The 72,089-nt window shown below is 40.5% G+C and overlaps 2 protein-coding genes across 4 annotated transcripts in view; one reads left to right on the top strand and one right to left on the bottom strand.

Moving 5' to 3' along the window:
- The window catches only part of LOC110783570 (WD repeat-containing protein 26 homolog), a 9,171-nt gene extending 6,068 nt beyond the window's left edge, over positions 1 to 3,103 (bottom strand). The window contains exons 1-3 of one of the 3 annotated variants that reach the window (XM_021987922.2): positions 2,912 to 3,103; positions 2,703 to 2,776; positions 728 to 1,594 (exon numbers count right to left, since the gene is read on the bottom strand). In XM_021987922.2, the coding sequence (XP_021843614.1) occupies positions 728 to 1,525 (798 nt within the window). In that variant the 5' untranslated portion in view covers positions 1,526 to 1,594; positions 2,703 to 2,776; positions 2,912 to 3,103. Of the gene's footprint in view, positions 1 to 727; positions 1,611 to 2,702; positions 2,777 to 2,911 lie in introns of all 3 variants that reach the window. The other 2 variants (XM_021987923.2, XM_021987924.2) reach the window with 2 other exon arrangements.
- A 47,368-nt stretch (positions 3,104 to 50,471) lies between these two features.
- On the top strand, positions 50,472 to 51,361 carry LOC130469744 (uncharacterized). Its single transcript, XM_056839200.1, has 4 exons — positions 50,472 to 50,766; positions 50,847 to 51,029; positions 51,093 to 51,202; positions 51,295 to 51,361. Exons 1-4 carry the CDS (start codon positions 50,488 to 50,490, stop codon positions 51,359 to 51,361), a joined length of 639 nt encoding a protein of 212 aa, XP_056695178.1. The 5' UTR covers positions 50,472 to 50,487.
- Positions 51,362 to 72,089: the final 20,728 nt, after the last annotated feature.

The raw sequence follows: 72,089 nt of genomic DNA, 5'->3' as shown, positions 1-72,089 counted from the left end.
AAACAAAAGCCAACACATGAGCAGATGGAGAAGGCCATTAAAGGAAATCCAACTACAAGCAGATAAATGATGGTTAGTGAGGCCATTGAGTTCAAAAAAGGTCAAAGGCACTCAATACTATCATGTACATAAGCTTAGAGATAAAACTCATGTGATCCCCTAATCGGTAAGAATAAGTTCCTATTTCTGATGGATTGAGATGCTTAGCGAAAAGGTGTATGAAAATTGATGAATCAGATTTGGTGAGAGTACTGATTGAAGGGGACGTAAAAATGACAATTTCATCAAGTAAATTTACATGAATCATTAATGAGCTAGGTAGGATTACTGTGAGTCCTCTAAATTTCAGGTTGTCTGTTATCACTTTGCAATTAAAGCACTGCTCCTACAAAGAATATTACCAGAATTTGACAATCATTTTGGTGAAGCATCTCATAGGTAGGATTACTGTGAGTCCACTTTTATATTAGTAGGCATGTCTAAGACAAGTTGAATTCTCTAGTGGGTAACAGCTTTGTGGTGATAGCTAAAGAAGAAAGAGAACAAAATTGCTTGCAAGAACAATAATGATGAAAATCCTACACATTTTAAAGAACCTTGATATTTGCACACAAAATTTATAGTGGACAAAAAAGACTGGCAACGATTATGAAACTAGATCGGCTTTTATGCTTCCGAGAATCAGACAGGTGATCATACATTTTTAAAGCATAAAGCATATACTAACCTGCAAAGTACGACTTGGAATATTGTCTCTTCCACAGTGATGGTCAGCATACAATGACATCTCCCAGTCGGAAGAGTTGTGATATATGCAAGTCCCACGCTGCAAATTCAAGGCCTGTTCTACTAGATGTTCCAGCCTTCTAGCAGGTACCATTAATGATGGAGGAAGCAACTTTTGCAATTCGTGAAGAACTTCAGGACGCAATTTTGCTTTCGGCAAGTCTTTGTGAGCAAATCCATTCTCACTCGGTGGGTGATAAAGAATACAAGAAGAAAGCTCATGTAATCTACTTGTCTTGATACGTAGAGGTGAAATTTCAGTCCTCAGTGTCTTTAACGCATCCATTGTCTTTCCATCAGCTAAAAGCTCTAAAAACTTCTGCTCCAAGATCAAAAACTTGGCTGATTTAATGGCAGTTTCGTCCTCTAAACCAATGCTTTGTAAAACCGAGGCACTTTCATCCCACCTCCCATCAAGAACATGTTGCATAAGTAAGTTCACTGCAGCAGAGTGCAACGGTATACCGGATTCTTCCTCAAGGGACACACCAGTACGTTCATAACCAAGAGCATATAAAGCACCAGCTATAAGTCGAACAAATTCTAGCTTTTTTATCACCCCTCTTGAACCAATCACCTCCTCTTCCCCTTGGCATTCTATAGGTCGGGCCATCAAATCCCTCAAAGAGCCAGCAACTATGGGTTCTTCAGCTCTTAAGTCACTTGAAAGACTGCTTGATGCTGCAGAAGATAATCTCAGCCGCTTTGAGGGTGGTTGGCCATCCTCTACACCTCCCATGAAAAGCACAAATCAGCCCATACATATGCCTAAAGGGCAACCTTTATTGATCAAAAGTTGCTGTAATCCCTGCATAACACACCATCTTTGGACAGTTACCAAAAGAATCAGAAATCATTGGTATCTCTTCCTCCTCCCCACGAAAGAACAGAAGAACAAAGTAAACTTGAGGGAAAACAGGTCAGTGTGGCAAAGTTTATCACACATTTATTACTGCATTAAAGCAGAATAAGTCACAGTCATCACTGAAAATTCACACATGAAGCTGCCTCTTCTAACAGCAACAACACATTACCAAATCTTTCGCGAAGGAAAACCAAGATAATCAAGAAATTGATCAAATCACTGAAGCTCCAACAAAACATCCTACGACAACACTGGAGAGACAAAGAAAAATGGAATACAAGGTCCATATAGCACATTTCATTAACTTCTTCACAACATTTAGCACTCTCGTATGGCTTCTTCAGAGGTGTGCTCAACTATACTATAAACTTAATAAAAAGGCTTAATGGAATGCAACAATAAGTGCCACACATCACCAAATTTTAAAATGGAATTGAATTAACTGGGCTTAAGTAATTAATAGAAAGAAAGTGCTCATAATAACTGAAATATAAAACTAAACAATAAAGCAAAGGGGCAAACTTTTAATCCCAGAAATGCTTTCATCTCTTCCCATCCCACCACCATCCTCTAACTGTATAACCAAACCAATTAAACCCCGACTTAAGCTTCACCTCAAGTAAATAAGTTTGTGATCGAGTAAATAAGCTTCATCTCCCCTCGATTTTACCTATTTTATTCCCTGTTCTCTTCTAGATTCAGTATGGGTGATATTCCTGTGCTATACTATATAATTCGCAACAGAGAATTGAATAATACTCACAAAAGCTCCTATAAGGAACTATTATAACCAGCCAAATAAGACCATGATTAACAAATGACAATTACTATGTAAACCAATTTCATATACCCAACAACAACAACAACAACAACAAAACTTATTTTTACTTTTCTTTTCAAGATGACGAAATTATACCTAAGAAAAAAACTTAAATTCATGTCATCATGTTAATTGTTAATCAATCAGTTATCAGTTGTAAAGAACACGCTATGAAGAACCCTAATCCGGGAATTAATTTGTCGCATCAAAACCAAAATCGGAAATACTAACCCGCAATAAATCAATCGATTTCGCCCAAAATTAATCCTCAACAAATTAACCGCCGAAATCAATCCAAGAACCACCTAATCATCGAAATCAATAGAATGAGGGATCAGACAAATTCAAGAAACAATCGGCAACATTGTTTTGAGAACTTGGGAGATTTTAGTTCTGATCATCATAAATAAAATATAAAAGAAAAGGGGCAAACAACAAACCTTGGAAGAAGCAGAGAGAGAGAGAGAGAGAGAGAAAGAGAAAGAGAGAGAGAGAGAGGACACGACAGTAGAGAAGATGAGGGTTAGTTTTGCATTCCAAATACTGATGCTACTATTTTCTGGGCTTCAAATCCAAAACTAAAATGCATTTTCATTTGTTAAAATGGATATATTAGCGTAAAATAATCATCGTCATTACCGTCACTAGGAAATTAGCACCGAACTATAACCGACCTTGGATCGATGATCCAAATACGGCTACACGACTCTACTCGCACAATCGAGGTTCTGTTTTTTCATCTAACTGGTTTTTGGGCTTGTTCGTCATGTTGTTTTAAGTATGTGTTAGAAGGTGTTTAAACCAATTGACATTAATTAAAACTTTAACATATGAAATCTTGTCTTTTTAATCATTACATTTGTCTGCTTATATTCATCTTCCCTGAAAAAATAGATCCACTTGAAATCACTTATTACCACCAATAACATATCATTTATACAAAGACCAAACAAATTTGCAACTGTTACAGTTTACGACTATACTCATGTTATCCAATTAAGGGAAAGACCTACCAAAGTCTAACTATTGAACTATACTGACAAAACTTTCCTTATAGGAGAACTAAAACTATTTGTAAGTTCCCCTAACAACAAAAATATAAAAATAAAACCCACCTAAAAGTCTCAAAATGTCGATGACGATTTACCCACCTTTAATCATTTGCATGGAAACCGTACATTATAAGATTATCCTTCTCTGCAAATTGAATTGCAACTAATTAAGCAAGAAAAATAAACAACATAATTCCAACGTACTTAAGAAATCAAGAACAACGTGCTTAGAGAGAGATAGAGGGGGGAGGTGGTATTACAGCTTGAATTGCATGCATGAAAATAAACAATAGAAATGTTGAATTAAAGCACCCTATAATCTCCTACCGTTTCAAAACGGATCAGTCAAAAAGTCTATTAATGAGGTTAAATTTTGAAGTAATGCTATAGGAGAAGGGGAGAAGATTTGGGGATTGAAATTAAATTGACATTGAAAATAATTAAGCTTGGAGAGTTAATGGGAAAGTGAAGAATGGGGAAGATGAAGTAGAGGACGGTAGTTTAGACATAATAAAGTTGAGTATCGATCCTAATTTTTGGTAATCCCTCTGTCCCGTTTTTGTAGTCCTAATTTTATTTTAAGCGTCCCAAAATTATAATCATGTTTCTATTTCTGGCCATTAAGTTTTCAACTTTCCCATGTACTATATTAATTAAAAATGCACTGAAAACCCAACACAACTTCTCCATGTACTATATTCCTTTATCCATGTATTATACTTCACTTTCTCATACAAATCAATTATCATTCTAAATTTCCGTGTACTATATTACACTTTTCTTAAAATGCCACGCTATTCGTCGCCCGCTTTTACGCATGTCGCCCGCTTTTTTAATGGTGAAAACCCGATATTACCCTTATACACCACACCACACCCCACCCCCCCACCTCCAAACTCCACCCCAACTCATACACCACTTTCTCTTTCCATAATATCTCCACCTCTTTCCCACCGGCGCCACCACTGTAGGCACCCACCACCGTCATCCACCACTTCCACCAACCAACGTCGGCGCACCACCATGAACGAGTTTGAAAAGGGTCCCAAGAAAAAGTTAAAGGCTAGCTCGCGGGTCAAGTAGAAGGGATGCCGCCTCCACCATCGTCGACGACCGAGTTACATGTTAGAATTTTTTTTTACGGAATAGGGCCATAAATCCTATTCTTACCTAGGTATGGAATAGGAATTTCAACCCTATTCCATGTAAAACACGGAATAGGGATCTTGACCTTATTCCATGTTTTACATGGAATAGGGCTAAGAACCCTATTCCATTCCTAGGTAGGAATAGGAATATTGGCCCTATTCTTAGCTAGATATGGAATAGGAATTTCAACCCTATTCCATGTAAAACATGGAATAGAGATCTTGACCTTATTCCGTGTTTTACATGGAATAGGGCTAAGAACCCTATTCCATTCCTAGGTAGGAATAGGAATATTATGTTAGGTTATGATACATATGACAATTCATAAATCATGCGGAAAAACCATAAAGCCAGGAAAGCATATTATTTACACATAATCATTTAGCATAGAATAGATGCATACATGTTGTAGCGTGCCTTCCCTAGCTGCGCCCGAACCGAACAAGAACAAGTCTTTAGGACTCCAAATGTCGTCCCTCCGTAGATAGTCCACAGTACGTCCGGATCCGCCTCAAGTTAGACCAACTAGAATCGCCCTTAAGGTGCTTAGGAATTTCGGCTAGTGTTTGCAAGTGTATGGCTGATTTTTATTTCAAAAACTTACCCTTTGAATACTTCAATCGTGCCCATAAATTGTGACCCTAGGCACCTATTTATAGGAGTATGGAAAAGGAATTGTAATCCTACTAGGATGTGGATTTGCTAGTTAGAACTTTATTAGGACTCTAAATAACAAAACAAATCTAATAGGATTAGGATTTTAATCTTTGCACAAATCCTAATAGGATTAGGATTTCCCGCATAAGCATTGCACAAGCCGTGCACCCGCGCAAGCCTTGTGGCCCACGACAGGCGCACAGCCCACGCTGTTGTGCTCTCGCGCGCGCGCGCCCTTGGCTGGGCCTGGCCTTGCGCTGGGCCTGGTCGAGGCGTGCGTTGGTGCGTGCGGATCGCTGGGCGATGGCCTGGCTTCGTGCTGGGCCTTCGTCTAGCGGGCCTCGTCCGATGCTAATTCGTACGATACGCTTCCGATTAAATTCCCGATTCTGGAATTCATTTCCGATACGAACAATATTTAATATTTCCGATTCTGGAATTAATTTCCGTTTCGAACAAATATTTAATATTTCCGTTTCCGGAATTATTTTCCGATTCCGATAATATTTCCGATTCTGACAATATTTCCATTTCCGGCAATATTTCCGATTTCGGCAATATTTCCATTTCCGATAATATTTTCCGATACGTACCATGTTTCCGTTTCCGGCAACATCTACGACTTGGATAATATTCATATTTTCGATACCATCCATATTTCCGTTTCCGGCAATATCATCGTTTCCGGAGTATTCATTTCTTGCTTGTGACGATCTCAGCTCCCACTGAAACCAAGATCCGTCGATTCCGAATATCCATAGATAGAGTATTTAATGCCATTAAATACTTGATCCGTTTACGTACTATTTGTGTGACCCTACGGGTTCAGTCAAGAGTAAGCTGTGGATTAATATCATTAATTCCACTTGAACTGAAGCGGCCTCTAGCTAGGCATTCAGCTCACTTGATCTCACTGAATTATTAACTTATTAATTAATACTGAACCGCATTTATTAGACTTAACATAGAATGCATACTTGGACCAAGGGCATTATTTCCCTCAGTCTCCCACTTGTCCTTAGGGACAAGTGTGCATTTCCTAATTCCTTTGTCGCTTGATGCTTGCTCTTGAACATAAGGTAAGAGTTGTCATCCTTATTATGTCCAGAGGTGTTTCTCGGTTTCAGAGTTCAACTGATCAAATAAACAGATAATCATAACCTATGATTCATCCGAGCACGGCCATGCATTTCACAGTTTCTAGCTCTCCGAGTGGTCTTGTACAACTTTTAAGCATCTCATCCCGATTTATGGGAGGACAATCCCAATCTTGCGATCTTGAGATTAGACTTCGTTTGATAGGTGATTACCTGAGCGTTGCCTTTATAGCCTCCTTTTACGGTGGGACGGTTGGTCAACGTCAAAGTAACCAGTTCTCAAACAAGTAATCTCAAATCACTCAGGTATTGAGGATTTAGTATCTAATAATTTTAATGAAATTTACTTATGACAGATTTTCATCTCTTACAGTAAAGTTTCATAGGTCTGTCCGATACTAGTCTTCCCAAAGTAAGTATCTATGCAAATGATTATGACATTGCCATGTCCACATAGTTCAAGAAACAGAACTACTAGTCATCTTGCATTCTAGTCGTCTAACGTTTTATATTCGTCCAATTTTATAGAAAACTCCGACTAGGGACCATTTTCAACCTTTGACATTCAAGTTCACTTGATAGACATTTCTTAGTCACAGGACTGGTCCTGACAGTCTATCTTGAATATATCGTCAAATTGAAGGGACTCATCATTTAATAAACGACAAATTAAATGGAAAAATGAATTCTATTCATTTATTGTGAATGATTAACCAATAATGTTTTACAAAGATTTAAACTCTAAAACTTTAAAACATTAAACAAGGATATCAAAGCCATTCTCCAATATGCTTGATTCCCATAGCTGCAGTGTGCGAGTTGTGCTTCGCCTACGGCAGAGGTTTAGTCAATGGATCTGATATGTTGTCATCAGTTCCAATCTTGCTTATTTCGACTTCTTTTCTTTCAACGAACTCTCGTAGAAGGTAAAATCTACGAAGTACATGCTTGACTCTCTGGTGGTGTCTAGGCTCCTTTGCCTGTGCAATAGCTCCGTTATTATCACAATACAGGGCTATTGGTCCTTTAATGGAGGGGACTACACCAAGTTCGCCTATGAACTTCCTTAGCCATATAGCTTCCTTTGCTGCTTCATGTGCAGCAATGTACTCCGCTTCAGTTGTAGAATCCGCAATGGTGCTTTGCTTAACACTTTTCCAGCTTACTGCACCTCCGTTGAGGCAGAAGACAAACCCAGACTGTGATCTGAAATAATCTTTGTCGGTTTGGAAACTTGCGTCCGTATAGCCTTTAACAATTAATTCATCATCTCCACCATAGACCAGGAAGTCATCTTTGTGCCTTTTCAGGTACTTCAGAATATTCTTGGCAGCAGTCCAATGCGCCTCTCCTGGGTCTGACTGGTATCTGCTCGTAGCACTGAGTGCGTAAGCAACATCCGGGCGTGTACATATCATAGCATACATTATTGAACCAATCAATGATGCATATGGAATCCCATTCATTCGTCTACGCTCATCAAGTGTTTTTGGGCACTGAGTCTTGCTTAGAGTTATTCCATGAGACATGGGTAGGTAGCCTCGCTTGGAGTCTGCCATCTTGAACCTATCAAGCACCTTATTGATATAAGTGCTTTGACTAAGTCCAATCATCTTTTTAGATCTATCTCTGTAAATCTTGATGCCCAATATGTACTGTGCTTCTCCTAGATCCTTCACCGAAAAACATTTCCCAAGCCAAATCTTGACAGAGTTCAACATAGGAATGTCATTTCCGATAAGTAATATGTCGTCGACATATAATACTAGAAAAGCAATTTTGCTCCCACTGACCTTCTTGTATACACAAGATTTATCTGCGTTCTTGATGAAACCAAAGTCACTAACTGCTTCATCAAAATGTATATTCCAACTCCTTGATGCCTGCTTCAATCCATAGATTGATTTCTTTATCTTGCATACCTTTTTAGCATTCTTTGGATCCTCAAAACCTTCAGGCTGTGTCATAAACACAGTTTTTGTTAAAACGCCGTTTAAGAAAGCAGTTTTGACATCCATCTGCCATATTTCGTAATCGTAATATGCAGCGATTGCTAACATTATCCGAATAGACTTTAGCATTGCAACTGGTGAAAAGGTTTCATCGTAATCCACGCCGTGGACTTGCCTGTAACCTTTTGCAACCAATCTAGCTTTGAAAACTTCAAGTTTCCCATCCTTGTCCTTTTTCAGTTTGAAAACCCATTTGCTTCCAATGGCTTGGTAGCCATCTGGCAAATCGACCAAATCCCATACTTGGTTTTCAGACATGGAGTCTAATTCAGATTGCATGGCTTCTTGCCATTGCTTGGAGCTAGGGCTCGTCATAGCTTGTTTGTAAGTCGCAGGTTCATCACTTTCAAGTAATAGAACGTCATAGCTCTCGTTCGTCAAAATACCTAAGTACCTTTCCGGTTGAGATCTATATCTTTGCGATCTACGCGGGGTAACATTTCTAGATTGACCATGATTCTCACCAGATACTTCTAAAGATCTCTGAGTTTCATCCTGAATGTCATCTTGAGCATTCTCTAGAGTTTGTTGTTCGACTCGAATTTCTTCGAGGTCTACTTTTCTCCCACTTGTCATTTTGGAAATGTGATCTTTCTCCAAAAAGACACCATCTCGAGCAACAAACACCTTGTTCTCAGATGTATTGTAGAAGTAATACCCCTTTGTTTCCTTTGGATAGCCCATAAGGATACATTTGTCAGATTTCGGATGAAGTTTGTCTGAAATTAATCGTTTGACGTATACTTCACATCCCCAAATCTTAAGAAAAGACACATTTGGACGCTTTCCAAACCATAACTCATATGGAGTCTTTTCGACAGCTTTAGACGGAGCTCTATTTATAGTGAGTGCAGCTGTATTTAGTGCATGTCCCCAAAATTCTAATGGAAGTTCGGCCTGACCCATCATTAACCTGACTATGTCTAGCAAGGTTCTGTTCCTCCGTTCCGACACACCGTTCCATTGTGGTGTTCCAGGAGGAGTCAATTCTGATAGAATTCCACATTCTTTCAGATGGTCATCAAATTCATAGCTCAGATATTCACCGCCTCTATCAGACCGCAGTGCCTTAATCTTCTTGCCTAATTGATTCTCTACTTCACTCTGAAATTCCTTGAATTTGTCAAAGGATTCAGACTTATGCTTCATTAGGTAGACATAACCATATCTACTGAAGTCATCAGTGAAAGTGATAAAGTAGCTGAAACCACCTCTAGCATTTATACTCATTGGTCCACATACATCTGTATGGATTAAACCCAATAGTTCAGTTGCTCTTTCTCCAACTTTAGAGAAAGGTTGCTTTGTCATTTTGCCAAGTAAACATGATTCGCATTTACCATAATCCTCTAAGTCAAATGGTTATAGAATTCCTTCCTTTTGAAGTCTTTCTAAGCGTTTCAAGTTTATATGGCCTAATCGACAATGCCACAGATAGGTGAGATCTGAATCATCCTTTTTGGCCTTTTTGGTATTTATGTTATAAACTTGTTTGTCGTGATCTAATAAACAAGATCCATTGACTAATCTAGCAGATCCATAAAACATCTCTTTAAAATAAAACGAACAACTATTGTCTTTTATTAAAAAGGAAAATCCCTTAGCATCTAAGCAAGAAACTGAAATGATGTTTTTAGTAAGACTTGGAACATGGAAACATTCTTCCAGTTCCAAAACTAGCCCGGAGGGCAACGAAAAATAATAAGTTCCTACAGCTAATGCAGCAATCCGTGCTCCATTTCCCACTCGTAGGTCGACTTCACCCTTGCTTAACTTTCTACTTCTTCTTAGTCCCTGTGGATTGGAACATAAGTGTGAGCCACAACCTGTATCTAATACCCAAGAAGTTGAATTAGCAAGTATACAGTCTATAACGAAAATACCTGAAGATGGAACGACTGTTCCGTTCTTCTGATCTTCCTTTAGCTTCAAGCAATCTCTCTTCCAATGCCCCTTCTTCTTGCAGTAGAAGCATTCAGATTCAGAAGTGGGTTGACTGACCTTCCTCTTTTCAGACTTGGCGCCAGTTTTCTTAGTTGGACTGGCCTTGTTGCCACCTTTCTTAGCATTCCTCTTCTTTCCAGATTTCTTGAACTTGCCCCCACGCACCATAAGCACATCTTGCTTATCACTTTTGAGCGTCTTTTCAGCGGTTTTCAGCATACCGTGAAGCTCAGTGAGCGTTTTGTCCAGTCTATTCATACTGTAGTTCAGTTTAAACTGATCATACCCGTTATGAAGAGAATGGAGGATGGTGTCTACAGCCATTTCCTGAGAGAATTGCTGATCCAGCCGACTCATATTCTCAATGAGTCCAATCATTTTGAGAACATGTGGACTTACGGGCTCGCCTTTCTTAAGCTTGGTCTCAAGAATTTGCCTATGAGTCTCGAATCTTTCGACTCGAGCCAGATCTTGGAACATGTTCTTCAACTCACTGATGATTGTGAAAGCATCTGAGTTGATGAACGTTTTCTGCAGATCTGCACTCATGGTGGCGAGCATTAGACATTTCACATCCTTGTTGGCATCAATCCAACGATTGAGGGTTGCCTGAGTGACCCCGTCGCCTGCGGCTTCGGGCATCGCCTCTTCCAGGACATACTCCTTTTCTTCCTGCATAAGAACTATTTGCAAGTTCCTTTTCCAGTCATGGAAGTTTTTCCCGTTCAACTTCTCCTTTTCGAGAATTGACCGAATGTTGAATGAATTGTTGTTTGCCATAGTTAAAACTACAATTGAAAAGAATAAACAAATAAATAACCATTCACAGTTTCTCTTAATAAACTTAAATTCTAGCATACATGCATAATTCAATGTTCATTAAGCATTTTATTCAAGTTATGTGTTCCGGCAGGTGTGAATAAAATGATTCCAAGATCCTAAAATTATTGAAGAATTAACACAGTTTGTCGACTTAATCCTAAAACATCTTAGGTAAGCAAAAGCCTTTTGCTAATAGTCTAGAAACTATTCTTGGTTGATAGGTACGTCTAAGAACTTATTAGGTAAACCTATCGATTTTGCCACGACATAAAAGGACTCCTTACTTATATCGTTGAGTTTCACCAAAACTAACATGTACTCACAATTATTTGTGTACCTTGCCCCTTTAGGACCAATAAGTAACACCTCGCTGAGCGAAAACTATTACTAGATTGATGTAAAGGATATCCAAGCAAGTGTATATTTTGGCATGGCACCTTTTAACTCAATTTTTAAGTTTGGAACTTAAGGCTCTTACTATGTTGGTTAGATTTTAAGTGAACTAAAATCCTTAATCATGCAACATAATCAAGCTTTGATCTCATGCATATTTAAGACATATTTAAAAGCAATAAATAACTTAAAACATGCATAAGATAAATGTGATCTAGTATGGCCCGACTTCATCTTGAAGCTTCAACTTCAAAGTCCGTCTTGAAAATCTCTGTGGGAGGCACCATTTTCTTCAAATAGGATAAGCTATAATTAAAACTAATTACAACTATTTGATGGTACGCAGTCCATATTTGAATTGAAAAACAATTTTGGTACTTTAGACCAATTACATTCAAATTAATGGTACGCAGACCATATTTTCTATCCTATTTGGGCCATACTAGTCACTTCATAACCTGCAAAATAGTACATATACAATATATACCATTCACCCATTCATTATCATGAATGGCCCACATAGATGGTTAGTAAAACATGTTATGCATCACATAAATATTTGCAGCAATTAATCAAGGGCACCAATAATCTACAAATTATTCAGTCCTTATTAATTCTAATCAAGTTGTTTTAACCTTAAGGATTTGTAGACCTAATCAAGAGTTTATGACTAAAAGGGCTCCCACTTAAACCAATAAATTCATATGCTTTACTAATTTTAAACATAAAAATGTATTTCAAGTCTAACCGGAAACATACAAATTTAATTAAAATTTAAAGCTCATATAAATTTATAATTGAATCCGCTTATTTAATTTATTTTCCAGTCGTATTTAAATTAATTCATGATTTTAATTTTAGTAAAATAATTAGAATAAATAAAATTTAGTATAATTATAATATTCAAAATTAAAATCCAAGAAAATAATTTAAATTATTAATTTTAAAATTAAATAAAATTACGAAAACTGAAAATTTCAAATTAAAATTTTAAAACGATCTAATCGCAACGCAACAACCCCACACAACGCACAGCCATGGGCCACACGCACACAGCCATCGCTGGCCATGTGCGCGCAGCCCATGCGCTGCGTCGCATCGCTGCTGCATTCCATCGCAAGGCGCGCGCCAGCGCTCGTCGCAACAAGCACGCTGCTCACCATCGCTGGGCGCAGCGCTCGTCGCATGCTTGCGCGAGGCAGTGCGCGCTGTGGCGCAGCTCGCTTGCTGCCCACACGCGACTGCTCGTGCCTTGCTCTCGCCCTTGCCCATGCGCCCATCGCACACAGCCCACGACACAAGGCAGGGCTGCTGCCTTGTGCTCGTGCACCATGCCCTTGCTCGCTGCATTCGTACCGCATGGGCGACGAGCTCCCTTGCTCGTCGTCGCATGCCCGCACTATACAACACCCTTTAAGGGTAACACGTAGCGTCCATTGCTTTGTGCGTGCAAGTTATATGAGCGAATCGCATAAAAATTAAAAATTTTATTTTCAAAATTAATGACAAATTAATAAATCATATTAATTTCATAATTTTAGGGCGAAAAATCGAAAATTTATTAATTTATTGATTTCCGATTAACATGGATTCAAGTCTAGGTCATAAAAATTTAAAATTTAACATAAATTTACAATTTTTATGGTGGTTTTTAATCATAGGTATCTAATTAAATTATAACTAATTATGAAAATCAAATTAATTCTAAATCATTCCAATTTTCAACAAATTAATCATAATTACAAATTAGATTGCATAATTAACAAGGCTAGGCATTCAAACTTGTTAAACATATACAGTAGGTCAATCAAAAATTCAAGATTTAACAACAAGAATCGCAAATATTTAATTTAACATCTTAAATTTACGAAATTTTGCATTCGAAAAACTAAAACCTCCGAAAAGTCATAGTTAGGCTTCGAATTTGAGAATTCTGGTTCGGCCAAAAAACCTATTTTTGCCAAAATTTTAGAATGCCTTTTACATGCGGAATTGACACAAAAATCACTCGATTTGGATGAGTAACGAAGAAACTGCCGAAAAACTGCGTACGTATAATTAAATAAACGCAATTTGCAATTAATTAACAATTACGAAAATTAATCACCCCTTTTAATTCTTGCAAATTTGTAATATTTAACCATGTTTATGCAATTTAGATTATGAAAATAATAAGGGGCTCTGATACCACTGTTATGTTATGATACATATGACATTACATAGATCATGCGGAAACAACCATAAAGCCAGGAAAGCATATTATTTACACATAATCATTTAGCATAGAATAGATGCATACATGTTGTAGCGTGCCTTCCCTAGCTGCGCCCGAACCGAACAAGAACAAGTCTTTAGGACTCCAAATGTCGTCCCTCCGTAGATAGTCCACAGTACGTCCGGATCCGCCTCAAGTTAGACCAACTAGAATCGCCCTTAAGGTGCTTAGGAATTTCGGCTAGTGTTTGCAAGTGTATGGCTTATTTTATTTCAAAAACTTACCCTTTGAATACTTCAATCGTGCCCATAAATTGTGACCCTAGGCACCTATTTATAGGAGTATGGAAAAGGAATTGTAATCCTACTAGGATGTGGATTTGCTAGTTAGAACTTTATTAGGACTCTAAATAACAAAACAAATCTAATAGGATTAGGATTTTAATCTTTGCACAAATCCTAATAGGATTAGGATTTCCCGCACAAGCATTGCACAAGCCGTGCACCCGCGCAAGCCTTGCGGCCCACGACAGGCGCACAGCCCATGCTGCTGTGCTCTCGCGCGCGCGCGCCCTTGCGCTGAGCCTGGTCGAGGCGTGCGTTGGTGCGTGCGGCTCGCTGGGCGATGGCCTGGCTTCGTGCTGGGCATTCGTCTAGCGGGCCTCGTCCGATGCTAATTCGTACGATACGCTTCCGATTAAATTCCCGATTCTGGAATTCATTTCCGATACGAACAATATTTAATATTTCCGATTCCGGAATTAATTTCCGTTTCGAACAAATATTTAATATTTCCGTTTCCGGAATTATTTTCCGATTCCGATAATATTTCCGATTCTGACAATATTTCCGTTTCCGGCAATATTTCCGATTTCGGCAATATTTCCATTTCCGATAATATTTTCCGATACGTACCATGTTTTCGTTTCCGGCAACATCTACGACTTGGATAATATTTATATTTCCGATACGATCCATATTTCCGTTTCCGGCAATATCATCGTTTCCGGAGTATTCATTTCTTGCTTGTGACGATCTCAGCTCCCACTGAAACCAAGATCCGTCGATTCCGAATATCCATAGATAGAGTATTTAATGCCATTAAATACTTGATCCGTTTACGTACTATTTGTGTGACCCTACGGGTTCAGTCAAGAGTAAGCTGTGGATTAATATCACTAATTCCACTTGAACTGAAGCGGCCTCTAGCTAGGCATTCAGCTCACTTGATCTCACTGAATTATTAACTTGTTAATTAATACTGAACCGCATTTATTAGACTTAACATAGAATGCATACTTGGACCAAGGGCATTATTTCCTTCATATTAGCCCTATTCCATCCTAGGAATGGAATAGGAATCTCAACCCTATTCCGTGTATATGTTGCATGTTTTTTTTTGTCCGTTTATATGGAATAGGGATCCCACCCCTATTCCCGCCCTAGGACAAAATAGGGACCTTATCCCTATTCCCGCCCTAGGCCGAAATAGGGATCTCATCCCTATTCCATGTTATTTTTCATTCTTGTTTGTCATTACAAAACACCGAATAGGGCTTCTATCCCAATTCCCGCCCTAAGACAAGATAGGGATCTCAGCCATATTCCGTGTTTTTTCTATTTTGTCACCATTATAAAACACGGAATAGGGCTCCAACCCCAATTCCCACCCTAGGACAAGATAGGGATGTCAGCCCTATTCCGTAATTTTTTTTGTTAATACGTCGTTTTTCCTCAATTAATTCTTCGTCAAAAATTTATTACATTTGTAATTATTATTTAATTAATATTTTTTTATTATGTTTTGTATTATTAAATAGGTTCTTTTTTTAGGGTCATTTATTAATTATAATGTCAATAAATAATTTTTCCAAATGAACACAATCGAATTTTTTTTTCCTTAACTGATTATTAACTTAATTATAGTCAACAAACAAACTTAATTCTAGTCAACAAATAAACAAACATAATAAAAATTCATTTATGTTCTCGGCCAAAATTCCACTTCAATCACAATGATGACGATAAAAGGTGGTGGTGGTGTAGACGCCTAGTTTTGTCCCCATTCCCGAAAGGGAAGGTTCGATGATGAGAACATAAATCTCCACTTGGCAACGCATCTCCTATAAAATAACGGATCTCAATCATCCTTTTCATTTTAGCCAAAGCTGCTATTTATAGAAACCTGCTAAGAATAGTAACTACCGTAAGAGGTAGTTGTTAAAAGTGGCAAAATCATAAAAGATAGAAACCTGTCAGAATTAGGTGTTGCACTCCAACATAAATCCTAAAAGAGATAGAATTTGCATACCTGGTATAATTCGAAAATAAGAGTTACGTATTAATTAAAATCCTAACGAACCTAGAGTTCGTAACGGGCCCAGACGCATTCCGTCATAAGTTAATACGCACTAAAAGACTTGGATAAATCTCAAAAGCTCTGTGTTCTAAGAGTCCAAATCTGACAAAGAACTCGATCCAGATCCCATTTTCAACGCCTGGATCTGGGCGCCGAAATCTTCGGCGCCCAGCCTTGGGCGCTGAAAGTGCCTGGGGCCGTTTTATCTCCGGATTCTTTTTAGATTCGTATCTTAAAATCTATCTTTCCACACACTCTTTTCCTATAAATACAGCCTAAAATCGACGTGAAAATAACACACAATTCCATAATCTGAGTATTGACTCTAGCCTTAAGCCTAAGCCTCACGCTGCGAAATTGATCCGGCGTTCTATCGCAATCGACCCAAAAGTCGAACAGAATGCATCCTGCCCCTTGTAGCTTGATGAATTAAGCCTAAAAACTGGAACATTGCTTGGAAACCCGAGATTCGTTAAATAAAAGGAGAAATAGCAAAGCCAAGTGGTTAGTTTTTTGAGAACCACAAGGCACCTCTCAAGGGTGCGTTGTAATGTGTCCCTCATATGATTTAATCGCTTTCATCACCCTTTTATAAAATTGTCAAACTATTAATTTGATTGATCTATCACGCCTAATAAGATAATACCTTGGACAATTGAATTATCATGCTAGGTCCCTTAATGCAATCTAAATCAGATAATCACGATCGATCTAGTATTATATGTTGCATATTGCTAAAATCAACTCAGATTAGTTTAATAGTTAACGCATGTCCCATCAATTATTTATGCTGAGCTAGTAAGAATATCCTGCCTCTGGAGTTATCGACGAGCGAGTACTCCTCTCGGTAGTTACAGTCCCCCGAACCCTCAATCTCTACCCTGCGGGTGTATGTTGAGAGATCCCCACACCAGGGATCACAAGGGAACCTACGACCGTCGTGGTCAAACATAATTGCACTCCCTTTATGTCAAGATAACCGGGTTTTGTCGGTTTTTCTCATTGTCGTTAAAAATTGAATGACGACTCCTATATTACTAGTCGATTGGGTGTAAACTCACAGGAGATCCAATTACACTTGATCTCACAACGTCATGCCCACGAGGGACGAGGTCACGCATTAGCCTCGTGCTTTTTTGACCCCCTCACAGTGGCGACTCCACTGGGGACGTTAATGAAATACTCGTGCTCGTAGGTAATCAAAATAGCCGAAGGGTGAAACGATCCTTGTAGACACCTACTTTTGTCCCCATTCCCGAAAGGGAAGGTTCGATGATGAAAACATAAATCTCCACTTGACAACGCGTCTCCTATAAAAATAACGAATCTCAATCACCCTTCTCGTTTCACTCGAAACCTGCTATTTATGGAAACCTGCTAAAAATAGTAACTGCCGTAAAGGGTAGCTTCTAAAAGTGGCAAGTCATGAAAGATAGAAACCTGTCAGAATTAGGTGTTGCACTCCAACATAAATCCTAAATGAGATAGAAAACTGCGAGAATCCTATTCCTAATATGATTCGGAAATAAGAGTTACGTATTAATTAAAATCCTAACGAGCCTAGAGTTCGTAACGGGCCCAGACGCATTCCGTCATGAAATTGATACGCACCAAAAGACTCGATTAAGTCTCAAACACTACGGATTTCAGGAATCCGAATCTGACTAAGAAAACAGCCCAGACCCTATTTTCAACGCCTGGCTCTGGGCGCCGAAATCTTCGGCGCCCAGGCCTGGGCGCTGAAAATACCTGGGACGTGTTCTTTCCTAATTCTTCGTGGATTAGAGCTCTGCAATTCTATCTTTCCACAAACTCTTTTCTATAAATATAGCCCAAGTTCGACGTGAAATCACAACACACACAATTCATATTCTGAGTATTGACTCCAACCCTTAGCCTAAGCCTCACGCTGCGAAATTGTTCACGCGTTCTATCGCAATCGATCCATAAATCGAACAGAACGTATCCTGTCCCATAATTTCAGATTCGTTAAATAAAAAGGAGAAATAGCAAAGTCAAAGTGGTTAGTTTTCTGAGAACCGTGACGCACCTCTCAAGGGTGCGTCGTAATGTGTCCCTTTTCTATGATTTAATTGCTTTCCTCGCCCTTTTTATGAACTGTTAAACTAACTAAATCTGATTGTTCTATCACGCTTAATAAATATAATATTTTTGGGAAATTGGATTATCATGCTAGGTCCCTTAATGCAATCTAAATCAGATAATCACGATCGATCTAGTATTATATGTTGCATATTGCTAAAATCAACTCAGATTAGTTTAATAGTTAACGCATGTCCCTTCAATTATTTATGCTGAGCTAGTAAGGATATCCTGCCTCTGGAGTTATCGACGAGCGAGTACTCCTCTCGGTAGTTACAGTCCCCCGAACCCTCAATCTCTACCCTGCGGGTGTATGTTGAGAGATCCCCACACCAGGGAGCACAAGGGAACCTACGGCCGTCGTGGTCAAACATAATTGCACTCCCTTTATGTCACGATAATCGGGTTTTGTCAGTTTTTCTCATTGTCGTTAAAAACTGAATGGCGACTCCTATATTACTAGTCAATTGGGTGTAAACTCACAGGAAATCCAATTACACTTGATTTGACAAAAAGAAACGTCACACCCACGAGGGACGAGGTCACGCATTAGCCTCGTGCTTTTTCGACCCCCTCACAGTGGCGACTCTGCTGGGGATAGTGAAGGAAATACTCGTGCTCGTAGGTAATCAAAATAGCCGAAGGGTGAAATGATCCTACCCCGCGTTTATTTCCCCATCAAGTTGGGACGACCTGAAAATCAGCATATTAATGTGAACGGACAGAACCGCATAACGAATCCTGGCTCCCTCAGGGAGTTTGGACTAAGGATACCCATCGCCAATCGGGGGGGTGCATACGCTCCGAATGTTGTCCACTCGGCACTTTAGCTAGTAGTACACCCGTCCCAAACCCAATCGCTCGCCCACTAGGTCCCTCTCGCCTGCATGCCCCCTTGGCTTGCACTTGCGGGTTGGCCTCTTGGGCGAAATTCGTCTGTTGAAGACACTACCTCGACCGGGGCATGTGTTGGATCTACGATAGAAGCGGTACCAAACCAGGCACAAATAACTACCCATAGAAGCCTATCATAAACTACATGACATGTTATTATCGCCTCATGATGAATGTTAGTTATGTGTAGAGAAATATGTGATTGTGTGTGACAAACTATCCTAGTAAACCAACGACCTTAAAAATTGCCCAAACATTCATAGACTAATTTGCCAAAGAGTTATACCGAAATACGTGTTCCGCAAACCCGAATGATCGCCACAAAAATAAGCGACGCTCGGGGTGGCTTGTAACGAATCCCACAAACGTTGCACAACGCGTAAAGGACGTTATTAGGCAAGCACGCAAATCGAAGTCGCATAAACAAAAGTAGACGCAAACAGAAAACGAGAATCAGCCAGGGACGCATTTTCAACGCCCCTGGCTGGGCGCCAGAATTTCTCACGCCCGACGCTGGGCGCTGAAGTTGCTGCTTGGCCTTCTGGTCAGGCGCAGCAGCCTCGGTGCCCGCGCAAAAGAAAAAACACGTAGCACCAAAAAAAAACGTTCGTAAAAAAGGAATTGCTACGAAGGCGTAAGAAAAAGCACTCGATTCTAGAGGCGACTCAAAAAAAACAAATAATAAATAACTCTTTGTGTCGTTGATAGGCCTCCTACGACGACAATGTTCGGCACCAAAACCGAACACGCTAATAACTATGAATGTCACACGGGCAAGTGTTTCGAAAATTCAAAGAATGACCAAAAAAAAACCAAAAAGTGTACCAATAAAAGAAAGAGCAAAAAAAAACAATAGAGAGAGTCGAAGTCTAGACTAAGTAATGCTTGAAACTTTGGGAACCTAAACTTTAGCTTATCTTATGCCTAGGACTGGTCCTGCCACTTGGTGCCGATCAGGGAATCAACGGTTAGTGCGTCTCGAAGATACATCGCCAACATCAGGTTTAGTGACTCCAAGCTCCGTCCGTCATCCCTCATTTCAAGGATCTCCGCCTCCACAACCTCGATTCGCACCTTCAAACATGTCCATCAAAGATTTGCGAGACCAGATGGTCCAAATGACCCAACTTATGGGCCAATTGAAAATGGAAAATGAAGCTCTAGCGGCTGCACAAGCAAAAAATGACCTCGATAACGAGAAGAGGATTGAAAAAATGGTCCTACAGCAAACCATGGGGAGCAAATACTTCTCCCTCGATCCTGAACCTTTTCCTGGAAAACTACCAGAAAAGTTCAGTTCATCTGACTTACCAAAGTTCAAGGCCACGGACAATCCCCGTGATCATCTACTGAGCTTTGTGAATGCCATGAACTTGAAAGGCGTGGACAAGTCCATGTATTTACCTGCCTTTCCTTTGTCCTTGGAACCTGTGCCGCTCAAATGGTACTATCACCAGGACCCTAAGCTCTTCCCCACTTGGGAAGACTTTGTCAATGTCTTCATCAAGCAATACTCGTCGAACATGGATTTCCAAGTCACCATGCGCGAGCTGGAAGTTCTCTCCCAAAAGAAAAATGAGGGTTTCACAACCTACTTTGCTAGATGGAGGGACCAGGCGGCCCAGCTAATCAATAGGCCTCCAGAAACAGAATTGGTCCAAAAATTCATTGACAACCTGGACCCGGCTTACAGACAACACCTTAGGTACCTGGGACTTGACACTTTCAAAAGAGTTTATGATGTGGGAATAAAGATCGAGGACGACCTCGCCAAAACCATACAAAGCAAACCCACATATAAAAACAACACCTATAATCGGGGTAACACATCCCAAGCCCAAGAAGTCCATGCTGTAGAAGAGACTCCCGCCCGAAGAAGCCCTGGAAGATGGGTCCGAGACCGAAAGTTTGCCCCACTCGGGTCAACTTTGGTACAAGCCTTTGAAAGATTAACCAATCAAGGAAAATTGAGACATATAGGCCCCACCCGTGACCCTCCTGTCAAAAGCAAATATTGGGTCGAAGGTACTTACTGCAAATTCCATCAAGGAAATGGGCATGACACTGAAAACTGCTGGAACCTAAAGAATACCATCCAAGACATGATAGAGGATGAAGTGATACCTCTCCCTAACGTTGGCAAACCCAACAACAACAAGATCCCACTCGGCTCTTGTCACATCTCTCTCGACCAACCAGAAAATGAGAACTTCGACCCTACGGTGTACATTACACCTCAAGGTGCACTACTCGCTGTGGTCCCTATGGATCGAATCGAGAGAGAAGTGTGCGGTGTGTGGGATGATGATGCTGAAGATATCTACCTATCTCAAGTGTCGGGCCAGGACCTCTTTACTGAAACTTGGCCCGGGTATGCTCTCATCGACACCACCACTCAAGAACCCGAAGTCGACAACCTCACCAGATCAGGAAGAATATACCAGCCTGACATTCGCCCACCTCCTATGGACGATATCCCAGTCAGACAAGCTCCTGAGAATGGATGGCACACCACCGTCGTAGAAGTCATTGAAAATCCTCTTTTGAAACAATTGAAAAGAACCAAGGCCGAAATTACCATCTGGGATCTCATGTGTACCTCAAAAGAACATCGCGAAAAGCTTATTCGCTCACTTGACCTCATCTCAGTGCCTACAGATATCACACCTGACTCATTGGTTAACCACGTCACGAGAGATGCTGGAGAAAAGGCCATAGTTTTCACTGACAAAGATCTAACCAGAGAGGGGGGTGCCCATAACAAAGCCCTCTATCTAGTAGTTGGATGCAAAGGGCAAAACATCCCCCTAGCGCTCGTAGATAACGGTTCGGTGGTTAACGTTTGCCCGTTGCGAACCGTCCATTGCTTGGGACTAGGAAGCGATGACTTCCAAGCCTCCACACAAGGGGTACGAGCCTATGATAACTCCCGAAGGCCTGTGTTGGGAAAAATCAACCTTACCATACAAACCGGGCCTGTGGCACGCACCACGGAGTTTCAAATAATCGACATCAAGCCCACTTTCAACCTCCTATTGGGGAGACCTTGGCTCCATGACTTAGGAGGTGTGGCTTCTACCCTGCACCAAATGGTTAAACTTAACCATAACGGGGTAATACTAGAAATCCGCGCCCCTCCTCTCGACATCAGTTGTACTATGGTTGGAACGGCCGAAACTGCAGACGACCTTTATAGGTTTCAAATGGAAGAAGCAATCCAGTTCATTGAAGACTATGATCCAGCATTCCTAGACCCGCATGCATCCCGGGTCATCCCTAGAATGCTGCTAGCTCAAGGTTATTTCCCAGGAACCCCATTGGGCATAAGGAAGAAGGAATGCACATTCCATCCTTTACCCAACAAATCTACTCCCTTTGGCTTAGGCTATGAACCAACGGAGGAAGATATTGCTGACCGCCTGTCTGGGCTACGCCTTAACAAAGCCAAACAAACCACCCTCCTTCCCCCGTATCAAAGAACCCTTAACGGGATGTTCGTTCGGGAAGGAGAAGAACACCCATGCTGCGATTTCCCTGAACCCTTCGTTCAGGATGGCTTGCTAAAACCAGGATTTGAAATTTTCCATGACTGCCACACCTTGGATGAGGCACCCCACCTCACCAAGACTAAAACAGCTGAAATATTGGACAACCAGGCTCTATGGACATTGTTTAACAAATCGAGGCCTATGGAGAACGAGACTGTGATGACTACCCTAGCTTTACAAGATGAAGGTTTCGATCCAACCCGGTTAATCTCTCCTGCATCAACACTAGAAGAGATCGAGAACGGATGGGTGAAGACATATCAGTGGGTCAATGCAAAAGGAATAGAATTCAAGATGAGTACCGGTGAAAGACCGAAGTTTTATGAGACTAAACCCCAGGCTTGAGCCACATAGAGCACCATTAGTAAAAAGCGCCTAGTAGTTCTTTAGATTGATAGAAAAAAAAATAATAGAGACTTTAGATGGTCCTAAGGCCCCTTAGAATATAGGTCAGTTTTATTTCAGTGTGTTTTCCTTACTTTCCGAATCAATAAAGGCGTAATATTTCTCCTAAAATTTTTATTCTAACACTAAATAAGCACCAAATGTACTTGCAAAATACAAAAATAATAGAGACTTTAGATGGTCCTAAGGCCTCTTAGAATATAGGTCATTTTTATTTCAGTGTGTTTTCCTTACTTTCCGAATCAATAAAGGCGTAATATTTCTCCTAAAATTTTTATTCTAACACTAAATAAACACCAAATGTACTTGCAAAATACAAAAATAAAGAGGCGGCCCACTCTAGGCCCAACAAACAAAGCCCACTCGGATTTGAAATAGTGTCATGGGAGCCAATTCCCGAAACCCACAAAATAAACCGCACCATCCCATTCATATCCCCAAAACATAAAAGTCAACCAGTGTAACCATAAAAATCAACCCATACAACCCAAAGAAGTCAAAGGAAATCAAAATCCAAAACGAAAGCAAATGTTGCTTAAAAGGGGAATTAATAAAATATAACCCCCACCAATCCTTCAAAAATGACACGCACCTCAACCCACCTCAAAAGCCTACACAAAGATCTTCATAACTTCCACACCCTAACTCCATTTTCAAAACTGTTTCGAGCCACGAATAGAAAAAATTAATCCGGACAAAAATGCATTTCACACTAACAGTCAAAAAAGCCTCCAAAATAGCCTCAAAATTGACTTTAAATACGAGCAAAAATCAAGGCACAAAAAAGAAATAAATGCAAGAACATGTGAAGCAAAGCGTCAAAAACGACCGCCAGAAAACATTTTCAGCGCCCAGGGCTGGGCGCCGAAATTTCTGACGCCCCAGCCTGGGCGTTGAAACTCTCTGCCTGCCAAAATTTTTCTTTTCAGAAGTGCTCGTCATTTTATCCGCACACAACGGAAAAATAACGAACACTTGGGGGGTACAGTACGTATCCAAATAGGCTTACCAAAAATATAGCCATACAAATTAGTCGAATTTCATTTTTACGCGACTTATGGCAAAAAATGGCAGATGAAAATAATGATAATACTTCACTCATTTGACCGATTAAGTAATATGCTTCCACCTCAGGGCATATCTATCGAAATCCGGCATACTAGAACTTATTCTAAGCTAGAACTACGCGCCACCTGATTCTGACAAGATACGTAGGCAATCCTTACCAAGGATTCGGTCCAATAAAAAAAAACACATATTCTTTGTGCAAAAAGTGTTAGACATATAAAAACATAAAAAAGAGGAGAAACAAAAATAAATGAAAATGAAAAATAAAAATACGCCTTTATTGAAAAAATAATAAGAAGGAAAACAAAGTGCTAAGAATAAAAACAAACACAACTGAAATAAATAAAGGGCACCTACACCCTAGCAAGAACTACACTACTCTAGTTCTTCCGGATCATCAAATAAAGTCTTGTAGAGGGCAATGTTCGCAGGATCCACCCCCACAGTCTTCTACGCTGCCCCAATATCAATCTCCATAAGAACCGGCTCCTGGACACTAACTTCCAAAGATGCCAAGGCTTCAGAAACATTCTCAGTTATAGCCCGCTCAGCCTCAAGGGCACAGACAATGGTGGGAGAAGGATTATTATCATCAACTAGACTAGCCACTGTTTCTACAGGCGGCTGAGCCTTCCTAACCCATACATTGTTCCGGCGACGATCTCCGCGAGAGCTTGCACTTCTTTTAACAACAGCAGGCCCCTTCATGTTAGGCATCTTTTTAGGCCTGAAACTGGAACGGGGAGGAACTTCCTTTCGCTTTCGATCAGGACGAGCTTTCACAGTCTTAATACTATAGGTACGAGGTTTGGCATAATCAGGACCCTCATACTTAACACGAATACGAGGTATCAAAAGCTCAGCCGGCTCCCCATTTCGAGCCTCGGTCCTCACATCTTTATCATCGGAGCTCATCCACAACTTGTAGTTTTCAGAAAGACCCACAAAGCCATTTGTAGCTACGGCCCAACGCGGGAGACCATCATAATACTTAGCCCACGCTAGAACCCGTGCTTGTGAAAAGGCCGCTACCTTAGGTGGTACCGTATCAGAAAAGGGGATAGTCTGCCTTAAACCATATTGACGCATGACTCGGTAAGGAAAATATAAATGGGACGAGATAGCCCCAACAAAGAAACATAAACCGATACATCAGAACCCCCTGTCATAGTAGTCAAACCCCACCATGGTACCACCCACTTAATAGAACAAATGCCATAAGTAAAAAAGGAGGTCCATTCGGCCTCGTCCTGGCCTTGGTGCAAGTATTTTAGGTTACCCAAGGCTATAGGGCGTTAATGTTTAGGATCGGCAGGAGCTTCCAAAAGTCTAAGCCGTTCCACGAGCCAAATCTGCAAAAAACGGGCACGATCAAAAAATAATAAAAGAAAACGGTTCCTGGGGCGCAGTTTCAACGCCCAGGACCAGGCGCCGAAAATTCCAGCGCCCAGCCCTGGGCGCTGAAACTCATTGTGTACGCAAAAAAAAAAAACGTGTATACGTGCGCAAGGAAAAATCGATTACCTGCAGTAATAGGGGGCTTCCCTTAAAATGTTCAGATTTGGCATCCTTCTTCAGCTCATCCGCACTCAGCAAAGTCTCGGCAACAACCAACGGCATAATAGAATAGCAACTTTCCATCTGGCTAATCAAGGGGATCAACCTTATGTCACCGAACACGCCATTGTTATTCGACAGCAAATAGTGATTCAACAAGCAAAACACAAGGGCTCGAATATTCAATTTCTGTTCGGTCATATTCTTACTAGGCCTAAAGTGATGTTTTACAAGTTTTGCCAAGTTAACCTCGTCACCTACAACAATTTCAGCAAACATGTTATCATCTAGTCCTAGGAAAGCCCCTATGGTTGTTTTACCCTCTTCAATAGTGCCACGGGTAGCAGGAGTAGCATTAGTAGGATAACCAAGGATCGCAGCAAATTCATCTGGCAAAGGACATATTTCGTTGCCCCGAAAGGCAAAAACATGATGATCGGAGTCCCAAAAGCTTAGGGCAGCATGCAGAAAGTTATAATCAATGTTAATTTGTTGTAAGCCTAAAAGTGCTTCTAAGTGGTATTCTTTAAACAAAGCCTTTTCTGTGGGAGTAAGGGCCCGTAGCCAACGCCTAACAGTCCGTTGGAGTGAGAAAGTAGGGATCGACATAGCAAAAGCAATGAGTAATTAAAACACAACAAAAAAGAAAGAAGGAAATTGAGAGTGGTGGAAAATAGGGACGTATCTAGCCCCTATATATAGCTGAACGCACCCAGTGACATCCTGATCCCATTCGGAAACGTGTTAGGAAATCCGAAAGTCAAATATCACCAGGAAAAGACTTCCAGCGCCCATGGCTGGGCGCTGAAATGTTTAATGCCTAGCCTTGGCGCCGGAAATGCAGCCCAAGGCCCAGATTTCACAAAACGCGGAACAGGAAATGACTTAAAACCGTGTTGCTAAACACGAGGCCCTATTGCAAGTAGGATCAAGCCCAAAAGCACCTTTAGCTCCCAAATAAGCAAAAATAAACATTAAAACTTGGTCAAAACTTAGACTCGTCTCAGAAAATGCTTATGTACACTTTTCAAATCGAAATAAATATCATGGTCATTCTTCGAAACACCAAAAAATGTGTGTCATTAAGTCGTTGGTTTCCCAAATAAAAAATGTTTGTCTGTCAAAGGATTAATCCGGGCCAAGCTAAAACCGGGTGTCGCCTGAAAACTGAAGTCGCACTCCACGGCTTCGCTAAAATAGCACACTACTATAAAAGGTCGCTCGCGCATACGAGCATGACCCCAAACATGATTACAAGATGCGAAAAACGACCGACGAGCCCCAGTGCTTGGGGGCTCGCGAAAAAATATACTCCAACGAGGAGCGCACAATCAAAATCACATTCCCGGACTACGCCATACACCATCTCATGTTTGGATATCTCAAAAAAACAGGTTCGACCTCAGAGAAAGGTCGTCATTAGACCAAGTAGTGGCAAAAATCGAGCCGTAAAGACTAGCTTAAAACCACGAAAGCAGACGGTCGCAAGACAAAGGTCCGTCTAAACCCGTTGTCAACCCACGTTCAGGTTACAACTAAATTCGAGCATCCCTCGAAAGAATTCTCTCTTGCAAGAATGAATAAAAGAAATTCTCAAAAAGAAATCACGATGAAAAAAGTAGGAAACTTGCCCATCTTAGTGCGCAGGATCGCGTCACGATCCACGCGAGTCCCAAATTAAAAAACGAATTCAGGGGCGTCCACCCTCAGCGGACAGGGCTCGCCCACCCGCAGTGGGCGGGGTCTGCGTCACTAGCCGCGCAGGTCCTCAGTTTTCGAAAAATAGAATCTTCAAAAACAAAATGAAATAGGCTCGCCATCTTCAGCCGGCGGGGTCTACGGCACAAACCACGTAGGTCCTTATTTTCAAAAAATAAACACAAACAAATTTCAAAACAGATTCGTCCACTTCTATCGGACGGGGTGTCCACCCTTAGCGGACAGGCTCGCCATCTTTAGCCGGCGGGGTCTGCGTCACTAACCGCGCAGGTCCTTAGTCGCTGCAGCGATAACTTTTTTGGTTTTCCGTTTTTCCCAAAAACGATGTGAGTAGCTTTTGGTTTTCCGTTTTTTCCAAAAAAGAACGATGTGAGTAGCTTTTGGTTTTCCGTTTTTCCAAAAAAAAGAACGATGTGAGTAGCTTTTGGTTTTCCGTTTTTCCAAAAAAGAACGATGTGAGTAGCTTTCCTTTTTCCAAAAAAATTCAAAAATTGGTTTTCCGTTCTTTTTCCAAAAAAAAAAAAAAAAGAACGATGTGCTGGATTTTCCTTCGTTTTACGTCCCATAAAAACAAGGGGGTTTTCTCGTTTAGCTAACCCTAAAAATGAGAATCTTTAAAAACATTTTTACCTCGTGATTGGGCTTGGCCAGGCCCAATTACACTTTACAACTTTGATTTCGAAAACATCTGTAGCTACTCCCAATGACAAAGTGAGGGAGTTTCTACGCACCTTTAGATCCTTCCAATGACAAAGTGAGGAAGTTTCTATACTATCAGTTGACAAATCCCAATGACACGTGAGGGATATGTCGACACTTCAAAGTGATGACCCTTAAGTAAAATGTTATCACTCGGGGGCTCGAGAGATCCTCGCAAAAAAACAGGTCACCATGGCTTGTGTGACGCACTCCGTCTAAAACTTTGACCATCGTCTTACTCCAAGACTCAGTCAAAGTGGGGGCTAACTGTAGACACCTACTTTTGTCCCCATTCCCGAAAGGGAAGGTTCGATGATGAAAACATAAATCTCCACTTGACAACGCGTCTCCTATAAAAATAACGAATCTCAATCACCCTTCTCGTTTCACCCGAAACCTGCTATTTATGGAAACCTGCTAAAAATAGTAACTGCCGTAAAGGGTAGATTCTAAAAGTGGCAAATCATAAAAGATAGAAACCTGTCAGAATTAGGTGTTGCACTCCAACATAAATCCTAAATGAGATAGAAAACTGCGAGAATCCTATTCCTAATATGATTCGGAAATAAGAGTTACGTATTAATTAAAATCCTAACGAGCCTAGAGTTCGTAACGGGCCCAGACGCATTCCGTCATGAAATTGATACGCACCAAAAGACTCGATTAAGTCTCAAACACTACGGATTTCAGGAATCCGAATCTGACCAAGAAAACAGCCCAGACCCTATTTTCAACGCCTGGCTCTGGGCGCCGAAATCTTCGGCGCCCAGGCCTGGGCGCTGAAAATACCTGGGACGTGTTCTTTCCTAATTCTTCGTGGATTAGAGCTCTGCAATTCTATCTTTCCACAAACTCTTTTCTATAAATATAGCCCAAGTTCGACGTGAAATCACAACACACACAATTCATATTCTGAGTATTGACTCCAACCCTTAGCCTAAGCCTCGCGATGCAAAATTGTTCACGCGTTCTGTCGCAATCGATCCATAAATCGAACAGAACGTATCCTGTCCCATAATTTGAGATTCGTTAAATAAAAAGGAGAAATAGCAAAGTCAAAGTGGTTAGTTTTCTGAGAACCGTGACACACCTCTCAAGGGTGCGTCGTAATGTGTCCCTTTTCTATGATTTAATTGCTTTCCTCGCCCTTTTTATGAACTGTTAAACTAACTAAATCTGATTGTTCTATCACGCTTAATAAATATAATATTTTTGGGAAATTGGATTATCATGCTAGGTCCCTTAATGCAATCTAAATCTGATAATCACGATCGATCTTGTATTATATGTTGCATATTGCTAAAATCAACTCAGATTAGTTTAATAGTTAACGCATGTCCCTTCAATTATTTATGCCGAGCTAGTAAGAATATCCTGCCTCTGGAGTTATCGACGAGCGAGTACTCCTCTCGGTAGTTACAGTCCCCCGAACCCTCAATCTCTACCCTGCGGGTGTATGTTGAGAGATCCCCACACCAGGGATCACAAGGGAACCTACGGCCGTCGTGGTCAAACATAATTGCACTCCCTTTATGTCACGATAACCGGGTTTTGTCAGTTTTTCTCATTGTCGTTGAAAACTGAATGGCGACTCCTATATTACTAGTCAATTGGGTGTAAACTCACAGGAAATCCAATTACACTTGATTGAATAAAAAGAATCGTCACACCTACGAGGGACGAGGTCACGCATTAGCCTCGTGCTTTTTCGACCCACTCACAATCCTACCCCGCGTTTAATTCTCTAACAAGTTGGGATGACCTGAAAATCAGCATATTAATGTGAACGGACAGAACCGCATAACGAATCTTGGCTCCCTTGGCATGTTTCATCTCGGGAGTTGGGAATAAGGATACCCATCGCCACCCGGGGGGTGCATACGCTTCGAATGTTGTCCACTCGGCACTTTCTCTAGTAGTACACCTATCCCAAACCGAATCGCTCGCCCACTAGGTCCCTCTCATTGGTGCATGCCCCCTTGGCTTACATCGTGATTGGCCTCTTGGGACGAAATTCGCTCGTGAATGCACTTCCCCGATCGGGGCATGTGTTGGATCGACGATAGAGGTGGTACCAAGCCGGCACAAATATTACCCATAGAAGCCTATCATAAACTACGTGACATATTATTTTGCTTCATGTTGTAATGTTAGTTATGTGTAGTGAATTATGTGGTTGTGTGTGACAAATAATACTAGAAAACCCCAACGACCCTAAAAATTGCCCAAACATTCATAAACACCAATTGGCCAAAGAGTTGTACCAAAATATGTGTTCCGCAGCCCCGGGCGATCGCCACAAAAATAAGCGACGCCCAGGACAGCCTGTAACGGATCCCACAACGCCGCACAACGCGTAAAGGACGTTATTAGGAAAACACGCAAAATCAAATTGTATATACGAAAAAAGGATACGCGAACAGAATACGAGTACCAGTCAGGGACGCATTTTCAGCGCCCCTGGCTGGGCGCCAATCATTTTCCACGCCCAGTCTGGGCACCGAAGTTGCTGCCTGGCCTACTGGTCAAGCCCAGCAGCTTTGGTGCCCGCGCATAAAAAAAAAGAATAATGAGCGACAAATCTGTTGCAAGGACGTATTGGAAAAAAGGCACTCGACTTTGAAGCACGACTTATAAACTAAACAACTCATTATGTCGTCACTAGGCCTCCTATGACGACTATGTTCGGCACTAAACCGAGCACGCTGATTAAATGACCTTGAATGTCACATGGGCAAAGTGTTCAAAAAATAATGTTCGAATAAAAAATAAATAAATCCGAGTCTAGACTAGGCTATGCCAAAGTACAATCTAAATCCTAAGTCTTAGTTGTCTTATACATAGAATCGGTCCTAATGCTTGATGTCGTTCTGCAAGTTAAAAGGTTAAACTATATTGAGTCTCCCTTCCTAACATTTAAAAGAAATCAATAAGCACCCATATGTAATTGTCATCCCTTGCTAAGAATCTACGGCCTCAATACTCTCTCTCACCAATAAAAAGAATATATTATGTAATTCAAGTATTTGCAAAATGGAAACAGTCACATTCTGAAAATCATTCCTCCATAGTCGCACAACCCCCAAAGTGAGCCTAAGGTGTCAATACCATTGGCAAAAATAAAAATAAAAATTAATTGCCTCAAGGCTTATGATCACATTGGGTCACGACTATCATAGTCCTCTTGAGCCACTCGCTCCTTGAAGTACTCCTAAGTACGGACTAAAAGATTTTCCATGAATGCAACATGACGAACCATGAAAATACCCAAGTCGGCATGCCATAAGGCTACCATTGGGGTAAAGCAATACACAGTAAGAGGGAAGCCGCACTAATGATTCTAGTCTTGCAAAAATGAAAATTCGATCTCCCCAACTAACTACCTTGCCAACATTAAGCAAAATGGCGCATGACAAATGAACACCCAAGGGTTAAAATCTAAAGTGTCAACCAACGAAAATTATGGTCCAATTAGCCTAAGTCTGAAAGTCGCTTGGTCAAGTATTATAGGCTTACGCCACGTCATTATTTTGAGTCTAGGCCACCTCCTTGTATTCATACATGGGTTATAATCAGAAAAATTAATGAAAGTTCGAGTCTAAATCACAACTTCCAATTAAATCCCGGAAACTGGAATCTGAAAAGAAGCAAAAAAATTATTTTCGATGTAATTCTTTCGTTAAATTTCAATAAAGTAAAAACAACATTTTGAATCTACGCTATTTGCACATTTTAAGAAACGACTAAATACGCTTGCAAAGTAAGGCAATTTAAAGGTCCACCCTAGGCCTACTAAAATTAAAGGTCCACTATAGGCCTACCAAACGAGGCTCACTCAGTTTCGCCTCGTGACTCAAAGACCACAACCATCTACCTTTTAGCCCAAATAAAAAGGGGGAGAAATCCCAAGCAAAAAAGAAAAAAGAGAAAGAGAAAAGGGAGAGCGAAAAGAGCGAGCCATGAAATACTTAGCCCGTACCTCCCAAAGTGCGAAATTTACCCAAGTAAACGAAGGAAAAGAATTGAGTCAACCAATCCAAATCATACCACAAAAACTACATAACGTTCTACGATCTTCTACCCTTTCCAATCCTCATGCTTGACTAATACCTATACAGATTATCCTATCTCATTCAACCCATTTTTCAAGCCGTCTTGAGTCACGAATAAAAAAAAAAGACAAATGAAAAGTACATTCTACGCTAAACGTAAAAAAAATAATAAAAAATAATAATAAAAAAGAAACTTTGCAAAGCGCCTTTAAAGTTCGTCTAAAAAAAAAGCATTTAGCGCACAAAAAAGATTCGCAAATATTTGGCACAAAACGAAAAGGAGCAGCATAAAAAGGCAGCCCAGAACACGTTTTCAACGACCAGACCTGGGCGCCAAAATTAATAACGCCCAGCCCTGGGCGCCGTTCTTGCTTATCACTTTTCAACTCCCAATTCCTAAAAGTGTTCGTATATTTTCCTATATACATGCGGAAGAATAACGAACACTTGGGGGTAGAAGATCATATAAAATACGCAAAATACGCGCGCTCCAAAATTTTCGTACACTTATTTCACCCTATTTCAAACATTACGATTCCACTCGAACGTACTTGTTTAAAATCGGCATTCTAAGAAACCATTTTCTGGCTAAGAACTACGCAAGACCTGATTCCAAATTAAATCTTTTAAGGCGGATACGTAGGCAATCCATGATTCGGTCCAACCAATTTGCAAAAATGTTAAAGCCTATAGAATAACAAGAATAAAAAATAGAGTCCCTTATTGAAATTTAATTGCTTGCAATCCAAATCGAAAGAAAAATTTAAGTAAAAGGAAGAATCCAAGTCATCAAGATGCCAAAATGAGCACACATCGAAAAATAATAAGGGCACGTACCCTTGCCAGAAGGAGCACTCACACTCCTAGGCACTTAGCCAATACTCAAAAGATCGCTTTGCCTCAATTGAATGGGGGCTAGCGCGAGCGTCCATGACCTCTAAAGTACTCGACTTGACCCTCCCTAAAGCAAAGTAACTCACTTAAAGACCTTCTTTCACCACTAGACACAGTCATAATCGCCAACAAGTAGTAAAGGCAGTAAGCTTGCAATAAAGAGGATTGTTCTACGGCATCGCCCCATCGTTCCTTCGAACTCAGGGCACCCGTTCATGGTAATTCAAATGCTTGCGAATCCCCTTTGAAAAAATCAGACATTGTCAATAGGACTTGGCACTTAACCAAGGCTCACCCTACTCAGACATATGACACGGGCATCTAAAATCGAAATCTGAAAGCATCATTAATGAGAAGACATAATAGCAACTGGGGGCTAAAAATTGAAATGAAAGAACTAGGGAAAGAACTAAGTATACCTTGACCTTTTGTGCAGACATACACCAAGTAAATCTAAGTCAATTTGAGAGCGGTTTATATTCTCGCAATTCTGGAAATGATGGCCCTAAAAGCCTGAAGCATGTGCCACACGGGCACAAGTAATATCTTGACGCCTGCACCCTGGCTTCCAGCAAATCCTTAGACAACATTCCGAAAATCGTAACAGTATTTTGATTCACTCATGTAATCCTGTACGAACCCTTCTATAAGTCAACTTACTTAGGACACCTCGGATTGTACACAGTAGGACTCGGATTTCAAATAATTTTCAAAGAATTCTTCGAACATTATAAAGTGTCGTTGGTTTAAGCTAAGTATGTGTTTATCTCGATGTTGCAAGTGAGTCAAAAAGATTTCTAAATATGATTATGGGTAAAGAAAGGCACCTAGCTTTTGGTCAAGGCACACTTCAACATGTGACTACCTTGACCATGGCAATGTCGCACAATACGACATTTACAAGAGAAGTAGCAAATCACTACTCGAACGTACCTCGCACTAAACGAGTCTGGTTCAAACTATTCATGATCCATGTCACCATGAATGCATAAAAACGTATGCCAAGCATTATAGCACCAAGCCAACCCCGTAGCTACAATTGGGGGCTTGGGAAAACACTCTAAAAATGCTCAAAATGACGATTTTATCGCAAATTCTCAACGCTAATGCTATACACACGTCATAAGGGCACAATCCTAAGGTTTGATTGTGTAAAACGAACCTTAAAAAATAGCTACAACCCCTCCCAAATTCTAAGCGCTACTTAGAATATATAAAGTCACCCCACTAACAAGGGTAACTGAAAATCGCGAGTCACCAAAACTCCGATCAAACTACTGCACATAACGCTCGCCCTACAAGCGCCCGTTACACAGTCTACGTCGTTCCAAAGCAAAAGCGAAAGAAAAATCAAGGACAAAAAAAAAGAAAGAAAGAAACATCTATGAATCCTCGCATCGAACGAAGTAATAAGCCGTGCACACCCACGCAGAAGGCGCTACACTTGTTCGAGCACCTGAACGGGGCGTGATGAAGTACTCCAATGCAAAAAATAATAATGATATCCCAACACCTGGAGAAATGTTCTAAGACACGCTGTTAGGCCACACAAGCCTACGTCGCACCATAAGTTCAACCATCCCACGGTACAAGTCTAAAAAAAAAAAGAGTAAGGCATATTGCACTAATGCGGGCACGACCAAGAGTATGAGGCAAAGACTACTTATCGCCCAAATTCAAAATGCAAGCCACACGACTTCTACATTAAGGATTAAAGGTAGCAAAATATTACCTACCATGGAAGGGATAGCTCGCACCTACACGAGCGGGACCCCAAGGCATCTTTCTCGAAAGAACCTACAAAAATCGTACGCCAAAAGGAAGCATCCCAACATGCATACTTGGGGGCTCCAAGCTACGAAACGACCGTAGCAAAATAAAAAAATATATACGCGATCAAAGTCTTACGCCTCAAGGTATGTTCCTCGGGCCATATAGACTCGCCCAACTATTGCAATAACTGTACGCCTTAAGAGCGACAGTTCCATTAAATAATCGCCCAAAAGCGATAAACACCGTAGTCCACCAATCGGCTACGGCTTCTCGAGAAATCATCACGATCACTCAACTCATTGTGATCTCTAATAAAATTCTACGTTCCAAAAATAAAGAAAAACAAAAGAGAAGAGAATACGTAGAATTTCCAAGTGAAATAAACGAACGAACAAGAGGCCAACTGTGTCATCAAAAGACCAGCCCAAACAATATTTTCAATGCCCCACTTGGGCGTGAATTATTTCTAACGCCCAGGCCTGGGCGCCGAAAATGAGCCCAGGCCCAAAAGAAGCCCTGACTTCTATAGGGTCCTGCCGTATCCATTCGACTCGAAAATTGTCGATTTCTTTACTGCAAGTCGCACCTCACGGCTTTGTTAAGAGTAGCACACCACTACCAAGATCGCTCGCACTTACGAGCACGATCCCAAACACGATCAAGGACATTACAAAATGCGTATCCCCAAGGAACCTCTTTGACAAGAAATGACCGTCAAGCACGAGTGCTTGGGGGCTCGAAAGAAAATATATATTTCAAAAGAAAGTATGCAAAGTTAAAACAACATTCCAAGCCTACGCTGTACGAAGTCCCGTGTTTGGGTAATCTCAAAAGATAAAACCGGATTACGACATCAAGACAAAGGTCGCCGTTGATACTTATACATAGTTCCCTAATCAAGGACCCAGGTAGTGGCAAAATTGAGCCGTAAAGACTAGCTCAAAACCATGAAAGATCATGACCACGAGACAATGGTCCGTCTAAGCACGTTGTCAACCTACATTCAGGTTGCAACTAAATCCGAGCATCCCTAGAAAGAATTCGCTCTTACAAGAATGAATAAAAAGAAATTCTCAAAAAGAAATCACAAGAACAAATGAAATAGGGACTTGCCCACCTCAATCGGGCAAGATCGCGGCACGTACCACGCGAGTCCCAAATCGAAAAGACGAATTCAGGTTCGCTCACCTCCAGCGGGCGGGGCGTTCACCCTTAGCGGACAGGGCTCGCCCACTTTCAGCGGGCGGGGTCTGCATCACTAACCGCGTAGGTCCTTAGTTTTCGAAAATGAAAAGAAAATAAAATCTTCAAAACAAAAACAGGCTCGCCCACCTTCAGCGGGCGGGGTCTACGTCACAAACCGCGTAGGTCCTTATTTTCAAAACATCAAAACAGATTCGTCCACTTCTATCGGACGGGGTGTCCACCCTCAGAAGACAGGCTCGCCCACCTTCAGCGGGCGGGGTCTGCGTCACTAACCACGCAGGTCCTTAGTCGCTGCAACGATAACTTTTCCTGGTTTATCCTTTTCCAAAAATCAAAGGATGGTTTCCCTTTTCCAAAAATCAAAGGATGGTTTCCCTTTTCCAAAAATCAAAGGATGGTTTCCCTTTTCCAAAAATCAAAGGATCGGTTTTCTGTTTTTTCCAAAAAAGAGCGATGTGCTGGGTTTTCCTTCGTTTTACGTCCTATAAAAACAAGGGGGTTTTCTCGTTTAGCTAACCCTGAAAATGAGAATCTTTAAAACGTTTTACCTCGTGATTGGGCTTGGCCAGGCCTAGTTACACTTTATAGCTTTGATTTCGAAAACATCTTTAGATACTTCCAATGACAAAGTGAGGGAGTTTCTATACTATCAGTTAACAAGTTCTAATGACGCGTGAGGAATGTGTTAACACTTCAAGTGATGACCCTTAAGTCAAATGTTATCACTCGAGGGCTCGTGAGACCCTCGCAAAACAGGTCACATACACCATGACTTGTATGACGCACTCCGTCTAGTACTTTGATCATCGTCTCATCTCGAGACTCAGTCAAAGTGGGGGCTAACTGTAGACGCCTACTTTTGTCCCCATTCTCGAAAGGGAAGGTTCGATGAGAAGAACATAAATCTCCACTTGGCAACGTATCTCCTATAAAATAACGGATCTCAATCACCCTTTTCATTTCAGCCAAAGCTGCTATTTATAGAAACCTCCTAAGAATAGTAACTGTCGTAAGAGGTAGTTCTTAAAAGTGGCAAAATCATAAATGATAGAAACCTGTCAGAATTAGGTGTTGCACTCCAACATAAATCCTAAAAGAGATAGAATTTGCATTCCTGGTATAATTCGAAAATAAGAGTTACGTATTAATTAAAATCCTAACGAACCTAGAGTTCGTAACGGGCCCAGACGCATTCCTTCATAAGTTAGTACGCACTAAAAGACTCGGATAAATCTCAAAAGATCCGTGTTCTAAGAGTCCAAATCTGACAAAGAACTCGGCCCAGATCCCATTTTCAACGCCTGGATCTGGGCGCCGAAATCTTCGACGCCCAGCCTTGGGCGCTGAAAGTGCCTGGGGCCGTTTTATCTCCGGATTCTTTTTGGATTCGTATCTTAAAATCTATCTTTCCACACACTCTTTTCCTATAAATATAGCCTAAAACCGACGTGAAACTAACACACAATTCCATAATCTGAGTATTGATTCTAGCCTTAAGCCTAAGCCTCACGCTGCGAAATTGATCCGGCGTTCTGTCGCAATCGACCCAAAAGTCGAACAGAATGCATCCTGCCCCTTGTAGCTTGATGAATTAAGCCTAAATACTGGAACATTGCTTGGTAACCCGAGATTCGTTAAATAAAGGAGAAATAGCAAAGTCAAGTGGTTAGTTTTCTGAGAACCACAACGCACCTCTCAAGGGTGCGTTGTAATGTGTCCCTCATATGATTTAATCGCTTTCATCACCCTTTTATAAAATTGTCAAACTATTAATTTGATTGATCTATCACGCCTAATAAGATAATACCTTGGACAATTGAATTATCATGCTAGGTACCTTAAATCAATCTAAATAAGATAATCACGATCGATTTAGTATTATGTGTTGCATATTGCTAAAATCAATTTAGAATAGTTTAATAGTTTAACGCATGTCCCTTCAATTATTTATGCTGAGCTAGTAAGGATAACCTGCCTCTGGAGTATTATCGATGAGCACTCCTCTCGGTAGTTACAGTCCCCCGAACTCTCAATCTCTGCCCTGCGGGTGTACGTTGAGCGATCCCCACACCAGAGATCACAAGGGAACCTATGGCCGTCGTGGTCGAACATAATGGCACTCCCTTTATGTCACGATAATCGGGTTTTGTCAGTTTTTTTCATTGTCGTTAAAAACTGAATGGCGACTCCTATATTACTAGTCGATTGGGTGTAAACTCACAGGAGATCCGATTACACTTGATCTGACAACGTCACGCCCACGAGGGACGAGGTCACGCGTTAGCCTCGTGATTTTCCGACCCCCTCACAGGTGGTGGCGGCGAAGGTGGAGGTGCCGGTGGTTGAGCTCACGAAGTGGAGGGAGTGACAATGATATGAATTGAGGTGGCGGTTGACGGGCCAATGATGGCGGTGGCTAAGGTGGGGCCGACAAAAATAGTGGTTGCCGGAATTTGGTAGTGGGTCTAGTGAGAGAAAGTGGGGTAATTAGTGAGTGGAGAAGTGGGGGTGAGTGAGAGTGGGGTGGGGTGGGTTGAGAGGGACAAAAGGGACATTCCTTAAATAAAGGTGGGCGTTTTGCGTAAAAATGGGCGTCGAATAGTAATGCCCTTCTTAAAACCCGTGTTTTTAGTCAAATAAGGGTGTGTTCTGTTCACCTTAAAAAAATAAGTTTCAGTTCCAATAAGTTCCAATAAGTTCCAATAAGTTCAGATAAGTTCAGATAAGTTCCAATAAGATTCAATAATAATAATAATAATAATAATAATAATAATAATAAGAATAATAATAATAATAATAATAAATAAATAAATAATAATAATAATAATAATAATAATAATAAATAATAATAATAAAAAAAATTAATAATAATAATAATATTAACAATAATAAATAATAATAATAAATAATAAATAATAATAATAATAAATAATAATAATAATAATAATAAATAATAAAAATAAAAATAAAAATGATAATAATTAATAATTAAATAATTATTCTTATATTATTCTTCTTCTTCTTATTAATATTCTTCTTCTTCTTCTTCTTCTTCTTCTTCTTCTTATTATTATTATTATTATTATTATTATTATTATTATTATTCTTCTTATTATTATTAGTGAAATATTACTATCATGATTATAAATTACCCGACACGATATTAACCCGAACCGATAAGAACCCAAATTCGGCGAAAAATGACCCATTACATTCAAACACGATTTACCCGATCTTACATGAAGATTACCGATATGATTCTCAAATCCTTTAAAATCTAACCCCTTTTCAACTCGTTCCCGTTTAAACCCGTACCCGTTAATACCCGAAACCGTTTCAACCCGAACCCGTTTCAACCCATACCCGTTAAGTCCTAAACCCGTTAAAAATCCAAACCCGTTTCAACCCGTACCCATTAAAACCCGAACACGTTAAAATCCGAACCCGTTTCAACCCATACCCGTAAAAATCTGAAAACGTTATTTATTATTATTAATTATTATTTATATATATATATTATTAATTAATTACTATTATTATTATTAATTATTATTATATATATATATTATTAATTTTTTTTTTTTTTTTTATATTTTTATATTCTATTATTATTATTATTTTTTTTATTTTTTATTTTTTTTATTTTCTTTATTATTATTATTTTTTTAATATTTTTTTATTGTTATTAATAATAATGATTATTTTTATTTTTATTTTTATTTGTTTTAATTATTATTTTAATTATTTTAATTTATTATTATTGTTATTATTTTTTTAATTTTTTAATTTAATTATTATTATTATTATTATTATTATTATTATTATTATTATTATTATTATTATTATTATTATTATTATTATTATTATTATTATTATTATTACTACTACTACTACTATTAAAAGTTTCAATAAGTTCAGATAAGTTCAGATAAGTTCCAATAAGTTCAGATAAGTTCAGATCAGATAAGTTCAGATAAGTTCAGATAAATTCTGATAAGTTCAGGTCAAATAAGTTGAACAGAACGCACCCTAACACTATAAATATGGGATAGATGTAGTACAATTCTAGTAAATTAATGAGACGGAGATTAGTAGTATACTACGTAATAACTAATGACAATAAAGTAGAATAATGAATGACCATTATTTTTTTATAACAAAACGTAAATAGAAAGATTAATAAGATTGAGACACGTGTCATCAAAATAGTATTGCTTAGGTGTCATTGAAATGGTGATGGTTATGCTTTTTAAATACTAGGTATTTATTTTCACTTATTTTAGATCTAATAAGTGAAATTCAGGCAAAGAAAATACAACTTGAGTCGAGTTTTAAAACACTTGTGGCTCGTGTACCATAATTTAGAATCGGTTCGTACTACGTCTACTCAATAAGTATGGAGTGTATAACAAGGTTAATTTCAACCATGCAGTTTCTTTTAAGGTTCTCAATAAGTATGGAGTGTATAACAAGGTTGCGGTAGGTTGGTGGCAGCCAGCGTAAAACTAAGTCACATATCATGACATGAATTGACAATAGAATATCGTGGGGGCGTCCCCTTCTCAGCGACGCGCTACACCTCTTAAGATGGGTGTAGTGAAAAATATGTGAGGGTTGCTAGGTCGCCGCCCATAAGCAGCCCACCCCTACACCTGGGGGTGGTGTCATATATGCAAGGGTGCACTACACTTCCTAGGCCCGAGTGTAGTGAAAAATATGCAAGGGTTACTAGGTCGTCGCCCGAAAGCTGCGCACCACCCGGGTGGTATTAATTAGCATAGGTTTCATGGCAAGGGTAGGGTAAGGGTAAGGGTACTAGGATGCGTTTTGGGACTTGGAACATTGGCTCTTTGACAGGGAGATCAGTGATTTGGTAGAGGTTTTGAGAAGGAGGAGAATGAACAAATTATGTTTGCAGGAGACCAAGTGGGCTGGAAACAAGGCAAGATAAATAGCTCCATGGGGTTATAAGCTTTGGTATTCGGGAAAAACTAGGGGTAGGAATGGGGCAGGTATCCTTATTGGCCGAGAATATATTGATGATGTGGTGGACGTGTCTCGGATGTGTGATCGAATTATGAGTATTAAGCTTGTGTTAGGTGATGAAGTTGTAACTATTGTGAGTGCCTATGTACCACAAGCAGGACTAGATGCTTCAACTAGACAAGAACTGTGGGAGGATTTGGAAGAAGCTAGTGGGGAAACGCGTCCCTAGAAGCGAGAAACTGATCATTGGTGGGGATCTCAACGGGCATGTAGGCTCGAGTCGTGATGGATTTGAAAGCATTCATGGTGGTTTTTGGTAATACGAGTCAGATCCACTTCTTTTTAGTAAGTATTCCTTTGAGACAGTCTTACACCAATTGTAAGGTCATTCCAGGTGAGAGTACATCAACCCAACATAGACTTGTGATACTTGATTTTTGAGGTAGAAGTTGTATAAGGAATTAAGGAGGAGAAGAATACTAGTAGAGCCTAAGATCAAGTGGTGGAAACTTCAAGGGGAGCAACAACTAAAATTCGTAGAAAAGTTGACAAGTGAAGGTATTTGGGCCGGTGATATGGATTTGGATATAGACTCATTATTTGGACAATAATGGAGCACACCATAAAGGGAGTGGAAAAAGAGGTTGTTATCCCACTTTTTGGACTGACGACATAACCGTTTTTGACGTTTGATCATGTCGTGTCGACCAGGTGCTTGTGATGTCACAGGTTACGACGCGTCGGGTGAACAGGTCGGACGTAGCGACAAGCGACGACATACATGCGACAAGCGACGAAGCATGAGAGATAAGAAGAGTGAGCTAGGTCTAAATCCCAAAGCCCAAGGTCTAAGGTGTCGCTGAATACTTTGAGCCAGTCAAGGGAGTCCCCCAAAGATGTCGTGGATTGTTGAAGATAAGTAGGAAACGTGGATCAACGAATAACCAACTGGCCCCTATTTCTGAGGGATCTTCTCAACTAAGTAGACCGTTGGACTCAAGCTATATAAACCAGGGACGACCATCATCAGGGGACAAGTTAATTCAAGCATTCAAGCAATACAAGAGAAATATATTTTAGCCATTAAAGCAATCATTGTACTCGTTTATTTCTTTTACAAAGCACATTGATTTACTTAGTCATTTTTTTAGGATACTTAGTGGATTGATAGCCTCATAGCTATCAACGGTTTTTTTACCTTATTCCTGGGTTTTCCGCGTCAACATCTCCTTGTGTCGTCTCTCTCTTTATCGTTTTTTTGCATTCTCTACTTAGTTAGTGTCGACCCAAGCCAAGTGTCGCCCCTAGACGAAATTTGGCATAAACAGTTTGGCGCCGTCTGTGGGGACAATAACTAGGTTTCACACAAAAAATACCCTCACAAAACACCTCTCTCAAAATGACTTCCGGAGACATGACACTCGTAGAGATGAAAGCGGCCTACGACAAGGCCCAGGCAGAGCTGGCTCGGGAGAAAGCTGAAACCGCCCGCATCCTGGCCCAAAACGAGCAGCTCGCATCCGAAAACCTGCCTTCCAAAGCATCTGTTGAATACCTCCAGAAAGAACTAGAGTCCGCAAAGAGCAACAAGTACCAGTCGCGTTCCAGAACCGGTGGAAAGCCAAAGAAGCTGACATTTGAGATGCCCGACGAATTCGAAGATCTGATCCCATCCGACGAGGAGCCCGATGAAGAAGAAGAAGGAGCGACACCTGACCCCGTGACCCGCCGCAACAAGATGGAATCACATATGAAGAAGCAATATTCGATGATGTTGAAACTGATGACCAAGCTACCAGGAGCACCTACACTAGTGGAGACTGAGGCGACCGACGGATACGAAGCTTCACCATTTTGCGAGGCAATCGCCAGGGTAACAGTCCCGCACCAGCTACGACTCCCTATTTGGACCACCCTCTACGACGGAACATCCGACCCTTACAGGCATGTCAACGTCTACAATAAGCGAATGTGGTAGAGCGGCATCCCATACGACCTGGTTGAACCTGTCATGTGCAAATCTTTTGGAGGTACCCTCCACGGAGCAGCTCTGGAATGGCTCATGAACATCACCCCCGGATCCATCTCCTGCCTTGCTGATCTCATCAATGCCTTCTATCAACAGTTCGCTAGCAGCCGTCAACTGGAAAAACAGATGAGCGACCTCTATCAGTTGGCGCAAGGACCCACCGAGTCGGTACGCGATTATTTTAACCGTTTTAATTGTGAAAAAATTAGTATAAAAAACTGTGATGTCAAGACAGCTATCGAAGCATTCAAGAGAGGTCTCGTCCCCAACTCGGAGTTGTACCGGAAATATCCCTGCGCAACCTTCGAGGAGGTCAGATCGAGAGCCACTGCCCAGATGCGGATCGAGGACGACGAAGTTACACGGTCGACAGCACCACGATCAACAGGGGGCAGCAGCGACAGGCAGTCGTACACCCAGAGGAACAACAATTGGCGACACCAACCATACAATCTTATAGGTTATGATAAATATAAAACATATATTTCATGCGGAAAAACCATAAAGCCAGGAATCCAAATTAATTGCCACATAACCAATTAGCATAATTTAGGATACATAAATGTGTAGCGTGCCTTCCCTAGCTGCTCCCGAACCGAACAAGAACAAGTTTAGGACTCCAAGTGTAGTCCCTCCGTAGATAGTCCACAGCACGTTCGGATCCGCCATAGATTCAATTAACTAGAATTTACCCTAAGGTATTATGTTATTCGTACTTAATTATTTGGCAAATTATTAAGCTTAGTTTTTAACTTAAAACTATATGAATACTTTTAATTGATGTATATAAATTGTGATTTCCATCACCTATTTATAGGGTAAGTTTATCGGAACTAGAAACCTACTAGGATTCAATTTATCTAATTCAATTAGAATTAGACTTAAATTAAATCTATTCATTTTAGTGTTTAGCTTAACAACTAATTCTAGTAGTTTCAGGAAAATAGTCTAAACGGATAATTCCTAAATGCCTAAGGATTCGAAACATGCACGAACACAACAACACGCACGAACAGTCCGCAAGGGGTGCTGCCCGCGCGGGGTGGGTTGGCTCGGCCCAGCAGCGCTAGTACGCAGCCCACGAAGGACGCGCCAGCCTGCTGGCCTTGCCTTGCTTGCTTGGCGGGCTGCTGCTCGCCTGCTGTGCTTGCGCGGGCTTCGCTAGGCGCGGGCCTAGCTTCGTGTTGGGCCTTGCGTCTAGCAAGCTCATCCGATGTTTATTTCGTACGTCGCGCTTCCGATTTATTTTCCGATTCCGGAATTCATTTCCGATTCGAACAACATTTAATATTTCCGATTCCGGAATTAATTTCCGTTTCGAACAAATATTTAATATTTTAAATTCCGATAATATTTTCGATTCCGGCAATATTTCCGTTTCCGACAATATTTCCATTTCCGATAATATTTTCCGTTTCTGGCAACATCTACGACTTGGATAATATTTATATTCCCGATACGATCCATATTTCCGTTTACGGCAATATCATTGTTTCCGGAGTATTCATAATTTTCCTTTTGACGATTTCAGCTCCCACTGGAACCGAGATCCTTCGATTCCGAATATCCATTAATGGAGTATTTAATTCACTTATATACTTGATCCGTTCACGTACTATTTGTGTGACCCTACGGGTTCAGTCAAGAGTAAGCTGTGGATTAATATTATTAATTCCAATTGAACTGAAGCGGCCTCTAGCTAGGCATACAGTTCACTTGATCTCACTGAATTATTAACTTGCATCATTAATTAATACTAAACCGCATTTATTAGACTTAACATTGAATGCATACTTGGACCAAGGGCATTATTTACTTCAGTCTCCCACTTGTCCTTAGGGACAAGTGTGCATTTCCTAATTCCTTTGTCGCTTGATGCTTGCTCATGAACATAAGGTAAGAGTTGTCGTCCTTATTATGTCCATAGGTGTTTCTCGGTTTCAGAGTTCAACTGATCAAATAAACAAATAATCATAGCTTATGATTTATCTGAGCATGGTCATGCATTTTACAGTTTCTAGCTCTTCGAGTGGCCTTTGTACAACTTTTAGCATCTCATCCCGATTTATGGGAGGACAATCCCAATCTTGCGATCTTGAGATTAGACTTCGTTTGATAGGTGATTGCCCGAGCGTTGCCATTATAGCCTCCTTTTACGGTGCGACGGTTGACAACGTCAAAGTAACCAGTTCTCAAACAACTAATCTCAAATCACTCAGGTATTGAGGATTAGTGTCTAATAATTTTAATGAAATTTACTTATGATAGATTTTCATCTCTTACAATATAGTTTCATAGGTCTGTCCGATACTAGTCTTCCCAAAGTAAGTATCTATGCAAATGATTGCGACATTGCCATGTCCACATAGTTCAAGAAACAGAACTACTAGTCATCTTGCATTCTAGTCGTCTAGTGTTTTCTATGCGTCCATCTTTATAGAAAACTCCGACTAGGGACCATTTTCAACTTTTGACATTCAAGTTCACTTGATAGACATTTCTTAGTCAGAGGACTGGTCCTGACAGTCTATCTTGAATATATCGTCAAATTGAAGGGACTCATCATTTAATAAACCACAAATTAAATGGAAAAATGAATTCTATTCATTTATATGAATGGTTAACCAATAACGTTTTACAAAGTATTAAACTCTAAAACTTTAAAATATTAAATAAGGACATCAAAACCATTCTCCAACATGCTTGATTCCCATAGCTGCAGTGTGCGAGTTGTGCTTCACTTGCGGCAGAGGTTTAGTTAATGGATCTGAGATGTTGTCGTCAGTTCCAATCTTGCTTATCTCGACTTCTTTTTTTTCAACGAACTCTCATAGAAGGTGAAATCAACGAAGTACATGCTTGACTCTCTGGTGGTGTCTAGGCTCCTTTGCCTGTGCAATAGCTCCGTTATTATCACAATATAGAGCTATTAGTCCTTTAATGGAGGGGACTACACCAAGTTCACCTATGAACTTCCTTAGCCAAATAGCTTCCTTTGATGCTTCATGTGCAGCAATGTACTCCGCTTCAGTTGTAGAATCCGCAATGGTGCTTTGCTTAGCACTTTTCCAGCTTACTGCTCCACCGTTGAGGCAGAAGACAAATCCAGACTGTGATCTGAAATCATCCTTGTCGGTTTGGAAACTTGCGTCCGTATAGACTTTAACAATTAATTCATCATCTCCACCATAGACCAGGAAATCATCTTTGTGCCTTTTCAGGTACTTCAGAATATTCTTGGCAGCAGTCTAATGTGCCTCTCCTGGGTCTGACTGGTATCTGCTCGTAGCACTGAGTGCATACAAAACATCCGGGCGTGTACATATCATAGCATACATTATTGAACCAATCAATGATGTATATGGAATCCCACTCATTCGTCTACGCTCATCCAGTGTTTTTGGGCACTGAGTCTTGCTTAGAGTCATTCCATGAGACATGGGTAGTGTGAGGGGTCAAAAAAGCACGAGGCTAATGCGTGACCTCGTCCCTCGTGGGCGTGACGTTTCTTTTTGTCAAATCAAGTGTAATTGGATTTCCTGTGAGTTTACACCCAATTGACTAGTAATATAGGAGTCGCCATTCAGTTTTTAACGACAATGAGAAAAACTGACAAAATCCGGTTATCGTGACATAAAGGGAGTGCAATTATGTATGACCACGACGGCCATAGGTTCCCTTGTGATCCCTGGTGTGGGGATCTCTCAACGTACACCCGCAGGGTAGAGATTGAGGGTTCGGGGGACTGTAACTACTGAGAGGAGTACACGCTCTTCGATAACTCCAGAGGCAGGATATCCTTACTAGCTCAGAATAAATAATGGAAGGGACATGCGTTAACTATTAAACTAATCCGAATCGATTTTAGCAATATGCAACACATAATACTAGATTGATCGTGATTATCTGATTTAGATTGTTTTAAGGGACCTAGCATGATAGTTCAATTTCCCAAAATATTATCTTTATTAGGCGTGATAGAACAATCAGATTAAATAGTTTAACAGTTTTATAAAAGGGCGAGGAAAGCAATTAAATCATGCGAAGGGATACATTACGACGCACCCTTGAGAGGTGCGTCACGGTTCTCAGAAAACTAACCACTTTGGCTTTGCTATTTCTCCTTTTATTTAACGAATCTCAAGTTTCTAGGCTTAATTCTTCAGCTACAAGGGACAGGATACATTCTGTTCGTTTTTTGGATCGATTGCGACAGAATGCGGGATCAATTTCGCAGCGTGAGGCTTAGGCTTAGGGGTTGGAGTCAATACTCAGAATATGAATTGTGTGTTCCTTTCACGTCGAATTTGGGGCTATATTTATAGAAAAGAGTTCGTGGAAAGATAGAATTTTAGAGCTCTAATCCAAGAAGAATTAGGAAAGAACACGTACCCAGGTAATTTCAGCGCCCAGGGCTGGGCGCCGAAGATTTCGGCGCCCAGAGCCAGGCGTTGAAAATAGGGTCTGGGCCGCATTTCCTTGTCAGATTCGGACTCGTGGAATACGGAGTCTTTGAGACTTATCCGAGTCTTTTAGCGCGTATTAACTTTATGACAGAATGCGTCTGGGCCCGTTACGAACTCTAGGCTCGTTAGGATTTTAATTAATACGTAACTCTTATTTTCGAATCATATTAGGAATAGGATTCCTCTTGCAATTTCTATCTCATTTAGGATTTATGTTGGAGTGCAACACCTAATTCTGACAGGTTTCTATCTTTTATGACTTGCCACTTTTAACAACTACCCATTACGGCAGTTACTATTTTTAGCAGGTTTCCATAAATAGCAGGTTTCTATAAATAGCAGGTTTCGGGTGAAATGAAAAGGGTGATTGAGATTCGTTATTTTATAGGAGATGCGTTGCCAAGTGGAGATTTTATGTTCTCATCATCGAACCTTGCCTTTCGGGAACGGGGACAAAAGCATGTGTCTACAGTTAGCCCCCACTTTGACTGAGTCTCGGGATGAGACGATGGTCAAAGTACTAGACGGAGTGTGTCACACAAGCCATAGTGTATGTGACTTGTTTTGCGAGGGTCTCACGAGCCCCCAAGTGATAACATTTGACATAATGGTCATCACTTGAAGTGTCGACATATCCCTCACGTGTCATTGGGATTTGTCAACGGATAGTATAGAAACTCCCTCACTTTGTCATTGGAAGTATCTAAAGATGCATAGAAACTCCCTCACTTTGTCATTGGGAGTAGCTACAGATGTTTTCGAAATTAAAGCTATAAAGTGTAATTGGGCCTGGCCAAGCCCAATCACAAGGTAAAAATGTTTTTAATTATTTTCATTTTCGGGGTTAGCTAATCGAGAAAACCCCCTTGTTTTTATGGGACGTAAAATGAAGGAAAATCCAGCACATCGCTCTTTTTTGGAAAAACGGAAAACCAATCCTTTAATTTTTGGAAAAAGGGAAAACCGAAAGAAGTTATCGCTACGGCGACTAAGGACCTGCGCGGTTAGTGGCGCAGACACCGCCGGCTAAAGATGGCGAGCCTGTCCGCTAAGGGTGGACACCCCGTCCGATAGAAGTGGACGAATCTGTTTTTGAAATTTGAAAATAAGGACCTACGCGGTTTGTGACGTAGACCCCGCCGGCTGAAGATGGCGAACCTGTCCGCTGAGGGGGACGCCCCGTCCGATAGAAGTGGACGAATCTGTTTTGAAATTTATTTGTTTTTTTTTTTGAAAATAAGGACCTACGTGGTTTGTGACGTACACCCCGCCGGCTGAAGATGGCGAGCCTGTTTCATTTTGTTTTTGATGATTCTATTTTTCGAAAACTGAGGACCTGCGTGATTAGTAACGCAGACCCCGCCGGCTGAAGATGGCGAGCCTATTTTGAATTTCTTACTTTCTTTTCATTTTGCCTATATATAAAAATAAAAAGGCTTTTTGTGATTACAACCTTTTGGTGGGTCGCAATATTTCCTGATTAGGCGTGTCCTATAAGTGGGCCCACGCTGTGTATTGAGATTTTACAACACTGTTTTTTCGTGTGGGAAAGAAATATCAAGACAACGGATATCTTACACAAAGAGGGGAGTCACGCGTGCCCCGACAGCGAATATTCGCTGTCTGGGAAGCATTTTCAGCGCCCAGCTCTGGGCGCGAAAATTTCTAACGCCCAGAGCTGGGCGTTGAAAATGCAAAGGGGAGACCGGTCTTTAAAAGACGCGACCGTCTCCTTCCTTTCCCATTTCCACCATTTTCGCTCTCACTTCTCCACTTATCCTACTGATTTTTCGCTCATTTTCTTCAATTTTCTTCACGAATTCTACTCCAAATCACTTCCTAATCTTCCCAATGTAAGTAATTTTCAGTAATTTTGAGCCTTTTTTGTCAATTTTCAGCATTTTTGTCAAGTGTTCTTGAGCATGAAATTGATTTGGGGGTTTTTGATTTTGTGCCCCTTTCCTTCAATTAGATAGTTGAAAATGTTCTACATGACATGTTAATTAGTTTGTGCATGTTAATTTTCGCAAGTATGTTGGTTTTTGTTGAATTTGGGCATATTTATACTAGCCCCCAAGTGTACCTACGATTCTAGTATTTTCTTGCAATGTAGGTGTTCTTGGCATATTGCTTGCGTTCCTCATAATTCATGAGTGACAAATTATGGAAGAATTTCGATTTTGCTGGAGTTAATTTTTGATTAGGGAATTTTTGCTCAATATGAACTTAGTACCATGTTTTTAGGGAACAAAAATTGTATGACTCCATTTCATGAGCGGAATGCACTTTTTTAAGGATTGGTGTGAGTGCCAATTTTGTTAAAGGTATAATGCCTTACTGTTGTATCGTTGATCAGCATGTCTGACGAGTCGTCACCGCCCTCTGGCGGCCACGAGGAGCATGGCATGACGCATCAGTCCACTGGCACGGGACCCCTATGGGTGGGTCCCGAGTACTACGACGGTCGAGACCTGCACTACGACTTGGAACATCACGTGACTACCCGCCTTCACGAGAGGAGGGATACTACAGTTCGCGGCTATGGTGCAGCGACGAGCGAGACTGTCTTCGGTTACCTGAGCTCGGACGCCCAGGCTTTGGTGAGGGAGAGTTCGTTGTTCCCGGTGGTTGACACTTTCTGGGAGATACTGCGACTCAACATCTCCCTATCTTTTCTGCGGTCGTTCATGAGGTGGTGGTGGGATACCACCAACACTTTCCACTTTCCTTGGGGTGAGATGACGTTTACTCCCGAGGACTATACGGCTTTGACGGGCTTGACCTTTAGAGGGATCCCCGTTCGTCTGAGGTCAGATGGCCCGCTGCCGACCGTTGCTGAGGGTACTAGGCTCATGGGCTCGTGGCTGGGTGAGAGATTGCCTTCGTACCAGGCCCGTGGGATACCCTATGCTGACCTGATGTGGGCCTTGGAGCGTGGGGTGGAGGAGTCGTCTTTGAGACAGGCCCGACTGTTCTACCTCCATTTTATCACTTCCACTTTTCTGCCGGGTCCTACTGACACCTTTGACCCGAGGTGGATAGGTTTGGTGGAGCACGTGTCTTCGCTGGGCGACTACTGCTGGGGCGATTTGGGCTATGCGACGCTCGTAGGCCAGATGAGTTTGGCGGTGCGAGACTCGGACCCGCGTAGACATCACTTTGTCATTGCATTGGCGGGAGTGCCGCGTTTGATTGAGGTGTGTGCCTAGCTCTCCTTTTGCTTTCTTGCATTTATTGGGCCTTTTTCTGATGTATTATTATTTTTTTTCTTTTATAGCTGTGGGCCTTCGAGCATTTGCCTTGGCTGGCTCCCCGAAAGGGGCAGAGGCCTTTGGAGTACCCTGTCGGTCGTCGTTGGGGTTGGAAGAAGAAGCTGACGGCGCGTCCGCCGCCCGATACCGTGTGGGATCTTATCCGGGACGGGAACCCCGAGCATGTGCAGCACCTTATCCTTTATCTCGTATTTCGTTATTTTTTTTGTTTCTATGTGCGAGATCTGATTGTGTCTGTATTCACAAAACAGGTGGCCTGGACCCCATGGCTCTCCTTTAGGGGTTCCTATGCTTCGGTTAGGGATAGTTATGCCCTGAGCCAGATGCGGGTTTTGTTTATTGGTCGCCGTGACCCTGTCTGGTACCTAGGAGAGCGGGTACGTATGCAGACTGTCGGAGTCTTTTCGGTGCCTCAGCCTCCACCTGCCACCATGCTGTCTACCCGTTCGATAGGCGAGGCGTGGAGGGTCCATTCGAGGACGGGCGTGTCGGCGACGGAGTTGGTGATAGCGGGAGCTAGCTATAATCAGTTCATCCAGGATTCTCTTCGTCTCCCGGAGCCCGGCGCTGTAAGTTGCTCTTTTTCTTTATTGATTTTTTACGGTGTTTTCATGTTCGTGCCCATGTGTTTATGTTTACCGTGTTTTGTGCAGGAGCATCTTGACCCTTTGTTAGGGGGATGGGTGCCTCCCGATGCTCGGATCTCATATATTGGGGAGAGTGGATCCGAGGTTGTGGAGACTGTCCCGGAAGGTCGGGTTTTCCATGCTCCGCTCCCTGAGGGAGTACAGGCGGTATGCACCTTTTATTTATGCATCCTTCTTATTTTTTCGGTTTTCTTTTGTTACTAACATTCCCATTTCAGGTTCCGGCCCGTACGGCCAACACGATGGTGGGGGTGATCAACCGGTTGAAGTCCGCGTTGGTTCGGGCCCGATCTGCACTTTCTTGCAGGAGCCCCCGCTCTACTCAGGTAATGTGCCGTTTTTTTTATTTGTACCTTTTATTTGGCTTTCTGTCACTCACTTTCCTTTTTTTTGTTTCTGCAGACGGGGACCGGACGAGCCAGGGCCGAGGACGCAGGACCATCGGGCGGGGGACGTGGCCCTGAGGAGAGAGAGAGAGTACGACACTCGCCCCTACGGCATCGCCGTTCTGCTGTGGGGGTGAGTTCTTCTGGGGAGAGGTCCGAGCCGGAGCGTAGGCGACGTTCCGTGTCGATGGCTCGAGAGCCCAGCCCCGAGTCGCAACCACAGCCTCAGTTTTGGGGCGATTCTGGTTGGGGGTCCTCACACCACGGGGGGTGGAGCGGATGGACTGGCGAGGCTTGGAGGCATGAAGCCGATGACGAGTCTTAGGCTTGCTTCTATTTTGTATTTATTCATTCTTGTATTTCGCATGTATATATGTTTTATTTATTTTTGCGAATTTTTGGTGCAAGAATGTTTTGAGCCTTCCATGGGCTTGCTAGGTTTGCCTTTATCAACTGAGGCCTCAACACATAGCATTATGACGGTATAAAGTTTCTAAACCAACGATGAATTTTGAAAAAAAAACAAAGAATTCCATATATTGTTCTTTAATAGAAAAAATGAGTTCATACAAGAGTGCACACATATTTAGACTAGCCGACTACTTCGGGGGAATTACATATGTATGTTTTCTTATGTCTACATTTGGGGGTTCCCTTTTTTGCCGACTCGTGCCATACTCCTTTGTTGGGTTTGCTCCTGAAATATTTTTTGTGTCTCCGTTTTTCGTTCTATTTGGCCTTGCTCGTGCATGGGTTAGGGTATAGTGCCCTTTGTAATATCTTTTCCTCTTGATGTGTTCCATGACTTTATTATTATTTAATTTTTTATTGGACCGAATCCTTGGTAAGGATTGCCTATGTATCTTGTCAGAATCAGGTCGCGCGTAGTTCTAGCTATATGTTTTTTTTTGAAAGGGGTGTTCATTACACGTCTGCTACCCCCCCAAGTGTTCGTGCTTCTTTTGATGATCCGAAAAAGGAGTACGAACACTTGCAGAAGCGGGAGAATTGGTGGCAAGAGAGAATGACGCCCAAGCTTGGGCGTTGGGAATATCGGCGCCCAGGCCTGGGCGTGAAAAATAACAGCGCCCAGTCCTGGGCGTTGAAACTGTGTTCTTCGCCCTTTCTACTTTAGCGAGTCTTATGCCGTTTGGTTAGAGTAATGCGCAGAATGCTTGCTTATGAGTATTAATGTGTATTATTAGATGCCTTAACTCCGGACTGAATTTTATTAAATATAGTACTTTTTCAATTGGTCTAAATTCGTGAGGTTGGCGAATTCCGCTCCATCTATGTCAGCCAGTTGGACCGCTCCGCCAGGAAGGATAGTCTTTACAAAATATGGTCCGGTCCAATTAGGCCGGAAATTTCCTCGGGGGTCCGTAGTAGGTGCGCGGACTTCTTTTAACACAAAATCGCCTTCTTTGATATTTCGAGGTTTGACTCTTTTGTTGAATTGCCTTGCGATACGCTTTTGATACACTTGCACGTGATGTAAAGCTCTCAACCTCCGTTCGTCTAAAAGAACGAGCTCGTCGTACCTAGCTTGAACCCAATCGGCCTCGGGTAGCTTGCTTTCTAGGACGATCCGGAGGGAGGGAATTTCCAACTCTATCGGTTGAACTGCTTCCATTCCGTATACCAAGGAGTAGGGTGTTACTCCAATGGAGGTGCGGATTGAGGTTCGATAACCCCATAATGCGAAGTGTAATTTGTTGGGCCAATCCTTATAATTTTCGGCCATTTTTTCGATTATGACTTTAATGTTTTTGTTGGCCGCCTCTACCGCGGCGTTCATTTGCGGCCTGTAGGGAGAGGATTTATGATGTTTGACATGATATTTTTCGAGCAGGTCTTGGACTTCGGCACTAAAGTGGGAACTTTGGTCGCTTATGATTTCATGTGGAACCCCGTATCGACAGAATATGTTCTTTTCTAGGAATCGAGCTACATGTTTGGCCGTTAATTTTGCGTAGGAGACTGCCTCTACCCATTTAGTGAAGTAGTCAATTGCGACTAAAACGTACTCGTGTCCCCCTACGCCTGTGGGCGTTACTTTTCCGATTATATCTGTACCCCAGGTAGAAAAGGGCCATGGGGAAGTGAAGGTGTATAGTTCCGAGGGAGGTAAGTGGTTAAGGTTACTGAAGATTTGGCATTTTGGGCAAGTTTTCACAAAGTGATGGCAATCGGTTTCCATGGTGGTCCAATAATACCCTGAGCGGGATATTTTCCGGGATAGCATTTTTCCGTTCATATGAGGCCCACACACGCCGTTATGGTATTCTTGCATTAGTCTTTGGGCTTGGTTTTGGTGAACACAAAGTAACTTGATTTTATTCGGCGTGTATTTGTACAATTCCCCAGGATTATGCTATATTGCGACGCGAGGAGGCGTAGGGCCTTTTGTGCTCGCGGGGAGGTGTTTGGGGGGAATTCCCCACTTGTTTTGTAACGAAGGATGTCCGTATACCATGGTTCTTCTTCGGTGTTTTCAGGTTCGGAGTCTATGGCACAGCAATAAGCCGGCTCTTTTCTTCGTTCGACTCGAAGGGTCATTCCGTCCCATTCATTCGGGATGTTGAGCATTGAAGCTAACTTTGCTAGTGCATCCGCGAATTGGTTGTCGTCTCTTGGTAAGTACGTATACTCGATTTTTTCGAATTGCTCGACTATTTGGTCTAAGTGAGCTTGGTATTTTGAGAGACTAGTGCTTCGGACCTTCCATCTTTTGGATATATGGTTGATTATTAGGGAAGAATCCCCGAAGACTTGTAGATGTTTGACTCCGAGGCTAACTGCGGCCTCTAGCCCTACTATGCAGGCTTCATATTCGGCGGCGTTGTTTGTGGCTTCAAAGTCAAGTTTGACGGAAATTGGTATATAGGCCCCTTCGGGACTGACTAGGAGAACTCCGACACCGCATCCCTTCTGATTGGATGCGCCATCGAAGTATAGTGTCCAATAGTCGTCTCGTATCATCAGAAGTTCCTCGTCAGGGAGGAGGTAAGCTTCCGTGTTTTCCTCATTCGTAGCATGCTCGGCCAAGAACTCGGCTACCGCTCTTCCTTTGATTGTTTTTTCTGGCATGAATTTTAGGTCGAACTCTGAGAGCATGACTAGCCACATGGACAAGCGACCGTTTAGAGCGGGCTTTTCGAACATATATTTTAAGGGGTCTAGTTGTGACACTATATGAACGGTGTGGGCCAATAGGTAATGTCTGAGTTTTTTGGATGCCCAGACGAGGGCGAGGCAGGTTTTCTCAAGTTCTGTATATCTCGTCTCGTACTGTATGAACTTCTTGCTCAAGTAGTAAATGGCTCGCTCGGATCCATGTACACACTGTGAGAGCATAGCTCCCGCTGCAGTATCCGTGACGGTTAGGTATAGGCGTAAAGGGATTCCAGGCAAAGGAGTGGAAAGGACGGGTGATTTGCTTAGATATTCTTTGATTTTATCGAAGGCAATTTGGCATTGTTCATCCCATTCGACTTTTTCTTCTTTTCTTAATTTTTTGAATATTGGCTCACAAGTCATAGTAAGCTTGGAAATGAACCTACTTATGTATTGCAGCTTTCCTAGGAAGCCCCTTATCTGTTTTTCAGTTTTTGGTGGGGCATTTCGGTAATGGCTTTAATCTTGGATGGGTCAATCTCGATTCCCCGCGTACTAACAACATATCCTAGTAATTTTCCAGAGGTTACCCCGAACACACATTTTTGTGGATTTAGTCTCATGTTATATTTCAAGATTCGGGTGAAGAACTTTCTAAGTGTCGGGAGGTGACCGTGCCGGTCTTTAGATTTGACGATCATGTCATCTACATAGACCTCGATTTCTTTGTGTATCATGTCATGGAGTAACGTGGTGGCCGTTCTTTGATAGGTGGCCCCCGCGTTTTTCAAACCAAAAGGCATTACAGTGTAGCAATATGTACCCCAAGGGGTAATGAAGGTTGTTTTTTCCATGTCTTCTTCTGCAATAAGTATTTGGTTATATCCTGCGTACCCATCCATAAAGGAGAGAAGCGCGTGTTCTGCGGTGTTGTCTACCAATATGTCAATGTGAGGTAGAGGGAAGTCATCTTTGGGACTGGCTTTGTTGAGATCTCGAAAGTCTACGCACATTCGCACTCGTCCATCTTTTTTAGCTACGGGGACAATATTGGCCACCCATTCTGGGTAGTTGGAGACTTTTATGAAGCCGGCGTCTAATTGTTTAGTGACTTCTTCTTTTATTTTCAAGGCTATCTCTGGTTTGAGCCGCCGTAGCTTTTGTTTTGCTGGCGTCATTTTGGGATCTAGCGGAATCTTATGCTCAACGATTTCTCGATCTATTCCTGGCATGTCTTTGTAGGACCAAGCAAAGACACCCTCGAATTCCTGCAAAGTGGAGATTAGATCGATTTTTTCAGTGGGAGTTAAGGTGAGCCCAATTTTAATGATTTTAGGATTTTCCTCTGTTCCAATATTTACCGATTCTGTGTCCTCAATTATAGGAGTTTTGCGTTCTTGTTCATTTACAACTTTTATTAATTCGGTATATTCCTCTTCTGGCTCTTTTTCGTGCTCATTAGTGGCGAGACATTCTGCATTACTACTCGGATTTTTAAGCGGCATATACTCGAAGGTTTTGTTTATCTCATTAAAGTCATGAAGCATCACATCAAAAAGATCTCCCAGAGTGGATATTTCCGGGTCTAAACTAGTTTTGGGAGGGGTTACAATTTTGCGAGGTTCGGACTCGGAGTCGGACTCGGATTCAGACTCTAATTCTTCGTACATTGGACCCTCTCCCGCAGATATCTTGAACTTCATTCCACGAGCATTAGTCCATTTGAAGGTCTTGCGCCACCCTCGTTGGATTTGGTCAACCTTTGAGGGTGATGGAGCGATTAGTTTAGTGGGATCGAACAATTCATCTTGAAGGGCCAATGCCATAATTTCTGTTTCGTTCCTTGCTCTTTTCTTTTCTAACCCAAACAGTAGCCCGAAAGCATGTGACGTTGTTGGCATAGCGTGGTTCTTTGAGGCGAGTGGCCTTTGAGAACGTAGAGGGTCGTGTTCCAGAGCATGCATCTCTTGGGTTTGTGCGACCTCTAGGAATAGATGTTCGGGATATGCTACTTCCATTGCGATCCTTGATGGCTATCACGGGTAGGTATTCAGGGGCCCTGCATTATTGTTGTGGAGTAGGGGACACATTAGTTTATTTCAGGAGTCGTTTTTTAGACATTTTATGACTACCCTTAAGTCGGACTAGTATATTTGGACTACTATGTGTGCACTTTGAACTCTTTATATTTTCGAAAATCTTTGCCCGTGTGACATTCATAGTTATTAGCATGCTCGGTTTTGGTGCCGAACATTGTCGTCATAGGAGGCCTAACAACGACACAAAGAGTTATTTATTTTTATATTTTTTAGTCGCTTTTTAGAATCGAGTGCCTTTCATACGCCCTCGCAGCAATCTTTACGAATAGTTTTTTTTTGCTACGTATATTTTTTTTGCACGGGCACCGAGGCTGCTGCGCCTGACCAAAAGGCCAGGCAGCAACTTCAGCGCCCAGCGAAGGGCGTGAGAAATATTGGCGCCCAGCCAGGGGCGTTGAAAATGCGTCCCTGGCTGATTCTCGTTTCTTGTTTGCGTATACTTTTTGTTTATGCGACTTTGATTTTGCGTGCTTGCCTAATAACGTCCTTTACGCGTAGTGCAGCGTTTGTGGGATTCGTTACGGGCCATCCCGAGCGTCGCTTATTTTTGTGGCTATCGTTCGGGTTTGCGGAACACGTATCTTGGTATAACTCTTTGGCCAATTGGTTTATGAACGTTTGGGCAATTTTTAAGGTCGTTGGTTTTCTAGCATTATTTGTCACCCACAATCACATATTTCGCTACACATAACTAACATTACATCATGAGGCAAGATAATAATATGTCATGTAGTTTATGATAGGCTTCTATGGGTAGTATTTACGCCGGCTTGGTACCGCTTCTATCGCAGATCCAACACATGCCCCGGTCGAGGTAGTGCCTTCAACAGACGAATTTCGCCCAAGAGGCCAATCACGATGTAAGCCAAGTGGGCATGCACCAATGAGAGGGACCTAGTGGGCGAGCGATTGGGTTTGAGACGGGTGTACTACTAGAGAAGGTGCCGAGTGGACAACATTCGAAGCGTATGCACCCCCTGGTTGGCGATGGGTATCCTTAGTCCCAACTCCCTAAGGGCCAAGATTCGTTATGCGGTTCTGCCCGTTCACATTAATATGCTGATTTTCAGGTCATCCCAACTTGATGGAGAAATAAACGCGGGGTAGGATCGTTTCACCCTTCGGCTATTTTGATTACCTACGAGCACGAGTATTTCCTTCACTATCCCCAGTGGAGTCGCCACTGTGAGGGGGTCGAAAAAGCATGAGGCTAATGCGTGACCTCGTCCCTCGTGGTTGTGACGTTTCTTTTTGTCAAATCAAGTGTAATTGGATTTCCTATGAGTTTACACCCAATTGACTAGTAATATAGGAGTCGCCATTCAGTTTTTAACGACAATGAGAAAAACTGACAAAACCCGGTTATCGTGACATAAAGGGAGTGCAATTATGTTTGACCACGACGGCCATAGGTTCCCTTGTGATCCCTGGTGTGGGGATCTCTCAACGTACACCCGCAGGGTAGAGATTGAGGGTTTGGGGGACTGTAACTACCGAGATGAGTACTCGCTCTTCGATAACTCCAGAGGCAGGATATCCTTACTAGCTCAGCATAAATAATGGAAGGGACATGCGTTAACTATTAAACTAATCTGAATCGATTTTAGCACTAAATAACACATAATACTAGATTGATCGCGATTATCTGATTTAGATTGTTTTAAGGGACCTAGCATGATAGTTCAATTTCCCAAAATATTATCTTTATTAGGCGTGATAGAACAATCAGATTAAATAGTTTAACAGTTTTATAAAAGGGCGAGGAAAGCAATTAAATCATGCGAAGGGACACATTACGACGCACCCTTGAGAGGTGCGTCACGGTTCTCAGAAAACTAACCACTTTGGCTTTGCTATTTCTCCTTTTATTTAACGAATCTCAAGTTTCCAGGCTTAATTCTTCAGCTACAAGGGACAGGATACGTTCTGTTCAATTTTTGGATCGATAGCGACAGAACGCGGGATCAATTTCGCAGCGTGAGGCTTAGGCTTAGGGGTTGGAGTCAATACTCAGAATATGAATTGTGTGTTCCTTTCACGTCGAATTTGGGGCTATATTTATAGAAAAGAGTTCGTGGAAAGATAGAATTTTAGAGCTCTAATCCAAGAAGAATTAGGAAAGAACACGTAACCAGGTAATTTCAACGCCCAGTGCTGGGCGACGAAGATTTCGGCGCCCAGAGCCAGGCGTTGAAAATAGGGTCTGGGCCGTATTTCCTTGTCAGATTTAGACTCGTGGAATACGGAGTCTTTGAGACTTATCCGAGTCTTTTAGCGCGTATTAACTTTATGACGGAATGCGTCTGGGCCCGTTACGAACTCTAGGCTCGTTAGGATTTTAATTAATACGTAACTCTTATTTTCGAATCATATTAGGAATAGGATTCCTCTTGTAATTTCTATCTCATTTAGGATTTATGTTGGAGTGCAACACCTAATTCTGACAGGTTTCTATCTTTTATGACTTGCCACTTTTAACAACTACCCATTACGGCAGTTACTATTTTCAGCAGGTTTCCATAAATAGCAGGTTTCTATAAATAGCAGGTTTCGGGTGAAATGAAAAGGGTGATTGAGATTCGTTATTTTATAGGAGATGCGTTGCCAAGTGGAGATTTTATGTTCTCATCATCGAACCTTCCCTTTTGGGAACGGGGACAAAAGCAGGTGTCTACAGGTAGGTAGCCTCGCTTGGAGTCTGCCATATTGAACCTTTCAAGCACCTTATTGATATAAGTGCTTTGACTAAGTCCAATCATCCTTTTAGATCTATCTGTGTAAATCTTAATGCCCAGTATGTACTGTGCTTCTCCTAGATCCTTCATCGAAAAATATTTCCCAAGTCAAATCTTGAAAGAGTTCAACATAGGAATGTCATTTCCGATAAGTAATATGTCGTCGACATATAATACTAGAAAAGAAATTTTGCTCCCACTGACCTTCTTGTATACACAAGATTTGTCTGCGTTCTTGATGAAGCTCCTTGATGCTTGCTTTAATCCGTAGATGGATTTCTTATGCTTGCATACCTTTTTAGCATTCTTTGGATCCTCAAAACCCTCAGGCTGTGTCATAAACACAGTTTCTGTTAAAAACGCCGTTTAAGAAAGCGGTTTTGACATCCATCTGCCATATTTCGTAATCGTAATATGCAGCGATTGCTAACATTATCCGAATAGACTTTAACATTGCAACTGGTGAAAAGGTTTCATCGTAATCCACACCGTGGACTTGCCTGTAACCTTTTGCAACCAATCTAGCTTTGAAAACTTCTAGTTTCCCATCCTTGTCCTTTTACAGTTTGAAAACCCATTTGCTTCCTATGGCTTGGTAGCCATCTGGAAAATTGACCGAATCCCAAACTTAGTTTTCAGACATGGAGTCTAATTCAGATTGCATGGCTTCTTGCCATTGCTTGGAGCTAGGGCTCGTCATAGCTTGTTTGTAATTCGCAGGTTCATCACTTTCAAGTAATAGAACTTTATGGCTCTCGTTCGTCAAAATACCTAAGTACCTTTCCGGTTGAGACCTATATCTCTGCGATCTACACGGGGTTACATTTCTAGATGGTTCTTGATTCTCACCAGATTATTCTAAAGATCTATGAGTTTCATCCTGAATGTCATCTTGAGCATTCTCTAGAGTTTGTTGTTCGACTCGAATTTCTTCGAGGTCTAATTTTCTCCCACTTGTCATTTTGAAAATGTGATCTCTTTCCAAAAAGATACCATCTCGAGCAACAAACACCTTGTTCTCAAATGTATTGTAGAAGTAATACCCTTTGTTTCTTTTGGATAGCCCACAAGGATACATTTGTCAGATTTTGGTTGAAGTTTGTCTGAAATTAATCGTTTGACGTATACTTCACAACCCCAAATCTTAAGAAAAGACACATTTGGAGGCTTTCCAAACCATAACTCATATGGAGTCTTTTCGAAAGCTTTAGATGGAGCTCTATTTATAGTGAGTGCAGCCGTGTTTAGTGCATGTCCCCAAAATTCTATTGGAAGTTCGGACTGACCCATTATTGATCTAACCATGTCTAGCAAGGTTCTATTCCTCCGTTCTTCCATACCGTTCCATTGAGGTGTTTAGGGAGGAATCAATTCTGATAGAATTCCACATTCTTTCAGATGGTCATCAAATTCATAGCTCAGATATTCACCGCCTCTATCAGACCGCAGTGCCTTAATCTTCTTGCCTAATTGATTCTGTACTTCACTCTGAAATTCCTTGAATTTGTCAAAGGATTCAGACTTATGCTTCATTAGGTAGACATAACCATATCTACTGAAGTCATCGGTGAAAGTGATTAAGTAGCTGAAACCACCTCTAGAATTTATACTCATTGGTCCACATACATCTGTATGGATTAAACCCAATAGTTCAGTTGCTCTTTCTCCAACTTTAGAGAAAGGTTGCTTTGTCATTTTCCCAAGGAAACATGATTCGCACTTACCATAATCCTCTAAGTCAAATGGTTCTAGAATTCCTTCCTTTTGAAGTCTTTCTATGCGCTTCATGTTAATATGGCCTAATCGACAATGACACAGATAGGTGAGATCTGAATCATTCTTTTTGGCCTTCTTGGTATTTGTGTTATAAACTTGTTTGTCGTGATCTAATAAATAAAGTCCATTGACTAATCTAGCAGATCCATAAAACATCTCTTTAAAATAAAACGAGCAACTATTGTCTTTTATTAAAAAGGAAAATCCCTTAGCATCTAAGCAAGAAACATAAATGATGTTTTTAGTAAGACTTGGAACATGGAAACACTCTTCCAGTTCGAAAACTAGCCAGAGGGCAAACGACAAATAATAAGTTCCTACAGCTAATGCAGCAATCCGTGCTCCATTTCCCACTCGTAGGTCGACTTCACCCTTGCTTAACCTTCTACTTCTACTAAGTCCCTGCGAATTGGAAATAAGTGTGAGCCACAACCTGTATCTAATACCCAAGAAGTTGAATTAGCAAGTACACAGTCTATAACGAAAATACCTGAAGATGGAACGACTGTTCCGTTCTTCTGATCTTCCTTAAGCTTTGGACATTCTCTCTTGTAATGGTCAATTCCATCACAATAAAGACAGCTTGATGTGGACTTGTCCTGCTTTGTCTTCTTTCTTGACTCAACATTGCCCTTGGACTTTCTACTTTTCTTGAAGGGTCTCCCATTATCCTAGAGTAAATCTGTGGCTTCACAGTCGAGTATTATCTCAGCCTTTTGGACCAGGTGAACAAACTCTGCGACTGTTTCTTCTCTTGGTTCACTCATGTATAGTTGCTTAAAACGACCAAACCCACTATGGGGTGAATTGAGCAAGATAGAGAATGCCATCCTTTCACTTATTGGTGTTCCTAGCAGACTTAGGCGATCAAAATATGAAAGCATAAGGTCTACATGGAACCTTAGTGGAACACCAACCCTTTGTTTAGTGCGAAGGAGCTGAACATGTGTTTCTTGGACCTCCATCCTAAAACATATGTTATAAGAACTAACCTTTAGGCCAGACATTGATTCAATCAACTCATGGACATTTAGGTCCCTGTCCTCCGTGTTTCCACGACAGATATCCCTCAGATTCTTGATGAGCGTAAAAGGTTCGTAAGCTACAAAACTCCTAGCCCATTCATCAGGGATATTGTTCAGCATGAGACTCATAACCTTTTTGAGATCCGCATCCCAGGCGACATGTCTTTCAGGGGTCATGTCTTTAGCATAGTAGCTTGGCATGGGATGGAACAATACATACTCAAATCCATTGAGTCTCACTATTTTAATCAGCTTAGCTTCCCATTCAAGAAAATTTGTTAGGTTCAGCTTGACTGTAACAGCCCGCCCTTGACGAGCTGCTTGCGAGTTACAATTAACACCTACTAAACAAACTTTGACTTTTCAAAGTACTTCAAAGATTTAGTTACGGCCTAGCCTATCTCAAAGACACTAATTAAAACTCTTAAACTTAATTAATTATTAAAAATTTCGGCAGCACTTCCCCTAAATATGGACAACCTAAAACATTGCTTAGGATATTACGTCATATCTTTTTTTACCTGCTTCAATTACATCATTCCAACATATAACATAATCCAAAACATCACTAAGGCGTCACTGCAACAACCCACACTTAATAAGATACTTCTAAGCACACTTAACTTTAACCAAAGAAACTTAACTTAACTACGACTCCAATACAGATATGTAATCCATAAATTATAAACCAAAAGCTTTAAGAAGAAATTATACAGCGCATTAACAAACTCTAGGAACTAAATTACATTTGGCGAATCCATAATCCAACCTTGGACACATACGGCCATTGGAGAACTCTACGAACCTTGAACCTGAACTGAGACCTAACTCTTGCTACCTGCAAAACATTTTAACTCTGCCCCCACCAGGACAGGTTCAAAGAACAAAATCAGCGGAAATCTGAGTACACACATCCAACCTGAAATGCATTTGATAGGTGGCTCAAAATAGTTTTCGTTTTAGTTTAATAATTTATTTTGAAAAGCAACTTCGCTTATCAAACTTGCTTCGAAACATTACATGGTAAAACGTTACAATAAATTTTACTTGCAAAAGCTTCACACCTTACTATCACCTCATAAAGTTTCTAAATTCACATTCATATCAACATAATTAGGCTCACAGCTAAGATTTATCATTACTCCCATACTCTTAACCGTTTTCATTCCATAGCTTATTTGACAATTAACCATAGAGATAGCTCAAGTACTTCTCCAGCAGTAAATTTTTCCCAAACCATCATTTATGACACAAGGTGGAACTCAATACATACACATATTCCTAACTGAATGGGGAAAATTCATTGGTACAACATTTCCAAAAACATATAATTCTGTTCATAAAGTTCTCATAACAATTCAAATGCAGAAATAGACATTCATAAGGAATTTATAACTCGTTGCGAAAACACACGACTCAAACTCAGCATAATAGCTTACATAATCTCAACATATTAGCTTTCTGTTGGGGAAAGTGAACACGAATAGAGAGGGGTTATTCAACCAACTGTCTCTATTTGGTGGGGGTCGTCACCCTCCTGATAAGAATACGCTTGCAAGACTTAACTAGGACATGTCCCTAACTTGGAGTCTATCCCGCCTCTACGAGTCTACTTTTGTAGCACTCGCTTTACGGCCAAGCCGCTTTAACGGGTCTATCCCGCTGAACTACGGGTCTATCCCGCCTCTACGAGTCTACTTTTATAGCACTCGCTTTACGGCCAAGCCGCTTCAACGGGTCTATCCCGCCGAACTACGAGTCTGCAATTGTAGCACTCGCTTTCAATGTTTTTCATCACCGATGCATGTGAGCACTATGTAACACATACACGGCTACTTTCCCCTACTTAAGCATATTATTACCAATTTAAGCAATCTTGTTCTCAAAATATCATTAGCAAGCCCTTACTCATGCATTACTTCTTCCTCAATTAAATTCAACTCAGCTTCTATCTTATATGACTTCTCAACCCGATTTCAACCTCAAACTCAAGACTTGCTGACACTTTCTCTTACACTTAAACAAACCGTAATGGGCACATTTGTTCCTCAATTAAAATTTGGACACTCTTCACAACTATTCCCTTTTTAACTAATCACTCTTTACCCTCAGTTATACTCTTAGCCTATTAATTAATAATTGACTGCTAGTGGGTAACACTCATTTACGATCCCAAGGTTATCAACAACTTATACCCTCCTCAAATCCGAATTCATTATTTAATAGCTTAATGTGCCTGAAATGTGTTTTAAAAACTTTTATATAAAACTCAATTACTCAAACTAAACTTTATTATTCATACAAATCCCCACTAGTTATATCTTAAACTAATAGGTTTCAAAAATATGAAAACTTGATTATTTATTTTATAGTATATCGTTATTCTTTACAATAGTTTCTTTTATAAAACTTGTCAAAGATTTACTTATTTGCAAACTATATGTATTTAAAGAACTTAAAACAAAACCGAAAACATCTTTAGTTTATTGTTTCAACTCTTAAGTTCATTAAACACTTTAATATTGTTCAAAGCTAGTTCAAGTTCCATAATTCACAGTTTTAGGAAAAACATGTGACTTTTAGGAAATTCCAAAATAAATATGGCTCGTAAGGAATGATTACAAACCCTTGAAACGACTCATTCAAGAATCATTAAAGAATCATTAAAGACTCAGCTTTTGTTATACTTAAAATAGTTTAGAGATTTCTCATTTACTACATTAAAAGAATCCTTTTATTATTAACCCTTGATTAAAATAAATATATAAGAAATTAAAACAAGTATGACCCAGTTGAAAGAAAACATAAAACTTCATTGCAAACAAGAATTTAAAATTAAAAGTGATGTCTTTGGTTCCACAAAATCCTACTTTAGGATCTTTTATGTGGTTTAACACTAAGACTTCAACTCCTTAGAAACTCAAGTAGGACTACTTCCATTATGCAAGGACTTCTACCTGATCATTAACTCTCAATTAACACTCTCTTAAGCTTTTGACTCTTTCACACATCTCACGACTTCCAAGTTCGACCTCAAGATACTCAATGAAATCAATTCTCTAGCCGCTCAATGCCTCAACTCAAACCATCTCTCACTTGGGTTCTCATTGACACAAACATTCGTTTAAAAGAATCATTATTCTTGAAAGCATTACAATCCAATTCAATTTGCAAAGAACAAATCAATTCGCAAATACAATTAAGTTTTGCAAAACACAATTTAATTCGCAAAATAACATTCAATTTGCAAAACAACATTCAACCTATACATTATAAATACACATAATACTTAAACACAAGATAGATTTTCAAACATTGAAGTTGGTTGGACGATGTGTACCTTCGATATAAACTCCAATAACTATACATTTCGATCATCAACCTCCGCAGAAATCCATAATTCAACGACCTCCAATAATACACCCCAACAAACAAAGTCCCTAATCAATAAACCATTCAATTTAATCGAATTAGAACTAAATCGAACTCTCTTCAAAATCTGACTAATGAACCTTTTAAATTTCATTCTAAACTAAACATAAACTTGATAAACTTATTTTAGAAATTGACATGGCACCTACTTATTTTAAAGAAAATCGAATCAAACTTATAAACAAAACATTTTTAATGGAAAACTATATATCTCAATAACCATTATTTATATAAAATAGTATTTATAAGCATACCAAAAATTAATATGCTCAAACTATAAACATCAATTATACTTTATTTTAAGAGAAACCTTTTTGGAAATGAAATAATGAATTTATATTGTTTGACAACATAATGAAATTTGTTTGAATTCAATAATTTGAGATCATTCCTCTATTGTCAAATTAACAAACCAATTAAAACTCAATTCTATAAAGCTTCTACATTTAAACCAAGATAATTAAACTAAAATAATAATAATAATAAAAAATATAATTAAACTAATTAGATGAACTCAATGAGCTAGAATTAGAGATTGAATTATACCCTTAGAAAATAGGAGTCAAGGTGCAGCAAATCAACAAGGATCAGCAACAACACAACAAAGAGCAGCAACAACAGGATAGGGAATAACAACAACAACAGCGGCGGCGGCTGAGGAGCAGAGTCACCGCATGCAACAGCGAAGGGAAGGCAGCGGCGGTGGAAGGGTCGGTGCGCCGCAATAAGAGGGAGAAAATCAAAGAAGGAAGTTAGGATTTCTTCAATTTGGGGGTTTTTAAATAAATATAATTGACAAAAGAGTTCAAGTAAATTTACTAATTGAAGAGAGAGAATCAACATGGGTGGGTTTTACAACCACCACCGGCGGCGGCGTTACGCAGTTGGGACGAGAGAGGGGAGGAGACGAGAGGGAAGAGCAGCTGCGAATCCGCCCCACAAATCAACAACAACAACCGCATCAGTGGTGACCGACGAAAAGGGGAGGCGGAGCAGTGGCGCGGTGCGGTGGTGGTGCGACGGCTCGAACGGAGATGGGAGAGGCGACATGGTGAGGAGAGAGAGGAGAGTGTCGGGTGAGAGAGAGATAATGGGTTTGGTTTCCTGGTTTAAAGCTTTTAGAATATTTGACAACAAGGCCACTTACTTTGACACTTGGCTAGGAAAATTGGTAGGTTGGCTTCAATTGGGGTGACATGTAGCAAAAGGAAAGAGGAAGGGATTGAACTTAATTAGCATCAATAATATTATAAATATAATAATTATAGTTTAAACTAGATTATAAATAAGCTTGAATATAAATAATCTTATTCATTTCAATGAAATTCTTTTCAAACTAATTAAAAATTCATTTGTTTAGGGCAGATGATTTTAAATAAAATAATCTAAAGTTAGAAACTTCAATTTCATAATTAATCCTTGAGTTTTAAATGATTTAATTTGGAATCACGAAAATCTTAAATCATTAAACAAATTCTATTCCATAAACTATCTCAAGGCAAAACTCGAAGATCATGTCGAAGACTAGCTTAGTTATAATATTAAAATAAAATAAAAATAAAAATAATAATCACTTCATTCACCAATTTATTAAAATTCCAAAATCTTAATCTCAAATTAGTCTCAAAAGAAAATTTAAATACCAATTAAGAGAATAATTTATGCTTAACAACAGATTAAGAATTGCTTAAAAATCAGGGTTGTTACATTGACCATAAGCTCAGAACCCATGATGATGTTTTGATTGTTGTTTGCCATAGTAAAAACTACAATTGAAAAAGAATAAACAAATAAATAACCATTCACAGTTTCTCTTAATAAACTTAAATTCTAGCATAGATGCATAATTTTTTATTTATTAAGCATTTTATTCAAGTTATGTGTTCCGGCAGGTGTGAACAAAATGATTCCAAGACCCTTAAATCATTGAAGAATTAAGCACATTATGTATTTAGACTCAATTCTAAAATATTTTAGGTAAGCAAAGACTTTTCTAATAGTCTAGAAACTACTCTTGGTTGATAGGTACGTCTAAGGTCTTAGTAGGTAAACCTACTCATGTTAGTTTTGAGTTTCACCAAAACTAACATGTACTCACAATTATTTGTGTACCTTACCCCTTTAGGATCAATAAGTAACACCTCGCTATGGCGGAAAACTATTACTAAGATTGATGTAAAGGTTATCCAAGTAAGTGTTATTTTGGCATGGCACCTTTTAACTCAATTTTTAAAGTTTGGAACTTAAGGCTCTTGCTATGTTGGTTAGATTTTAAGTGAACTAAAATCCTTAATCATGCAACATAATCAAGCCATAATCTCATGCATAATTAAAACATATTTAAAGCAATAAAGGACTTAAAGCATGCATAAGATATAAATGTGATCTAGTATGGCCCGACTTCATCTTGAAGCTTCAACTTCAAACTCCATCTTGAAAATGGATTGGAAACTCCGTCTTGAATTTCACCATGGGAGGCACCATTTTCTTCAAATAGGATAAGCTATAATTGAAACTAATTATAACTATTTGATGGTACGCAGACCATATTTAAAGCAATAAAACTTTGGTACTTTAGACCAATTTTACATTCAAATTAATGGTACGCATACCATATTTTCTATCCTATTTGGGCAATACTAGTCACTTTCCATAACCTGCAAAACAGTACATTTACAATATACCATTCACCCATTCATTTACCAATGAATGACCCACATAGCTGGTTAGTATAACATATTATGCATTACATAAAAATTTGTAGCAATTAATCAAGGCTTCCAATAATCTACAAATTATTCAACCCTTATTAATTCTAATCGAGTTGTTTTAACCTTAAAGGAATGTAGACCTAATCAAGAGTTTATGACTAAAACGCTCCCACTAAAACCAAGAATATTACATGCTTTACGAATTTTAAACATAAAATTGTATTTCCTAGTCCAACCGGAAACTTACAAATTTAATTAAAATTTAAAGCTCATATAAATTATTATTTAAATCCTTTCATTTATATCATGTTGATTAAACTAATTAATTTAAATTTAATCAAGGTTTTAATTTTAGTAAAATAATTAGTATAAATAAAATTTATAATAATTAAATTATTCAAAATAAAATTTCAAGAAAAAATTAAATTACAAATTTAAATTTAATTAAAATCGTTTTTCAACCGAAAAATCAAAATTAAAATGAACCAATCGGGTCAAGACAAGGCCATGGGCTCGCGCCCATGCCTCGTCGAGTCCACGTAGTAGCAACTCCCCATGGGATGCCACTCGAATGATCGTATAGCAAGGAACGAGCAGCCATGCGCAAACGCAACAAGCCGAGCAAGCCACGCTTGCGCGCAGCAGCTCGCTCACTGTGGCGAGGCATCCCTCGCTGGGCGAGGCAGCGCTCGCTGGGCGAGGCAGCGCTCGCTGGTGCGGAGCAGCGCTCGCTGGTCGAGCCAGCTCTCGTTGTCCGTGCGCGCGGCCTCGTCTTGCTTGCTGCCTTGCTTCTCGCCCCACCCACCCACTGCTCGCAGCACATAGCGCATGGCAGGGCTGCTACCTTGCGCGCATGTGCCACGTCCCTTGCTCGCTGCATCATACTGCATGGGCGACGAGCTCCCTTGCTCGTCGTCGCATGCCCGCACTATACAACACCCCTTAAGGGTAACACTTAGCGTCCATTGCTTCGTGCGTGCAAGATTCGTGAACGGGTTTCATAAAAATTAAAACTTTTATTATTAAATTTATCGACGAATTAATAAATCATATTAATTTCATAAATTTTGGGCGAAAAATCGAAAATTTATTATTCAGATTAATTTCCGATTATATGGATTCAAATCTAGGTCATAAAATTTTAAAACTTTTCAATTTTAACAAATTTCATGGTGGTTTTTAATCATGGGTTCCTAATTAAATTGCTAATTAATCATGAAAGTCAAATCAAATTCTAAATAATTCGAATTTCAACAAATTAATTACAATTACAAATTAGTTTGTATAATTAACAAGCTTAGGCATTAAAATTGTTAAACATATACAGTAGGTCAATCATAGATTCAAGATTTACAAACAAGAATCGCAAATATTTAATTTTAACATCCAAAAATTATAAATTCTGCGTTCGAAAAACTAAAACCTCCGATAAAGCTTCGAATTTGGGAATTCTGGGTTCGACATCAAATCTGTGATTTTAGTCAAAATTTTAAAACGCCGTTTACATGCGAAATTCCCTATAAAAATAATCCTGCGAACATATAATTAAATCCTGCGAACATATAATTAAATAATCGCACGACCATTATTGACTAAACTGCCGAAAATCCGACCATTATTGACTAAACTTCCGAAAATCCGACCCTATAAGAATCCGACCCTATAAGATTCCGACCATTATTGACTAAACTGCCGAAAATCCTGCGAACATATAATTAAATAATCGCACGAATTTGCAATTAAATACAAAAATCGAACTTAATCACCCCTTTAATTCATTTCAAATTTATAAAATTTAACAATGCTAACTATAATTGATTATGGAATTAATTAGAGGCTCGTGATACCACCGATAGGTTATGACAAATATAAAACATATATTTCATGCGGAAAAACCATAAAGCCGCGAATCCAAATTAATTGCCACATAACCAATTAGCATAATTTAGGATACATACATGTGTAGCGTGCCTTCCCCAGCTGCTCCCGAACCGAACAAGAACAAGTTTAGGACTCCAAGTGTAGTCCCTTCGTAGATAGTCTACAGCACGTTCGGATCCGCCTTAGATTCAATTAACTAAAATTTAGCCTAAGGTATTATGTTATTCGTACTTAATTATTTGGCAAATTATTAAGCTTAGTTTTTAACTTAAAACTATATGAATACTTTGAATTGATGTATATAAATTGTGATTTCCATCACCTATTTATAGGGTAGGTTTATCGGAACTAAAAACATACTAGAATTCAATTTATCTAATTCAATTAGAATTAGACTTAAATTAAATCTATTAATTTTAGTGTTTAGCTTAACAACTAATTCTAGTAGTTTCAGGAAAATAGTCTAATCGGATAAATCCTAAATGCCTAAGGATTCGAAACATGCACGAAAACAACAACACGCACGAACAGCCCGCAAGGGGTGCTGCCCGCGCACGGTGGGTTGGCTCGGCCCAGCAGCGCTGGTACGCAGCCCACGAAGGGCGCGCCAGCTTGCTGGCAGGGGTGTTCATTACCGGGTACCCGGCTAAACGGGTACCGTAAATGCGGGTACTCGGAATTGCAGGTAGTTGTTTTGTCGGCCCATGACCCGACTCGGGATAACCGGGTCCCCGGTAGACAGGTACCCTGTTATCCCGGGTCGGGTCATGGGTACCCGGCTTATTTTATTATTAACAAATCGCATACTTATTTTGCAGTCTGTATCATAAATTCATATTCATTTAAATTAGTAACATAAAAATTTGTATGTTGTTGTTCTTGTCAATTTTGCAGAGACCACACAATATCGTGATTCCTAATAGTTGTTCAATTGCTCATATATGAAATCCAAATTAAATGGTAGATTAATTTAGTGAACCTATAAATTAAGTGGACCAAATTTGAAGAGTGATCAACAATTATAAAACTACTGCCCTTTTAGATTTTGAGTACATTACAAAATTTATAATTAAACGCAACCAAGAATCAAATAACAGATTAAAAATCTAAGAAATTACCCTCAAAAAATGCAATAATTTATTGCAAAATCTGTAATACTGCTAACTCATCTAAACTCTTTTTTTGGTTTTTTTTTTCGATTTTAATTGTTGAAGGCATCACACCTGCGCCTAATCTCGCCATGTCGCCCAGTTTTAACACCAACAAGGCTCAATTGCTCCATTGCTTTCGCAAAATAACTGAAAAATGCATTCTGATCACGGGCATAAAATTCGACGAACAGTTTCGTTCTCGAGTCGGTATACAAGACCCGATCCGAAGCCAAGATTCCCCAACCTTTTGGCAAGTTTTGGAAGTAAACATTGTCGAATTTATTGGGT

The sequence above is a fragment of the Spinacia oleracea genome, chromosome 3 (genome assembly GCF_020520425.1).
Source record: "Spinacia oleracea cultivar Varoflay chromosome 3, BTI_SOV_V1, whole genome shotgun sequence".
NCBI lineage: Eukaryota > Viridiplantae > Streptophyta > Magnoliopsida > Caryophyllales > Amaranthaceae > Spinacia > Spinacia oleracea.
The sequence above is the reverse complement of the archived record's forward strand: the minus strand, read 5'-3'. Positions and strand labels throughout refer to the sequence as shown.

Excerpts from the sequence above, each read along its gene's own strand:
- LOC130469744 (XM_056839200.1), top strand. The coding sequence starts at position 50,488 with ATGTGGGCCTTGGAGCGTGGGGTGGAGGAGTCGTCTTTGAGACAGGCC. Across the intron at positions 50,767-50,846 it reads GAGTGCCGCGTTTGATTGAG|CTGTGGGCCTTCGAGCATTT; the intron begins GTGTGTGCCTAG and ends TTTCTTTTATAG. Across the intron at positions 51,030-51,092 it reads AGCACCTTATCCTTTATCTC|GTGGCCTGGACCCCATGGCT; the intron begins GTATTTCGTTAT and ends TTCACAAAACAG.